Source organism: Amblyraja radiata, chromosome 40, assembly GCF_010909765.2.
Source record: "Amblyraja radiata isolate CabotCenter1 chromosome 40, sAmbRad1.1.pri, whole genome shotgun sequence".
NCBI lineage: Eukaryota > Metazoa > Chordata > Chondrichthyes > Rajiformes > Rajidae > Amblyraja > Amblyraja radiata.
In genome coordinates this window covers 16,581,109-16,653,197 of record NC_045995.1, presented here as the reverse complement: position 1 = coordinate 16,653,197, position 72,089 = coordinate 16,581,109, and the positions used below count along the sequence as shown (strand labels likewise).

Here is a 72,089-nt window from a genome sequence, read left to right as displayed (position 1 = left end):
TTGTCTCAAAAGCGTTTGTGATTTTGAATCTCACAACTTGGATTTTGAATCTCACACCTCTGCTACAGCCACAGTCACTCAAGGTGTTCCCCAAGGCTCCATACTCGGACCCCTCCTCTTCATCATCTACATCCTCCCCCTTGGTCAGATACTCCACCACTTCAACCTGGACTTCCACTGTTACGCTGATGACATCCAGATCTACCTCGGCACCAAATCCCCCCACAACCGCCCCCCCCTCTCCCATATCAACTCCTGTTTGTCAGCTATAAAAACCTGGATGCAACATAACTTCCTCAAACTCAACAGCGATAAGACAGAATTCATAGAAACATAGAAAATAGGTGCAGGAGTAGGCCATTCGGCTCTTCGAGCCGAATGGCCCACCCCATTCAATATGATCATGGCCATTAATTCTGAGGCTTTAATCCAACTCAGTATCCTGTACCTGCCTTCTCTCCATACCCCCTGATCCCTTTAGCCACAAGGGCCACATCTAACTCCCTCCTAAATATAGCCAATGAACTGGCCTCAACTGCCTTCTGCGGCAGAGAATTCCAGAGATTCACCACTCTCTGTGTGAAAAATGTTTTCCTCATCTCGGTCCTAAAAGATTTCCCCCTTATCCTTAAACTGTGACCCCTTGTTCTGGACTTCCCCAACATCGGGAACAATCTTCCTGCATCTAGCCTGTCCAACCCCTTATGAATTTTGTACATTTCTATAAGATCCCCCCTGAATCTTCTAAATTCTAGCGAGTACAAACCGAGTCTATCCAATTCCTCCTCATAGGCTCCAAAGCCACACTCAGCAAAATCAATAACCCCACTCTCACCATCGACAGCACCACTGTCTCCCCATCTCCCCAGGCCCGCAACCTTGGCGTGATCTTTTATTCCACCCTCTCCCTTGAGCCTCACATCCGCCATGTCATTAAAACCGTTCAAAAAGGAACTGCAGATGCTGGAATATCGAAGGTACACAAAATTGCTGGGGAAACTCAGCGGGTGCAGCAGCATCTATGGAGCGAAGGATATAGGCGACGTTTCGGGCCGAAACCCTTCTTCAGACGGTCTGCTGCACCCGCTGAGTTTCCCCAGCAATTTTGTGTACCTATGTCATTAAAACCTCCTTCTTTCATCTCCGCAACATCGCCAAACTCAGACCCTCTCTCACACCTCCCGCTGCTGAAAGACTCATCCATGCCTTCATCTCCTCCCGACTGGACTATTACAACTCTCTTCTCCTTGGCATCAGCTCCACCTACATCAACCGACTCCAACTGGTCCAGAACGCAGCCGCCCGACTCATCACCCACACCAAATCCTGGCATCACATCACTCCAGTCCTCAAACAACTTCACTGGCTTCCCATCTCCCACCGGATCACCTACAAAATCCTGATCCTCACCTACAAAGCCCTCCACCATCTGGCCCCCCCATATCTCACTGACCTCCTCTCCCCCTACCAACCCTCACGGTCCCTCAGATCCACATCAGCCGGTCTCCTCTCCATCCACAAGTCCAACCTCCGCAGTTTTGGGAACAGAGCCTTCTCCAGGGCAGCTTCCAGGCTCTGGAACTCCCTCCCCTAACTGATCCGCAATTCCGTGTCCCTCACCATCTTCCAGTCCCGCCTCAAGACCCATCTCTTCACCTCTGCCTATCCTTAGCCCCACGTCCCCCTCCCTTTTCATCTATGCATGAATTGCATCATATTGTGTTTTGTATTGAATTCTGTCTTTACTTTGTGTACTAGTCATGTCTCTACTATTTATTTCATTCCCCTTACATGTTTTTCCTCTACCTGCTAAATTTTTGTAAGGTGTCCTTGAGACTTGAAAGGCGCCCATAAATAAAATGTATTATTATTATTAGAGTTAGGTAGGAAGGAACTGAAGATACTGGTTTAAAATGAAGACAGACATAGAATGCTGGAGTAACTCAGCAGATCCTGAGAAAAGGAATGGGTGACATTTCTGGTCAAGATTCGGTTCGCTTTGGGTCTGAAGAAGGGTCCCGACTCAAAACCAGCGATCCAGAGATGCTGCCTGACCCGCTGAGTTACTCCAACATCTTTGGATGGTGCGCTAGTGTGTGGGACGATCGCTGGTCGGCGCGGACACGGTGGGCTTAAGGACCTGTTTCTGCCCTGTATCTCTAAACTAAACACCCCTTTGAAAGCTCAGTTGGGTGTTGCAGGCAGAGATCCAGAATATTGCCCCTCTCTACACAATGAACATTCACCCTCACGCCAGTACCTACCGCCAGGCAACAAAGAGCACTGTACTTACCATTGACTTTGTTAATATTGCCTTGAATTTCAGCGTGAGTCAAGAGCTCCTCGTACACGTCCTTCCCCTCGGTCAGCTCCGCTTTATACTGAAGAATAAACAAACAGGCAAGTCTGTACAGACTGTACTGTACAGACAGAGTCTTTTACCCAGAGTTGGGGAATCAAGGACCAGAGGACAAAGGTTCAAGGTGAGGGGAAAAGATTTAATATGATTCCGAGAGGGTGGTGGGTGTATGGAACAAGCTGCCAGAGGAGGTAGTTGAGGCTGGGACTATCCCATCGTTTAAGAAACAGTTGGACAGATTTGGAGGGTTATGGACCAAGCGCAGGCAAGTGGGACTAGGGTAGCCGGGACATTGTTGGCCGGTGTGGGCGAGTTGGGCCAAAGGGCCTGTTTCCACACTGTATCACTCTATGACTCTATGAGGCACAGGGAACTGCAGGTGCACACACACACTAGAGACAATATACTGAAGCCAATTCATCTACAAACTTACACGTCTTTGGGATATGGGAGGAAACCGGAGCACCCAGAGAGAACCCACGCAGGTCACGGGGACAAACATCCAAACACGGTAGACAGCACCCGTAATTAGGATGGAACCTGGATCTCTGTGAGGCAGCAACTCTACCGCTGTGCTACCCTGCTGCTCTGTGGTGATTTAATGGGTTCCCTGTGAACCTCAAGCAGAGTCTTTACACGGCCTGGCCATGCACACAGGACGGAAAATGGACGCATCTCCAAAGAGGTCACCAGTACACGGAGGACAAGAGGAAGACTGAAACTCCACTACAGTGAAGATGTTTTCACTTATTGACTTTAGACTTGACTTTAGAGATACAGCGCGGAAACAACCCATCAGACCACTGAGGCCAGGGCGACCAGAGATCCCTGTACAAAAGCACTATTCTACACACTAAGGACAATTTAGTATTTTACCAGACAAAGAACCTACAAACCTGGACATCTTTGAGATGTGGGAGGAAAGCAGAACGCCTGGAGAAACCCCACTTGTTCACGGGGAGCACATGCAAACTCCAAACAGACAACACCCATAGTCGGGTTACCTACCTGATCTCCTGGTGGCTCAGTACTTCAACTCCCCCTCCCATTCCCAATCTGACCTTTCTGTCCTGGGCCTCCTCCATTGTCAGAGTGAGGCCCAGCGCAAATTGGAGGAACAGCACCTCATATTTCGCTTGGGTAATTTGCACCCCAGCGGTACGAACATTAACTTCCCTAACTTTCCCTTAGCCCTTGCTTTCTCTCTCTCTCCATCCTTTTCCCTTGGTCAAGAGATGCTGCCTCACCCACTGAGTTACGGCAGCATTTTGTGTCCACCCGTATGTAGGATGGAAGCCGGGTCTGTGGTGCTGAGAGGCAGCAACTCGACTGTTATGCCACCATGCCGCCCGTGCGCTCGGTGCTTCTTGACCGTTCTACATCAAGAACGGACACTGAATAATTTGCTCAGGAGAAGAGCCCAGGAAAAGAAGGGCAGCATGACGGCATAGCTGTATAGTTGCCACGGTGACATAAACATAGACAATAGGTGCAGGAGTAGAGGCCATTCGGCCCTTCGAGCCTGCACCGCCATTCAATATGATCATGGCTGATCATCCAACTCAGTATCCTGTACCAGTGACCCGCGGCTCAATCCTGACTACTGGCTGGACTGGGTGCTGTCCGTACGGAGTTTGCACGTTCTCCCCGTGACCTGCATGGGTTTTCTCCAGGATCTCCGGTTTCCTCCCACACTCCAAAGATGCACAGGTTTGTAGGTTGATTGGCATGGTATAATCGTAAACTGCCCCTAGTGGGTGTGGGATAGTGTAAGGGTGCGGTGATCGCTGGTCAGCGCGGACACGGTGGGCCACAGCGGCACAGAATTTCCTGGGCAAGACTATCGACAAGGTTCACCAGCATGGTACTGGGGTTATGCAGAGCCACCAGCGTTTTCTCCACAAGCCCTCGATCGATGGCCTCGTTAATGGCGATCACAGCCGCATCCACTGAGCACGATGAGAGACACAAAATACTGGAGTAACTCAGCGGGACAGACGGCATCTTTGGAGAGATGGAATGCCATTCCTTCTCCAGAGATCCCACCTAGAAAATTAGCCTACAAGTCTTTGGAGTGCAGGAGGAAACCGGAGCACCCGGTGAAACCCCACACAGATCATGGGGAGAACGTGCAAACTCCATACAGATAGTACCAGCAGTCAGGACTGAACCCGGGTTTCTGGCGCTGCGAGGCAGCAACTCTACCGCTGTGCCACCGTGTCAGTGAGGTCTGCTTTATGTTTTTTTCCAAGTTGTACAAAAAACAAAGCATTTCACTGACAACTCCATTGAATAAACGGAAGACCATCTTCGGAGAATATTCCTGCCGGTTTGTATTTTGCTTTAAGATTTAGAAATAAAACAACATTCATCAGCCTACCCAAATCTTTTAACAGGACATTGTGTTCAGGACGGACATTGTGAGCCGAAGGGCCTGTGCTGTACGAGAAACAAGCATTTTACGCCGGGGTTACGTGCTTGAAAAGCAGCGTGCAAATCAAACCGATGCTCCAATGTTACCACAAGCTCCAATGCTGCCACACACGCGCCAACGCTGCCACAAGCGCCAACGCTGCCACACACTCCAACGCTGCCACACACTCCAACGCTGCCACACACTCCAACGCTGCCACACACTCCAACGCTGCCACACACTCCAACGCTGCCACACACTCCAACGCTGCCACACACTCCAACGCTGCCACACACTCCAACGCTGCCACACACTCCAACGCTGCCACACAGCTCCAATGCTGCCACACAGCTCCAATGCTGCCACACACTCCAACGCTGCCACACAAGCTCCAATGCTGCCACACAAGCGCCAATGCTGCTACACACGTGCCAATGCTGCCACACAAGCTCCAATGTTGCCACACAAGCTCCAATGCTGCCACACAAGCTCCGATGCTGCCACACGCGCCAGGCAGAAATTTGAGCGTTATTCAGAAAATATGAGCGAGTAAATGAAACTTCGGTAGTGATTAGACAAGCGGTTTATTCTAAATGCATGTAAATCAAGCACGTGTCAAATGTGAGGTGCCTCTAGTTTTGTTTAGATGCAGCATGGAATCAGGCCCTTCTATCCACGCCGGCCAGCGATCACCATGTACACTAGCACGATCCCACACACTGGGCCATCTTTACCGAAGCCAATCCACATATAAAACAGCACATCTGTGGAATCTGGGAGGAAACCGGAGATCCTGGAGAAAACCCACACAGGTCACAGGGAGAACATACAAACTCCGTACAGACAGCACCTGCAGTCAGGATCGAACCCGGGTTTCTGGCGCTCTGATGCAGCAACTCTACCGCTGCGCCGACCCATACCGCCCTGTACTGTTCTGTGTTGTAACTTACCTGCTGCTTCATCGACTGAAAGTTCATTGGCCAAGATTCCACCGATCTTACTAAAGGAGGGCATCTGTATTCCATATTTGTCCAACTCAGTTTTCAAGTTATTGATCTCCTCCTCTGTGGAAAGCAAGAGTTCAGAAGTTAAGCAAGCCGAGTAAAATACGAGTGACGTTCCACCATCATCCAAGGAGAATGAAGCAGTCAGCACAACTGATACCCAAACTCTAGCCTTGAGCACTCTCCATCACTCTTCCATGGTAACTGCAGTCATCAACTATAAACGGCCTGTCCCACTTAGGCGATTTTTTAGGCGACTACAGGCAATTAGGTGACTACAGGCACACAGTTGCCGGGATGTCGATTGTATAGAAACATAGAAAATGGGTGCAGGAGTGGGCCATTCGGCCCTTCGAAACAGCACCGCCATTCAATGTGATCATGGCTGATCATCCACAATCAGTTCCCCGTTCCTGCCTTCTCCCCATATCCCCTGACTCCGCTATCTTTAAGAGCCCTATCTAGCTCTCTCTTGAAAGCATCCAAAGAACCTGCCTCCACCTGAGGCAGAGAATTCCACCTCCAGTTTAAATTCCATTTGGAATATTTTGGAGGACCAAGAAACCAAGAACCAAGACTCACCACTCTCTGTGAGAAAACGTTTCATCGTCTCCGTTCTAAATGGCCGACCCCTTATTCTTAAACGGTGTGTGTGGCCCCTGGTTCTGGACTCCCCCAACATCAGGAACATGTTTACTGCCTCTAGTCCTTAACAATCTTATATGTTTCAATAAGATGCCCACTAATCCTTCTAAACTCCAGAGTGTACAAGCCCAGCTGCTCCATTCTCTCAGCATGACAGTCCCACCATCCCGAGAATTAACCATGTTAACCTACGCTGCACTCCCTCAATAGCAAGAATGTCCTTCCTCATATTAAGGGACCAAAACTGTACACAATACTTTAGGTGTGGTCTCACTAGGGCCCTGTACAACTGCAGAAGGACCTCTTTGCTCCGATATTCGATTCCTCTTGATATAAAGGCCAAAATGCCAGTCGCTTTCTTCACTGTCTGCTGTACCTGCATGCTTACTTTCATAGACTGATGTACAAGGAACCGCAGATCCAATTGTACTTCCCCTTTTCCCAACTTGACGCCATTTCGATTGTGCTGGAATAGGTGCAGGATTACTAGTTGCCTCATGGCAACATCCTTGTAAAAATCTTCTCGAGGGCATTTTCTTTCTACCTCTGCTATTTAATGCAGAATAAGAACATATTGACTGCATGATATTTTCTGTAATTTCAGATGTCGACAGTGTGTCCAGAATACTCGCCGGCATGATCTCCTACACTGAAATGTGGAGTATTTGTCAAATAACTGCCATCTTATGTACATTGTGTGAAATTGTGATTTGTTAGCTGCGCAAAACAAGGCAAATGGCGATTTCTTTATTATTGTATCTACGTTGCACGTTTTGCTCTTTGGTGCAGCAGGGGTGGGGCTATCATTGTGTTACATACGTTGAATTGTACATCACTTTCACTGGTTAGCTGATATACTGAACACAGCAACCCTGTATATCTCACGCACAGAATAATGTGAATTATGTAAATATTACTATGCATGTCAGAAATAAAGTGTTAACCATGTTAATGGATTTCTATTATGAATTATTTAAAATTGAGTGGGTTGGTGCTATATTGGTGCCATATGCTGCTAAATGTGTCGTTATCAGGTATTCGGTGTTAAAAAGAGAAATGAATCACAATAAAAGCGAAAATATGTTCCTTCCACAGCGTGCGGGGAGTCTGGCCTGGATCAGCACGGCTGAGACACCAGAGTGAAGTTGCGGGGAGGTTTACAATGTTTTTTTAATTTAATGTTGTCCCTTGTCTAGTCTGAAATAAAGTTCATCATTGGATATAAAAATCGGAAGAAATGTAAATGTGTGTGTTAAATTATTATATACATCTATATCACATTCATGTGTGTTCTTTCCCGCACAATCGAATCAGTTGTATGCTCGCTGAATAAAACCATCCTTAAGTTATGTATCATTTGTAAATCTTGCTCAAAACAAATTCAATTTTGTGAAATATTTAATTTAGATAACCCCACCATTACAGACAGATCTTATTCCACTCTCTGGCTATTGGGAAGACCAGACCCATTTTATTGTTGAGAAACAACTCCATAGACACAAAACCATTAAGTAACATTCAAGGGCGATAGGAACTGGAATCTTCATATTGCTATTATTTTCCCAAATACTGCAGTTGTGAACAGTGTGATTAGATGAATGAATTGCAGAGTGCAAGTGTAATACAAACATCATCTCAAACACAGCATATGAGCCATTTAAAAAGAAATGATTAAAAAAAACATCAAAAATTACCAGTCAAATTTTATGAACATTTTATTCTTTAAAAAGAATTAACAAGACAGCATCCCCAGGCGCATCCTCAGGGCCTGTGCGGCGCAGCTGACAGACGTCTGGACTGACATCTTCAACCTGTCACTTGCCCAAGCAGTTGTCCCCACGTGCCTTAAAACCACCTCCATCATGCCAGTGCCAAAACACTCCACTGCGGCGAGCCTCAACGACTTCCGCCCAGTTGCACTTACCCCATCATCACCAAGTGCTTCGAGAGGCTGGTCCTGGCACACCTCTAAGGCTGCCTACCGCCCACACTGGATCCCTATCAGTTTGCCTACCGCAAGAACAGGAGTACGGAGGATGCCATCTCAACGGCACTTCACTCCGCCCTCTCCCACCTCGACAACAGAGACACTTACATAAGAATGCTGTTCATCGATTACAGCTCAGCATTCAACACCATTATACCCTCTAAACTGATCACCAAACTTGGTAACCTGGGCATCGACCCCTCCCTCTGTAACTGGATACTGGACTTTCTAACCAACAGACCCCAGTCTGTTAGGTTAGACAAGCACACCTCTTCAACCCTCACCCTGAACATCGGCGTTCCACAGGGCTGTGTGCTGAGCCCCCTCCTCTACTCCCTCTTCACCTACGACTGCACACCTGTACATGGTACTAACACCATGATCAAGTATGCAGATGATACAACGGTGATTGGCCTCATCAGCGACAACGATGGGTCGGCCTATAGGGAGGAGGTCCAGCGCCTAGCAGCATGGTGCGCTGACAACAACCTGGCCCTTAACTCCAAGAAGACCAAGGAGCTCATTGTAGACTTCAGGGAGTCTAGGGGCGGCACGGACACCCCCATCCACATCAACGGGACGGAGGTGGAACGTGTTTCCAGCTTCAGGTTTCTGGGGGTCAACATCTCCGATGACCTCTCTTGGACCCACAATACCTCAACTCTGATCAAGAAGGCTCACCAGCGTCTCTTCTTCCTGAGGAGACTAACGGTCCATCTGTCTCCCCAGATCCCGGTGAACCTCTACCGCTGCACCATCGAGAGCATCCTTACCAACTGTATCACAGTATGGTATGCCAACTGCTCTGTCTCCGACCGGAAAGCACTGCAGAGGGTGGTGAAAATTGCCCAACGCATCACCGGTTCCTCGCTCCCCTCCATTGAGTCTGTGCAAAGCAAGCGTTGTCTGCGGAGGGCGCTCAGCATCGTCAAGGACTGCTCTCACCCCAACCATGGGCTGTTTACCTTCCTACCATTTGGGAGGCGCTACAGGTCTCTTCGTTGCCGGACCAGCAGGTCCAGGAACAGTTTCTTCCCTGCGGCTGTCACACTACTCAACAATGTACCTCGTTGAACCCCCCCCCCCCCCCCCCCGGAGACACTCCACCCACCAGGAAAAAAATTATTGCACTACTATGACTGTATGCATTTAAATACATTTATTTATTGCCCATATTTTATGTTGCTCTTCTAGGGAGATGCTAACTGCATTTCGCTGTCTCTGTACTGTACACTGCATAATGACAATAAAGTTTGAATCTGAATCTGAATTAACAGAATTATGAACGAACAGAATTATGAACTAACTCTATATCACACACACAAACTGTTCCCCCGCAACGTTGATTACATTGCGGGGCCCAGGTTCCGCTCCATTGCTACTACACGTCAGCCCATTGCATTTCGCAGGAGTGGCCTAATTTACTCCGCTATAGGATCTTTGGTAGGGATTACCTGAAATTAGAGAAGTCAAGGTTCATACCGCTGGGTTGCAAACTGCCCAAGCGAAATATGAGGTGCTGCTCGTCAATTTACGGTGGGCCTCACTCTGGCCATGGAGGAGGCCCAGGACAGAAAGGTTGGATTCAGAATGGGAGGGGGAGTTGAAGTGCTGAGCCACCGGGAGATCAGGTTGGTTAAGGCGGACCGAGCGGAGGTGTTTGGTGTGTGTGCGTGAGAGGGAAAGTGTGTGTGAGAGCAAGAGAGAGGATGTGTGTGTGCATGAGCGTGTGTGCGTGAGAAAGAAAGTGTGTGTGAGGGAGAGCAAGAGAGAGAGAGGATGTGTGTGTGCATGTGATAGAGGCAGTGTGTGAGATAGGGAGCGAGTGTGAGAGAGAGGAGGGGGGCACGAGAGGGTGTGTGTGTGCATGTGAGAGAGTGTGAGAGAGAGCGAGAGAGGGAGTGTGTGAGAGAGGGAGTGTGAGAGGAAGTGTGAGAGAGAGGAGTGGGGCACGAGAGGGTGAAGTGGAGAGAATGTGTGCACGAGTGGGGGGGAAAGTGTGGGGAGAGGGGAGAGAGAGGAATGTATATGTGCAGGTTTAAGGGACATTGGTCAGGTAGCATTTGGAGTATTGCATACAGTTCTGGTCATTCCATTACAGGACTGATGTGGAGGCTTTGGGGAAGGTGCAGAGATGGTTAACCAGAATGGATTAAAAACAAGGAACTGCAGATGCTGGTTTACAAAAAAGGACACAAAATGTTGGAGTAACTCAGCGGGACAGGCAGCATCTCTGGAGAGCAGGAATAGGTGATTGAAGAAATGACCCTAAACGTTACCCATTCCTTCCAGCATTTTGCGTCTACATAAACAGCGCCTATCTAGCGGGCAAGTGAAGGGGCGCTGGCCGGTGTGGACTCGGCAGGTGAAGCCCTTACCACAGGATGGGCAGGGGAAAGGACGCTCACCGCTGTGGGTACGCCGGTGCTGCCACAGGCTGGACAAGCGGGTAATACCCTTGCTACACTCAGCGCACACAAAGGGTCTCTCTCCAGTGTGTATCCGCTGGTGCTCCCGAAGCCCCCGTGCTCTCGTCGCAGTGGGAGCAGCTGCTCGCCGGCGTGGACCTGCCGGTGCTGCCGCAACCCCCGTGAGCTGTCGAACTCCTCACCGCAGTACGGGCAGTCGTAGGGCTGGCCACTGGTGTGCACGCGCTGGTGAGACAGGGCATGGAAGGCCATGGCAAAACGCTCTCCACACACTAGTTTGGGGACGGGACGGTCGCCGGTGTGCATCCGCTGGTGGGACAGCAGCTTGGAGGAGTGGGTGAAGCCCTTGCCGCACTGGGTGCTGGTGAAGGGGCGCTCGCCGGCGTGGGTCTCTCCGTTGCCGGACCAGCAGGTCCACGAACTGCTTCTTCCCGGCGGCTGTTACATTACTCAACACTGTACCTCGGTGATTGCCAATCACACCCCCCCCCCCCCCGCCCGGACACTCCTCCCACCAGGAGAAAAAAAAATACTATGACTATATGCACGTAAATAGATTTATTTATGCTGATATTTATGTCGCTCTTCTAGGGAGATGCAAACTGCATTTCGTTGTCTCTGTGCTGTACACTGCACAATGACAATAAAGTTGAATCTGAATCTGAATCTGAAATGTAAAGCACTTTGGCCAATGAGAGTTGTTTTTTAAATGTGACTTACATAGAAACATAGACATAGAAAATAGGTGCAGTAGAGGCCATTCGGCCTTTCGAGCCTGCACCGCCATTCAATATGATCATGGCTGTTCATCCAACTCAGTATCCTGTACCTGCCTTCTCTCCGTACCCCCTGATCCCTTTAGCCACAAGGGCCAAATCTAACTCCCTCTTAAATATAGCCAATGAACTGTGGCCTCAACTACCTTCTGTAGCAGAGAATTCCACAGATTCACCACTCTCTGTGTAAAAAAATGATTTTCTCATCTAGGTCCTAAAAGATTTTCCCCTTATCCTTAATCTGTGACCCCTAGTTCTGGACTTCCCCAAGATCGGGAACAATCTTCCTGCACCTAGCCTGTCCAACCCCTTAAGAATTTGTAAGTTTCTATAACCATCCTGGCCACACACTCATCTCCCTGCTACCTTCAGGTGGAAGGTACAGGAGCCTGAAGACTGCAACGACCAGGTTCAGGAATTTGGGGGGTTGCACGAGAGGTCACTGGGTCAGAGGGGTCGACGCACGGTGCCGCTAAATCCATCTGGAGGACATCCGTCATTAATGCTAAAAACGCGTACTTTCCTACCTGTTAAAAACCGCCAAAATGTTGAATTTTTGCCCTGAAAAAAATTGTGGGAGTCGGGGTAAGTGTGAGAGACATGTACCCAACTTTAGAATTCCAAAAGTGAAGCGAAATGAAGGTATAGAGACGCGAGAACTGAAGGGACAACAGCAGCTAAATTGCTTGGTAAACATTGGCAGTGCAGATATCGGAATTGTAAATATTGGGAATTATCGCGTTTGCTCATTGCATTTCATCAAGTCAGGCATTATTTGCGTTTTTTCTTGATTCCTTTGGTATCTAAACATTCTCAGAAGTGATAAATCTGGCTGTAAAATTTTCTTCAGATGCGTTTTCATTTTGTATGTAAAAACCCACGGGAACCATGACCGATTAAAAAAAATTACAGCCAGATTTATCACTTCTGAAACTTTTTAGATGCCAAAGGAATCAAGGAAAAACACCTTAGTTGATGAAATGCAGTGAGCAAACGGCCAATGTTCGCCAGGCACTCTGTCTGTTGTTGTCCCTTCAGCTCTCGCTTTATCTACCGTCATATTTCCTCACTTTTGGAATTCTGAAGTAGGCTAAATGTCTCGCACGCTTATCCCGATTTCCATATATATTTACAGCGCAAAAATTGACAATTTCAGCGGTGGGGTTTTAACGGGCCCGCTACGCTGGAAACAATGGTAAGTGCCTACCTGCAGTTCATCACGTGTAATCCATTTGGAGTAGCGTAGCAACAGTACGGGTCATGGGTCGTGACCCGACTGCCGTGAAACCTCCCTATAGCTACTTCCCCACAGCCATCAGGATATTAAACCTGGCTCGGACAACACTCGACAATATTAATAACCCATTATTTGTTATTTGCACTTTATCAGTTTATTTATTCATGTGTTTTGTAGTCAATGCCGATTATGTTCTGTTGTGCTGAAGCAAAGCAATAATTTAATTGTCCTATCAGGGACACATGACAATAAACTTGAGATCCCCCTCAATCTTCAAAATTCTAGCGTGACTTGACTTGACCCAAAATGTCCCTCCAGCTCATTCTCTCTGTCTCTGTCTGAAATACTGAATCTTGACCTGCCATATATCAGGGCTGCCAACATTGGGTTAGAGTTGATCACTGGCCTTGGGGGTACCCGGTGAGTGAGTGGAGCAACCGAGTGGGGAGAGGGTGTGGAAGAAGGGTGTCCCCCCTCCCAGGGTATGAACCTTTTGAAATTTGATGTATTAAAATCATGTTTTAGTGCACTGTAGAAGTATGATTTCAATGTTTTTTGTATGAAGTATTTTTAAGAGGTAACTTTTTAAAGGGTAACTTTATCCACACAAAGGGTGATGGGTGTATGGAACAAGCTTCCAGAGGAGGTAGTTGAGGCAGGGACCATCCCAACATTTAAGAAAAAGTTAGACTGATACATGGATAGGACAGGTTTGGAGGTATGGACCAAAAGCAGGTGGCGTAGCTGGGACATGTTGGCGGGTGTGGGCAAGTTGCGCCGAAGGGCCTGTTTTCACACTGTATCACTCTATGACTACATTATACCTCCACCATGCATGAATGCTTCAAAATCAAGTGATCGAGTTTTATTGCCATATACTCAAGCATAGATCATGGAGACATGGCTCCAGGGTGACCAAGGCTGATGCTGAACATCCAGGGATATCCAATATTCAGGAGGGATAGACAGAAAGGGAAAGGAGGTGGGGTAGCGTTGCTGGTTAGAGAGCAGATTAACGCAATAGAAAGGAAGGACATTAGCTTGGAGGATGTGGAATCGATATGGGTAGAGCTGCGAAACACTAAGGGGCAGAAAACTCTAGTGGGATTTGTGTACAGGCCACCTAACAGTAGTAGTGGAGTTGGGGATGGCATCAAACAGGAAATTAGAAATACGTGCAACAAAGGTAAAAGAGTTATAATGGGTGCCTTCAATCTACATATTGATTGGGTGAATCAAATTGGCAAGGGTGCTGAGGAAGAGGATTTCTTGGAATGTATGCGGGATAGTTTTCTAAACCAACATGTAGAGGAACCAACGAGAGAGCAGGCTATTCTAGATTGGGTATTGAGTAATGAGGAAGGGTTAGTTCACAGTCTTGTTGTGCGTGGCCCCTTGGGCAAGAGTGACCATAATATGGTTGAGTTCTTCATTAGGATGGAGAGTGACATTGTTAATTCAGAAACAAGGGTCCTGAACTTAAAGAAAGGTAACTTTGAGGGTATGAGACGTGAATTGGCCAAGATAGACTGGCAATTGATTCTTAATGGGTTGACGGTGGATATGCAATGGAAGGCATTTAAAGACTGCATGGATGAACTACAACAATTGTTCATCCCAGTTTGGCAAAAAAATAAATCAGGGAAGGTAGTGCAACCGTGGATAACAAGGGAAATCAGGGATAGTATCAAAACAAAAGATGAAGTGTGCAAATTAGCCAGAAAAAGCAGCCTACCAGAGGACTGGGAGAAATTCAGAGACCAGCAGAGGAGGACAACGGGCTTAATTAGGAAAGGGAAAATAGATTATGAAAGAAAACTGGCAGGGAACATAAAAACTGACTGCAAAAGCTTTTGTAGATATGTGAAGAGAAAAAGATTAGTTAAAACAAATGTAGGTCCCTTGCAGTCAGAAACGGGTGAATTGATCATGGGGAACAAGGACATGGTAGACAAATTGAATAACTACTTTGGTTCTGTCTTCGCTAAGGAAGACATAAAATAATCTACTGGAAATAGCAGGGGACCGGAGGTCAAATGAGATGGAGGAACTGAGTGAAATCCAGGTTAGCCGGGAAGTGGTGTTAGGTAAATTGAATGGATTAAAGGCCGATAAATCCCCAGGGCCAGATAGGCTGCATCCCAGAGTACTTAAGGAAGTAGCCCCAGAAATAGTGGATGCATTAGTGATAATTTTTCAAAATTCTTTAGATTCTTGAGTAGTTCCTGAGGATTGGAGGGTAGCTAATGTAACCCCACTTTTTAAAAAGGGAGGGAGGGAGAGAGAAAACGGGGAATTACAGACCAATTAGTCTAACGTCGGTAGTGGGGAAACTGCTAGAATCAGTTATTAAAGACGGAATAGCAGCACATTTGGAAAGTGGTGAAATCATTGGACAAAGTCAGCATGGATTTATGAAAGGTAAATCATGCCCGACAAATCTTACTGAATTTTTTGAGGATGTAACTTGTAGAGTGGATAAGGGAGAACCAGTGGATGTGTTATATCTGGACTTTCAGAAGGCTTTCGACAAGGTCCCACATAAGAGATTAGTATACAAACTTAAAGCACACGGTATTGGGGGTTCAGTATTGATGTGGTTAGAGAACTGGCTGGCAGACAGGAAGCAAAGAGTAAGAGTAAACGGGTCCTATTCACAATGGCAGGCAGTGACTAGTGGGGTACCGCAAGGCTCAGTGCTGGGACCCCAGCTATTTACGATATATATTAATGATTTGGACGAGGGAATTGAATGCAACATCTCCAAGTTTGAGGATGACACGAAGCTGGGGGGCAGTGTTAGTTGTGAGGAGGATGCTAGGAGGCTGCAAGGTGACTTGGATAGGCTGGGTGAGTGGGAAAATGCATGGCAGATGCAGTATAATGTGGATAAATGTGAGGTTATCCACTTTGGTGGCAAAAACAGGAAGGTAGACTGTTATCTGAATGGTGGCCGATTAGGAAAGGGGGAGATGCAACGAGACCTGGGTGTCATGGCACACCAGTCATTAAAAGTAGGCATGCAGGTGCAGCAGGCAGTGAAGAAGGCGAATGGTATGTTAGCATTCATAGCAAAGGGATTTGAGTATAGGAGCAGGGAGTTTCTACTGCAGTTGTACAGGGTCTTGGTGAGACCACACCTGGAGTATTGCGTACAGTTTTGGTCTGAGGAAAGACATTCTTGCCATAGAGGGAGTACAGAGAAGGTTCACCAAACTGAATTGCAGGGGACTACTCCATCGCAGGGGACAGACTCCTGACCGACATACATTACAAACCCACTGACTCACATGGCTATCTGGACTACACGTCTTCCCACCCTGCCCCCTGTAAAGACTCCATCCCCTACTCCCAATTCCTCCGCCTACGCCGCATCTGTTCCCAGGACGAGACATTTCATACCAGGGCATCGGAAATGTCCTCGTTCTTCAGGGAATGGGGATTCCCCTCCGCCACCATAGATGAGGCTCACACCAGGGTCTCATCCATACCCCGTAACACTGCTCTCTCTCCCCATCCCCGCACACGCAACAAGGGCAGAGTCCCTCTGGTCCTCACCTTTCACCCCACCAGCCGGCAAATACAACACATAATCCTCCGCCATCTCCAACGTGACCCCACCACTCGCCACATCTTCCCATCTCCCCCAATGTCTGCCTTCCGCAAAGACCGCTCCCTCCGCAACTCCCTCGTCAATTCTTCCTTTCCCTCCCGCACCACCCCCTCCCCGGGCACTTTCCGTTGCAACCGCAAGAAATGCAACACCTGTCCCTTCACCTCCCCCCTCGACCCCATTCAAGGTCCCAAGCAGTCGTTCCAGATGCGACAAAGGTTCACCTGTATCTCCTCCAACCTCATCTACTGCATCCGCTGCTCTAGATGTCAGCTCATTTACATCGGTGAGACCAAGCGTAGGTTGGGCGATCGTTTCGCGGAACACCTCCGCTCAGTCCGCAATAACCTACCTGACCTCCCGGTGGCTCAGCACTTCAACTCCCCCTCCCATTCCCAATCCGACCTCTCTGTCCTGGGTCTCCTCCATTGCCAGAGTGAGCAACAGCGGAAATTGGAGGAACAGCACCTCATATTCCGTCTGGGGTCCTTGCGTCCTTATGGCATTAACATTGAATTCTCCCAATTTGGCTAGCCCGTGCTGTCCCCTCCCCTTCCTTAACCATCTAGCTGTCTCCTCCCACCCTCCCATCCGCCCGCCCTCGGGCTCCTCCTCCTCCTCCCCTTTTCCTTCTTTCTTTCCCCACCCCCCATCAGTCTGAAGAAGGGTTTCGGCCCGAAACGTCGCCTATTTCCTTCGCTCCATAGATGCTGCTGCACCCGCTGAGTTTCCCCAGCAATTGTGTGTACCTTCACCAAACTGAATGCTGGGATGTCAGGACTTTCATATGAAGAAAGACTGGATAGACTCGGTTTGTAAAACTTACAAAATTCTTAAGGGGTTGGATAGGCTAGATGCAGGAAGATTGTTTCCGATGTTGGGGAAGTCCAGAACAAGGGGTCACAGTTTAAGGATAAGGGGGAAATCTTTTAGGACCGAGATGAGGAAAAAAAATTTCACACTGAGTGGTGAATCTCTAGAATTCTCTGCCACAGAAGGTAGTTGAGGCCAGTTCGTTGGCTATATTTAAAAGGGAGTTAGATGTGGCCCTTGTGGCTAAAGGGATCAGGGGGTATGGAGAGAAGTCAGGTACAGGATATTGAGTTGGATGATCAGCCATGATCATATTGAATGGCGGTGCAGGCTCGAAGCAGGCCCTTCGAGCCAGCACTGCCATTCAATATGATCATGGCTATTCATTTAAAATCAGTAACTCTTTCCTGTTTTTTCCCCATATCCCTTGATGTCGTTAGCCCCAAGAACTAAATGTAATTCTCTTGAAAACATCCAGTGAATTGGCCTGCACTGCCTTCTGTGGCAGAGAATGCCACAGATTCACAAGTCTCTGCGTGAAGAAAGTTTGTTCTCATCTGAGTCCTAACTGGACCCCCCTTTATTCTTACACTGTGACCCATGGTTCTGAACGCCCCCAACATCGGGAACATTTTTCCTGCAGTTACAGTAAGTGAAAATCTAGCAGGCAAGCAGGATGCTTTCACCAACCACCCCCATTTGAAGTCCACTATCTTCCACCGTATCTACCCAGTGCTTGGTACTTACTTCCAGCAGCCACTGATTGTCCTCCAGGATGCACTGACCCGCAGCCTGATCCATGCCGGTCACCTGGGCAAATTCGGCACAGACTCTCACGGCAGCGGCACAACGCTTCGACGCCTCCGACGGCCCGGGAATCTTTCACTGAGGCTGCTCCATGGCCGGAGCTGCAGTGAGCGACTCGCCAGCCCGGCAAACACTCGCCAGCCCCGCTCCCCGTCTGCATCTGTCCCCGCCGCTGCTTCTGCTTCCAACACCCGCGGCCCATGCAGTTGATATGAGTTTTGACATTTTCGTAGATCACAGAATTTCTCACAACAGAGCGAGAGAAATTTGTGATCAGTGTGAGAATTTGGTGAAATGCGTAATTCTCACGCTCAATGCATGGGAGTTGGCAGCCCTGCCTCTCAATCCCCCTCTCCCTCTCCCCCCCTCTCTGTCTCCCCCTCTTTCTCTCCACTTCTCTTTCACTCCCCTCTCTGTGAAGAGAGGGATGGAATTAACCGAATTATGAAGGAACAGAATTATGAACTAACTCTATATCACACACACAAACTGTTCCCCCGCAACGTTGATTACATTGCGAGTCAGGTCGGGTCCGGTTACTGAAATGGACAACAAAAGGCCCAGGTTCCGCTCCATTGCTACTACACGTCAGCCCATTGCATTTCGCAGGAGTGGCCTATCTTGCTCTGCTATAGGATCTTTGGTAGGGATTACCTGAAATTAGAGAAGTCAATGTTCATACCGCCGGGTTGCAAACTGCCCAAGCGAAATATGAGGTGCTGCTCCTCCAAGTTACGGTGGGCCTCACTCTGGCCATGGAGGAGGCCCAGGACAGAAAGGTAGGATTCAGAATGGGAGGGGGAGTTGAAGTGCTGAGCCACCGGGAGATCAGGTTGGTTATTTCAAACCGAGCAGAGGTGTTTGGTGTGAGTGTGTGTGTGCGTGAGTGTGAGTGTGCGTGAGATAAAGTGTGTGTGTGAGAAAGTGTGTGTGAGAGAGCAAGAGAGAGAGGATGTGTGTGTGCGTGAGAGAAAGTGTGTGTGTGTGAGAAAGTGTGTGTCTGAGAGAGCAAGAGAGAGAGAGAGAGGGTGTGTGTGTGTGCATGTGAGAGAGGGAGTGTGAGAGGGATGGAGCGAGAGAGGGAGTGTGTAAGAGAGGGAGAGAGGGAGTGTGTAAGAGAGGAAGAGAGAGAGGGAGTGTGTGAGATAGGGAGAGAGAGAGGGAGTGTGAGAGAGAGGAGGGGGGCACGAGAGGGTGAAGTGGAGATAATTTGTGTAGGAGTGGGGGGGGAAGTGTGGGGAGAGGGGAGAGAGAGGAATGTATATGTGCAGCTTTAAGGGACATTGGTCAGTTAGCATTTGGAGTATTGCATACAGTTTTGGTCATTCCATTACAGGACTAATGTGGAGGCTTTGGGGAAGGTGCAGAGATGGTTAACCAGAATGGATTAAGAACAAGGAACTGCAGATGCTTGTTTAAAAAAAAGGACACAAAATGCTGGAATAACTCAGCGGGCCAGGCAGCATCTCTGGAGAGAAGGAATGGGTGATTGAAAAAATGACCCTAAACGTTACCCATTCGTTCCAGCATTTTGTGTCTACATAAACAGCTCCTATCTATCCACGTGGCAGTGTGCCAGCTGGCTGGAGGAGTGGGCAAAGGCCTTGCCACAGAGCGGGCAGGTGAAGGGGCCCACTGAAGTTGGCCGGTGTGGACTCGGACGGGCAGGGGAAGGGATGCTCACCACTGTGGGTACGCCGGTGCTGCCACAGGCTGGACATGCAGGTGAAACTCTTGCCACATTCAGCGCACACAAAGGGTCTCTCTCCGATGTGCATCCGCTGGTGCTCCCGCAACCCCCATGCGTTCTTGTCACAGTGGGAGCAGCTGCTCGCCGGCGTGGGTCCGCCGGTGCTGCCGCAACCCCCGCGAGCTGTCAAACTCCTCACCACAGTATGGACAGTCGTAGGGCTGGCCACTGGTGTGCACACACCGGTGAGACAGGGCAAAGTGCTCTTCACACACTGGGTTGGTGACGAGACGGACGCCAGTGTGCACCCGCTGGTGGGACAGCAGGTTGGAGGAACGGGTAAAACCCTTTCCGCACTGGGCGCAGGTGAAGGGGCGCTCGCCGGTGTGGGTGCGCTGGTGCTTCATCAGGGTGCTGGACTGGGTGAAGCCCTTGCCGCACTGGGCGCAGGTGTAGGGGCGCTCGCTGGTGTGGGTGCGCTGGTGTAACAGCAGGCTGTAGGACTGGGCGAAGCCCTTGCCGCACTGGGCGCAGGTGTAGGGGCGCTCGCCGGTGTGGGTGCGCTGGTGCTTCATCATGTTGCTGGACTGGGTGAAGCCCTTGCCGCACTGGGCGCAGGTGTAGGGGCGCTCTCCGGTGTGGGTTCGCTGGTGCCTCAGTAGGCTGCTGGACAGGGTGAAGCCCTTGCCACACTGGGCGCAGATGTAGGGGCGCACGGCGGTGTGGGTTCGCTGGTGCTCCAGCACATGACTAGACTGGGTGAAGCCCTTGCCGCACTGGGCGCAGATGAAGGGGCGCTCGCCGGTGTGGGTCCGCTGGTGCTTCATCAGGCTGTCCGAGCGGATGAAGCCCTTGCCGCACTGGGCACAGGTGTAGGGACGCTCGCCGGTGTGGGTTCGCTGGTGATCCAGCATGCCGCTGGAGGAGGTGTAGCTCTTGCCGCACTGGGTGCAGGTGTAGGGACGCTCGCCGGTGTGGGTGCGCTGGTGCTGCAGCACGTGACTAGACTGCTTGAAGCCCTTGCCGCACTGGGCGCAGGTGTAGGGGCGCTCGCCGGTGTGGGTGCGCTGGTGCTCCAGCAGTCTGGCGGAGGAGGTGAAGCCCTTGCCGCACTGGGCACAGGTGTAGGGACGCTCGCCGGTGCGGGTGCTCTGGTGCTTCATCAGGTTGCTGGAGGAGGTGAAGCCCTTGCCGCACTGGGCGCAGGTGTAGGGCCGCTCCCCGGTGTGCACGAGCCTGTGCTGCTTCAGCTCTGGCGATGACTTGAAGCCTTTGCCGCAGTCGGAGCAGTTGAACGGCCGCTCACTGCTGTGCACCCGCTGGTGATCCCGCAGCCTCGACAACAGGGCAAAGCTCTTGCCGCATGTGGAGCAGCCATAGGGCTTCTCGCCCGTGTGCACCCACCGGTGGATCTCCAGATGATTCGCCGTCTTGAAGCTTTTGCCGCAGTCTGAGCAGTCGAAGGGGCGTTCTCCAGTGTGCACCCGCCGGTGAATCTCCAGATAGCTCGGGCTCTGGCAGGCCTTGCCACACACGTCACACTCATAACGCTTCTCCTTGTTGTGCCCCGTCATGTGGTCCTCCATTGAAGCTCAGCCTCTTGAAGCTCTGCTCACACACCGAGGAGTTGGGGGGGGGGGGGCCTAGACGCCCTCAATGGCCGCTGACGTCCCGGCCTCTCCGTCCACAGCAGCGGCTACTAAACCCTGCAGGAGGGGAACACAGAAGGTCAACAAACTGGCAAACAGGACATTCCAACCACATATCGGGTGCGTTTATGGCAGAGCGTTTATGGCACAGTGGCGCAGCGGTACAGTTGCTGCCACACCGCCAGAGACCCGGGTTCGATCCTGACTACGGGTGCTGTCTGTGCGGAGTTTGCACCTTCTCCCCTTGACTTGCGTGGGTTTTTACTCGGGGTGTTCCGGTTTCATAGAAACATAGAAAATAGGTGCAGGAGTAGGCCATTCGGCCCTTTGAGCCTGCACCGCCATTCGATATGATCATGGCTGATCATCCAACTCAGTATCCCATGCCTGCCTTTTCTCCATACCCCCTGATCCCTTAATGCACAAGGGCCACATCTAACTCCCTCTTAAATATAGCCAATGTACTGGCCTCAACTACCTTCTGCGGCAGAGAATTCCACAGATTCACCACTCTCTGTGTAAAAAATGATTTTCTCATCTCGGTCCTAAAAGACTTCCCTCTTATCCTTAAACTGTGACCCCTAGTTCTGGACTTCCCCAACATCGGGAATAATCTTCCTGCATCTAGCCTGTCCAACCCCTTAAGAATTTTGTAAGTTTCTATAAGATCCCCCCACAATCTTCTAAATTCTAGCGTGTACAAGCCGAGTCTATCCAGTCTTTCTTCAGATGAAAGTCCTGACATCCCAGGAATCAGTCTGGTGAACCTTCTGTCTTTCCTCAGATTAGGAGACCAAAACTGTATGCAATTCTCCAGGTGTGGTCTCACCAATACCCTGTACAACTGCTGTGGAACCTCCCTGTTCTTATACTCAAATCCTTTTGCTATGAAATTTCCTCCAACATTTCAAAGACGTTCAGGGTTGTAGATTAATCGGCCTCTGCAACATTGTTAAATTGTCCCTGATGTGCATAGGACAGTGCTAGTGAACGTACGGGGTGATCGCTGGTCGGCGCGGACTCCGCGGGCCGAAAGTCCTGTTTCCGCGCTGCATCTCTAAACTAAACTAAACCAAAGAAGGGTCTCGACCCAAAATGTCACCCAGCTCATTCTCTCTGTCTCTCTCTCTGTCTGAAATACTGAATCTTGCCCTGACATATATGTATATATGTATGTAGTTTGTTTGTTTATACTATTCTTATAACAAATGTAAAGCACTTTGGCCAACGAGAGTTGTTTTTTAAATGTGACTTGACCCAAAATGTCACCCATAGATTACACAACATAGATTACAAGACCTACACCAAACCCAAACCGATTAGGAGCAGACAAGGGTATTCGATCCAATTTGTGATCCCAGCTACAAAGCCAGATGTGTTGGTACAGCAATTCGTTCTTCCCCCGCACACACACACACACAATTCAAGCATGGAATAATCTCCACCCTTCTATAGTCACCCAACCAGATGCAACTACATTTAAAATAGCTCTTTCTTCCCAATCACCCTTCCTGGCTTCAGTCCTCCCTTCATCACCTCCACAGTTGAAATTCCATTTGGAATATTTTGGAGGAGCAAGAAACCAAGAAGAAGCAAGAACCAGCTCATTCTCTCTGTCTCTGTGTGAACACTCGATCTGGGCCCGACATCCACGCGCCGAGTCCGGAAACGCCCGAGTCCGAGTTGACCCGAGTGCGTGCGCGACGCCGCCGGAAACACCCGAGTGCGTGCGCGACGCCGCCGGAAACACCCGAGTGCGTGCGCGACGCCGCCGGAAACACCCGAGTGCGTGCGCGAGCGAGCGCTGCCGCGCCAAGATGGCGGACATGGACGGGCTGGTCAAACCCGACATCCACGGCCCCGGGCGGCAGCGCTTCACCCCCGGCGGGCACCAAGGTAACGGGGCGGGGCCGCTGGGGGGGGGGGGAGAGAGAGAGAGAGACTAACTGAGGGGAGACGCTGATGGCGGCGGCGATGAAGATGGCGGCAGCTCCGGGCACCAACCGTCGCCAGGTCCCGCCCCCGACCGCGCTGATTGGACGAGGAGGCGGAGACTGACGGCCGACCCGGCCAATGGGCGGAGGGTTAGAGGGACATCCCGCCTCCCATAGGCTCTGATTGGATGTGAACTGAGTGATGGTCGGACGGATCATCCAATGGGCGGGCTGATGGGCTGGAGACGGTATGACGGGCGGAAGGACCGGCCAATGGGCGGGCGGTTGGAGGTTGTCCCGCCCCCTGTCGTTGCTGGTTGGATGGAGACGGGAGAGGGGCGGACGGATCATCCAATGAGGAGGGGGGAGGGTCTGAGGGTTGTGCCGACCGCGCTCATTGGAGGAGGATGGGAGACTGAAGGATGGAAGGGCCAATGGGCGGGGGAGTTGGTGACTGTCCGGCCTCTAGACGTGGCTGATTGGATGGAGATGGACAGCTAGATCATCCAATGAGCGGAGGAACTGGAGGTTGTCCCGCCTCCTGCCGTTGCTAATTGGAGGAGGAGGGAGACGGACAGACGGTCCGGCCAATGGGCGGAGGGTTAGAGGGACATCTGGAGTGTTACAGTTTTGGACATCCTTGTGATTGAGGCACCAGGTTGATCCCTGGGATGGAGGGGCTGTGACATGTGGACAGATTGATCATAGAAACATAGACAACAGGTGCAGGAGTAGGCCATTCGGCCCTTCGAGCCAGCACCGCCATTCAATGTGATCACGGCTGATCATCCACAATCAGTTCCCCGTTCCTGCCTTCTCCCCATATCCCCTGACTCCGCTATTTTCAAGAGCCCTATCTAGCTCTCTCTTTAAAGCATCCAGAGAACCGGCCTCCACAGCGCTCTGAGACAGAGAATTCCACAGACTAACCACTCTCTGTGAGAAAAAGTGTTTCCTCGTCTCCGTTCTAAATGGCCGACCCCTTATTCTTAAACTGTGTGTGTGGCTCCTGGTTCTGGACTCCCCCAACATCAGGAACATGTTTACTGCCTGTAGTGTGTCCAAGCCCTTAACAATCTTATATGTTTCAATAAGATACCCTCTCATCCTTCTAAACTCCAGAGTGTACAAGCCCAGCTGCTCTATTCTCTCAGCATGTCAGTCCCGCCATCCCGAGAATTAACCTTGTAAACCTACGCTGCACTCCCTCATTAGTAAGAATGTCCTTCCGCATATTAGGGGACCAAAATTGCACACAATACTCCAGGTGTGGTCTCACCAGGACTCTGTACAACTGCAGAAGGACCTCTTTGCTTCGATATTCGATTCCTCTTGTTATAAAGGCCGACATGCCAGTCGCTTTCTTCACTGCCTGCTGTACCTGCATGCTTACTTTCATAGACTGATGAACAAGAAACCCCAGATCCCGTTGTACTTCCCCTTTTCCCAACTTGACGCCATTTAGATAGTGCTGGAATAGGTGCAGGAGTATTAATCGCCTCATGGCAACATCCTTGTAAAAATCTTCTCGAGAGCATTTTCTTTTTACCTCTCTGTTATTTAATGCAGAATAAGAACATATTGACTGCATGATATTTTCTGCAATTTCAGATGTTGCAGCCCCTAGACTGTGGAACAGCATCCCTTTTCCCATCAGAACTGCCCCCTCCATCGATTCTTTTATGGCAAGACTAAAGACATCTATACTCCCAAGCCTTTCCTGACGTCCTCTGAGTGAGGGCGACATGTATATATGTATGTAGTTTGTTTTGTTGTGCTAATCTTATAACAAATGTAAAGCACTTTGGCCAACGAGAGTTGTTTTTTAAATGTGCTATATAAATAAATGTGACTTGACTTGACTTGACATCCTTAAGTTATACATCATTTGTAAATCTTGCTCAAAACAAATTTAATTATGTGAAATACTTAATTTAGATAACCCCACCATTACAGACAGATCTCATTCCACTCTCTGGCTATTGGGAAGACCAGACCCATTTTATTGTTGAGAAACAACTCTATAGACACAAAAACATTAAGTAACATTCCAGGGCGATAAGAACTGGAATCTTCATATTGCTATTATTTTCCCAAATACTGCAGTTGTGAACAGTGTGATTAGATTAATTAATTACAGAGTGCAAGTGTAATACAAAATCAACTCAAAAACAGCTTATGAGCCATTTAAAAAGAAATGATTTAAAAAACATTAAAAAAGAAAATTACCAGGGTCAAAATTTATAAACATTTTATCCTTTAAGACGAATTAACCAAATTATGAAGGAACAGAATTATGAACTAACCCTATATCACACACACAAACTGTTCCCCCGCAAAGTTGATTACACTGCGAGTCAGGTTGGGTCCGGTTACTGAAATGGACAACAAAATGCCCAGGTTCCGCTCCATTGCTACTACACGTCAGCCCATTGCATTTCGCAGGAGTGGCCTATCTTGCTCCGCTATAGGATCTTTGGTAGGGATTACCTGAAATTAGAGAAGTCAATGTTCATACCGCTGGGTTGCAAACTGCCCAAGCGAAATATGAGGTGCTGCTCCTCCAATTTATGGTGGGCCTCGCTCTGGCCATGGAGGAGGCCCAGGACAGAAAGGTAGGATTCAGAATGGGAGGGGGAGTTGAAGTGCTGAGCCACCGGGAGATCGGGGTGGTTAATGCGGACCGAGCGGAGGTGTTTGGTGTGTGTGCGTGTGTGTGTGTGCGTGAGAGAGATAGTGTGTGTGAGAGAGCAAGAGAGAGGATGTGTGTGTGCGTGAGAGAGAAAGTGTGTGTGAGAGAGCAAGAGAGAGGATGTGTGTGCATGTGGTAGAGGGAGTGTGTGAGATAGGGAGCGAGAGAGGGAGTGAGAGAGAGGGAGAGAGGGAGTGAGAGAGAGGGAGTGTGAGAGAGAGGAGGGGAGCACAAGAGGGTGTGTGTGCATGTGAGGGAACAAGAGAAGGAGTGTGAGATAGAGAGCGAGAGGGAGTGTGAGAGAGGGAGTGTGAGAGAGAGGGAATGTGAGAGAGAGGAGTGTGGCACGAGAGGGTGAAGTGGAGAGAATTTGTGTACCGGGGGGAGGAAAGTGTGGGGAGAGGGGAGAGAGAGGAATGTATATGTGCACTTTAAGGGACATTGGTCAGGTAGCATTTGGAGTATTGCATACAGTTCTGGTCATTCCATTGGTTTACAACAAAACACAAAATGCTGGAGTAACTCAGCGGGACAGGTAGCATCTCGAGAGCAGGAATAGGTGATTGAAGAAATGACCGTAAACGTTACCCATTCCTTCCAGCATTTTGCGTCTACATAAACAACGCCTATCTATCCACGTGGCGGTGTGCCAGCAGGCTGGAGGAGCGGGCAAAGGCCTTGCCACAGAGTCGGCAGGTGAAGGGGAACTGGTCGGTTTGGACTCGCCGGTGCTCCAGCAGGTGGTCAAGGCGGGTGAAGCCCTTCCCACAGGCCGGGCAGGTGAAGGGACGCTCACCGCTGTGGGTACGCTGGCGCTGCCACAGGCTGAACATGCGGCTGTAACCCTTGTCACACTCAGCGCACGCAAAGGGTCCCTTTCTGGTGTGTATCCACTGGCGCTCCCGCAGCCCCCGTGCTCTCTTGTCACAGTGGGAACAGCTGCTCGCCGACGTGGGTCCACCGGTGCTGCCGCAACCCCCGCGAGCTGTCAAACTCCTCACCGCAGTACGGGAAGTCGTAGGGCTGGCCACTGGTGTCCACGCGCTGGTGAGGCAGGGCATGGAAGGCCATGGCTGTAGCGGCAGATTTTTCAAATCTTTCAGGAAATTAACTCCCTAGCCACTAATTGGGTGAGACAGGATAAGGGGAATATCTTCGGTACGCATGCAAGCTGCCTCAGAGACCTTCAGAGCTTCTCCTTTCATAAAGCTTCAGCACACAGCCTTTTAATAAATATTTTCTTTATTGTAGATATAAAACAGTAAGATACATCCAAGGTTTTTCCGACTTGTTCCGGCAATCTTCTTCGAACTCCAGCTCATTACTTCAGATACTAGAAAACTCCTCGTGTCTCCATGCTTCACATGATCTTGACATGTGCCTCGACATGCTCGACATGTGGCTTGACATGGTCGAAGGATTAACCTTCTCCCTCTTCACTCCAAAACGAATCTAACCAACTAAACTACCACGCAAGCAGTTAAGCTGCATAAACACGCCCAAAGACACGTCATAAATCCCACCCACATTATAACGGGCAGTCTAAAATTTAAAGGAACATGCCATTCACAATGACATGCAAAACAGGCCAAATGGCCACTTCATACCGGCCCCTAATTGTTCCGAATACATAATGAGGCAATTACCAATAAACATCAAAAAAATGGCCATAATGGCTTAACATACATCAAAATCAAAATCAAAAGATCAGGGAATAGAACCCTGTAGCTCCTAGTCGGGAAATTAAACCGCGATCTCCCGCGTGCTAGGCGTGGATACTAACCACTATACTAACGAGGAGAAAATAGCATGCACTATATATCTGCAATCACAATTCTTTATCGACTCTTCCATCTTCGCTTTCGCCTTCTAGAAGCAAGCACAACTTAGTTATTGGTCTTATTAAAACATTGTTTTTTGTTTTCAGTCGCACCATACGCACCAAACCCTGAACATCAGACATGATTTCTAGTATTCTTCCCATTAACCAAGAACCTCGAGATGCTGTAGAGTCAGCCACCAACACAATGTCGCCTGGAACAAAGTTCCTTTTAATCCTTAGCCATCGTTGTCGTTCTTGGATTAAAGGCAAATACTCTTGTATCCATCTCCTACTCCAAAAAAGATTTGCCATATATTGTACTTGCTTCCATCTACGTTTCATATACAAATCCTCTTTTACAAAAAGCCCAGGTGGAAGTGTTGGATTGGTTTTCAGCAGAAGAATATGGTTTGGTGTGAGTACTTCCAGGTCATTAGGATCATCAGAACTTTTCGTAATAGGGCGATCGTTTAAAATCGCCTCAATTTCACAAAACAGTGTTTGTAACTCTTCATCATCCAAAATTTGTTGTCTAAGAACGGAGCGCAGCACATATCGTACTATACGAATTAATCGTTCCCAAATACCGCCATGATGGGAACCCATTGGAGGATTAAAGTTCCATTTTATGCCTTGTTGAAGCATAGTATATTGGATTTTATCCTGATTTAAGTCTTTGAGTGCCTTTTTTAGTTCCCTATCCGCTCCAACGAAATTCGAACCATTATCCGATCTTAACGAAGTAACTTGACCCCGTCGACAAATAAATCTCCTTAATGCTTGAATACATGAGTCCGTGTGGAGTGTAGATGCAACTTCAAGATGTACCGCTCTACTTGCCATACAAGTGAAGATCACACCATATCTTTTCACAAGGCTACGTCCTCTTTTAACCTCCATAGGACCAAAATAATCCACCCCCACATCCGTGAATGGAGGTTTGTCTGGAGTGATCCTCTCCACAGGCAAGTCTGCCATCTTCTGTATACCAAGTTTCCCACGCTCTCGCGTGCATATGATGCAATTTTTTATTATCTTTCTTGCTGCTGAATTAGCCTTGGTAACCCAATATTTTTTACGAAGTTGGGATAGCATGTAATTTCTTCCTCCATGCCCAATTTGTTCATGAATATGCCGTAATAATAATGTCGTTATGTAAAAGTCCTTAGCGAGAATGATAGGACGTTTCATTTCTTCAGGCATTGCCAATCTGTTTAGGCGCCCACCCATCCGCAGAAGATCTCCTTCCCAGATTGGGTCGAGCTTATACAATTGACTACTTCTTTTTACCCCCTGTCCTCCAGCTTGCAATGTTAATATCTCTTCTTTGTATTTCTGTCTTTGACAAAAATAAATGATCGCATTTTCTGCTTTGAGGAGATCATCAAGACAGGCACTTGGCTATGTGAAGCTTCAAAAACTTGCATCTGGACTTTGATCTCCTTTTCCCTTTCCTCAGGATTCTCCTCCAAGATACTTTCTGTTATTTGTTTCTTTTCCCGAATCTTCATCAACAATCTTGTTTTTATTTTAAGAAACCAGGCTACCGATGTTATCAATTTATTCCATGATGAAAAGTGGGTAATTAAATTATTCACAGTGTCATATGAGTTTTTTTCAATCACATTCACCGAAATGTTTTGTTTAATTTCCGGATCTTTTGTAGAGATTTCAAATCCGAGTTCAAGCTTTGGCCATTCTCTACTTGGCTTACTAAGAAACTTTGGCCCATTGATCCATCTCTTGTTATTAAGAAAGCAATTTGCTGTTTGTCCCCTAGAGGCTTCATCCGCAGGATTTTCCTTTGTATTAACATATCTCCATTGAGAAACATTAGTAGCTCCTAGTACAAAGGAAACTCTATTTGCAACAAATGTCATAAAACGTTTGTTTTCATTGTTAATGTATTTCAGAACCGTAGTGCTATCGGTCCAGAAGGTAGATTCTTCCAGTTGAAATTGCAGTTCCTTTCTCAGCATTATGTCAATTTTAACAACTAAGACTGCTGCTGTAAGTTCCATTCTGGGAATCGTCATTTGCTTCAATGGTGCTACTCTGGCTTTTCCCATTAAGAATGCAACATGCACTCTTTTGTTTACATTTTGTAGTCTTAAGTATGAAACAGTCCCATAACCACTTTCGCTGGCATCCGAAAAGTGATGCAGTTGTGCATTTCCGATTTTACCAAAGGTTTTAGGCTTTATACACCGATCTACCTTAAACTTTGACATTTTGTGGAGGTCTTTTAACCATTCTGTCCAACTGTGCGAGGATGTTTGAGTTATACTCTCATCCCAACCAAGTTTTTCTCCACACAGATTCTGTAAAATTAACTTGGCTAGCAGTGTAAATGGTGCAAGAAATCCCAAAGGATTGTATACTGAACCAATCACAGATAAGATACCCCTTCTTGTGCATGGTCGTTCCTGAATCGACAATTTAAACTTAAACACATCCGTTTCCACGCACCAGTGCCGTCCCAGTGCCCTTTCCATTGGCAAGTTGTCTTTGTCTCAATCCAACTCCTTGGTTTCTTCGGCTCTGTCATCTGGTGGAATGCTTTCCAAAACAGCACGACTGTTGCTGACCCACTTGGTAAGTACAAATCCTCCCTTATTGCAGAGAGAGGTTAGGTGTTTCACCATTTGAATTGCCTCTAACTCAGTAGATATGGATTTTAGGCAATCGTCCACGTAAAAATTATTTATCAAAGTGGAAATTACCTCCTCTGGGAAATAATCTTTATTATCCTCTGCGGTTTTCCTCAAAGCGAAATTCGCACAACTTGGAGATGACACTGCTCCGAAAAGATATACTTTCATTCGGTAATCAACAAGGTCTTGTTGCACATCCCTTCAGGCCACCATAAGAATCGCAGATAATCAATATGTTTACCAGTTACTTTCACTTGATGAAACATTGATCTGATATCAGCCGTCAAAGCTATCGGTTCTTGCCTAAATTTGATGAGAACTCCAATGAGCGAGTTAGTAAGGTCTGGACCTTGCAGTAGTTCACTGTTAAGCGATGTCCCTTTAAAGACTGCCGCGCAGTCAAAGACCACCCTCAATGTCCCTTTCTTCGAGTGGCACACCCCATGGTGCGGAATATACCAGATCTCTCCATCATCTCGATATAGTTGATTCGTTGGTATCCTTTCGGCATAATCATTATTAATCATATTCTGTAAGAAGGATGCATATTCCTCTTGAAATTTCGTGTTCTTAACAAACTTACGTTTCAAACCTTGAATACGCTGTTCAGCCATATAACGATTATTCGGTAAATTAACACTTTCTTGCTTGAAAGGTAAATCCAAACAATAATGTCCATTTTTCATCTTAACTGAATGGTTCATAATATCTAAGAATTTTAATTCTTCTTTAGACATTTCTTCATGTTCCTGGCTGGTACTTTCATTGAAGTCATGGTTATATTGCTTCATTAACAGCTTTTCCAATTTACCTGTAGATATTTGGTTAACAGCAACAGCACGGCAATTCATTTTGCTGGTGCTTTCCTTATTCTTACACAAGGAGCCATAGATTGATTGATTATACCTTTAATAATCCTTTACAGGAAATTACAGTGCCACGACAGCTTCAAGACAGACATAACACCACACATTTCCTCAAATAGCTTCCATACTTAACAAGTTAAAATACAAGTTAAAATACAAGTTGAAATACAATGAATGAAAAAAACGCATCCTAGTAGGGTCTTCATAGCATACGGTCCATCCCCTTGGCTCCTAATTATCTGTACAGGTTCTAATGCTCTCAGAGCATTTGTTCCAATAAGTAAGTCAATATCAGAATTTATCTTTTATATTTTGACATCTTTCAGGTAAGGCCATTGCTGTAAGTCTTCACATCTGGGTACATTTTGATGACCAACATGCATTGTTTCATGTGTGAAAACCTCTGAAATTGGAATAAAATTATCTTCATCCAAACTGGATATCTCCATATTTGTTATATAATAACTATGGTAATCCTTTTCTTTATTCATGGTACGCGTTTGAATTTTAACTTTCTCTCCAGTAATGTCCAACCTTCTCATCAAATTCTCTGTGCAAAAAGTAGCTGAACTTCCATGATCCAGAAATGCATATGTTTGCAACACTACATTAGTTTCCCTATTTCCCACATGTACTGGTAAAATAGAGAAAATACATGCTTTCTCTCCGGCCACTATATGTGCAGTTACTTGAGGCGAGGTGATAGCATTAACATCCGCTGACTCCTTTTTCTGCTCAGTAAGATCTGGCTCTTTCTTTACAGTATGAAGCACATCAGGATGATTCTGCTTACATTTGTCACAAATTATTGGACACTTACAGTCTTTTACCATGTGCCCCTTCTTTAAACATCCATAGCAGATTCCATTCCTTTTTAAAAAGTCCATCTTTTTTTCATATTTCTTGTCTTTAAATTTACGACACCATCTTATGGTGTGACCTACTTCATCACAAAATGGACAAAATGGTCGGTGCATCCTCTTTGGCACCACCCAACACCTTCTCAGGTATTATATTGGTAGCAAAATTGCTTTTCTTAGACCCTGTCTTTTGTTTAGTTTTGACATAGGTAGAACCCTTATAAATTGCAAGTGGCTTGGCTTCTTCAATAATCCCGTTGCATGAATCTGACATGTACCGTACTTCTCTTTCTAAAAATTCCAACAGATCTGGTAGTCTGGCTACTTGTTTGCTCTTATCTCGTAATTTACCAGCCCTATCTCTCCACTTTTCTCTCATTCTTCTGGGCAACTTGTTAATGATGATTCTCATATTACTTGAAAGATTAATTTCCTCCATGTAGCCAAGATTTTTCATCGAGCTGCAACATCTTCTCAGAAATATTGCATATTCACTCAATTTATCCACATCTTCTGGCTTGATTTCTTTCCAAGCATGGGCCTTTTCAATGTATGCATTCGCAATCTTCTGTTCATCACCAAAACGTTCCTTTAGTAATCTTCTCGCCTTATTATAGCCCTGGTTGCCTGGCTCCATCTGACAACTTTCCACAAGCACCTTCACACTTCCTTTTGTGTACTTCACCAGAAACCGTAAGCGCTCCTTTTCATCCTTAACTTTCGTCTCTAATACCTCTTCTATGGCTCTTATGAAAGTTTCATACCCCAAAGGACCTCCACCATACGTAGGAATTTCAACTGGTGGCAGAATGAGAGAGGTATTTTGTCGAGCTATAATCTCGTTTAATTCAGATTGCTTATTCAACAGTGCCAATAGACCAACCTGATTCCCTTCTCCTTGGTCCACTGGTCCATCTCGAGTTTGTACGGATGTTCCCATAGTAGCTAGTTTCGGTCTAGCTCCCATTTGCTGAGCTGAAGGTTCACTCAACCTATTTAGGTTTTCCAATCCAAGGTATCCTGTGGACTTTAACCGTGGAATCGATCCAACTGCCAATTCACTCTGAGCAGTTTTGGCTCTCTGTCTAGAGCTCATCGTCTTTGACGATCTAGAGCTGCATCTAGACCCTTCACTTTCCAGTATGTCCTTTCTGGCTTTAGCCACCTTCAACTTTGTATCTAATTCCAGTTGTTCCTGACATCGCGCCATCTCTTCTTGCTGTCGGGCCATCTGTCGCATCTTCTCTTCTTGCTGTCGGGCCATCTCATCTTGCTGTCGGGCCATCTCATGTTTTTTCTTCATAGCATCCGCTTCTATAGACAGCGCTGCCAACTCAGCCTTGGCTCCCAAACGAGCAGAAGCCCTCGAAACCGAACAGGCTGAGCTACCAGATTTACGGCCTGATCTTCGTGAAGATACATTTGAGATACTATCTCCCGGTTCTATTTCATCACCTTCTTCTTCATGCTTAGTATCTTCTTTTCTGCTACATTTACTTTTGTCAACTTGCTCTAACCATGCTTCTGCAGCTTCGTTGGATTCATCATAATACTCCGTATTTTCGGAATCCCACTTATAATGTCTTTCACGTTCCTCTTGAGAACGCTCTGCTTCCAGCAGTGTGTCCTGCTTCTCTTTCTCGGTTTCCCTCAGACAGGCAGCATGTGAAATATCTGTTTCTTCAAGTTGTCTGGGTCCTTCTTCACCACCACGTGGCTCTTCTGGCATAGCTCTGCCCTCATCTTCATCTTTATTCATGATTTAAAAGAGGTCTTGGCAGATTGCCAAGTCTTTAAATTAGTCGAAAAAGTCTCTGCTTCTAAGTGACTTTGTTATTATCAACAATATCTTCCAAAACTAAAACATACCGATAATGTAGAGAACCTCTCTCTAATTCCAGGTGCAAACTAAATGATGCTAATTCAAATGGAATGTGCCTTATCATAAGAGATTCAAAACAATCCAAGGTCGGTCTGCCTTTCCCAGACACGCTGGAGAAAACAGCTTCTTGAGCTCTGTAACAGAATTCTTTTAATTAAAACCGTGATTTTAATTGAAAAGGTAATAATCGATTCGTACTCACAAATCCAGTGATACGTCTTCAGATACGTTCCGAAGCTGATGATAGACCTCAAGGCTCTTCCTGGCAGAGATCTTCTTCAGTTCCACGATTGGAACCAATCTTATTTCTTTGGCTATGCCTCTCCGAGGTCTTAGCCCTGCCGTCTTCAATTAAATCTTCTGTCCCACTCTCTGGGACTGGTATTTATTCTTCAGTTCCACGACTGGAGCCAATCTTCTATGGCTGCGCCTCTCCGAGGTCTTAGCCTTCGTCCTGCTCTGGCTGCGCCTCTCCGAGGTCTTAGCCTTCGCACTTCGATCTTCTGTCCCTATCTCAGGGACTGGTATTTACCCCCGCCGGAGGTTTGCTACTACTTATCTTCTGTCCCACTCTCTGGGACTGGCAATTACACCCCTGCCAGAGGTATCCTTCGACTTAATGTAGCGGCAGATTTTTCAAATCTTTCAGGAAATTAACTCCCTAGCAACTAATTGGGTGAGACGGGATAAGGGGAATATCTTCGGTACGCATGCAAGCTGCCTCAGAGACCTTCAGAGCTTCTCCTTTCATAAAGCTTCAGCACACAGTCTTTTAATAAATATTTTCTTTATTGTAGATATAAAACAGTAAGATACATCCAAGGTTTTTCCGACTTGTTCCGGCAATCTTCTTCGAACTCCAGCTCATTACTTCAGATACTAGAAAACTCCTCGTGTCTCCATGCTTCACATGATCTTGACATGTGCCTCGACATGCTCGACATGTGGCTTGACATGGTCGAAGGATTAACCTTCTCCCTCTTCACTCCAAAACGAATCTAACCAACAAAACTACCACGCAAGCAGTTAAGCAGCATAAACACGCCCAAAGACACGTCATAAATCCTACCCACATTATAACGGGCAGTCTAAAATTTAAAGGAACATGCCATCCACAATGACATGCAAAACAGGCCAAATGGCCACTACAATGGGAAAACGCTCTCCACATACCAGGTTGGGGACGGGACGGTCGCCGGTGTGCACCCGCTGGTGGGACAGCAGCTTGGAGGAGCAGGTGAAGCCCTTGCCGCACTGTGCGCAGGCAAGGGGCGCTCGCCGGTGTGGATGCGCTGGTGGGACAATAGATTGCCGGAGGAGGTGAAGCCCTTGTCGCACTGGGCGCAGGTGAAGGGGCCTTCGCCGGTGCGGGTGCGCTGGTGTTGCAGCAGGCTGCAGGACTGGGTGAAGCCGTTGCCGCACTGGGTGTAGGTGTAGGGGCGCTCCCCGGTGTTGATGTACCGGTGCTGCTTCAGCTCTGGCGACGACTTGAAGCCTTTGCCGCAGTCGGAGCAGGTCGCTCACTGCGGTGCACCCGCAAGTGGTTACTCAGCCCCGACAACTGGGCAAAGCTCTTGCTGCAGGTAGAGCAGCCTTAGGGCTCTCGTTCGTGTGCATCTGCCAGTGGGTTTTCAGGACATTCACCGTCTTAAGCTCTTGCTGCACTCCGAGCAGTTGAAGGGGCGTTCTCCCGTGTGCACCCGCCGGTGGATCTCCAGATTGCTCGGGCCCTGCCAGACCTTGCCACACATTTCGCACTCATAACGCTTCTCCTTGTTGTGCCCCGTCATGTGGTCCTCCATCGAAGCTCAGCCCGCACACCGAGCAGATGGGGGGGGGGGGGGGGGGGGGGGTGGGGGGTGGCTCATCTGCACCCTGGCCGCTCTCAATGGCCACTCACGTCCCCGTCCACAGCAACGACTCCTAAACCCTGCAAGAGGGGAACACAGAAGGTCAACAAGCTGGCAAACAGGGCATTACTAGCACATATTGGGTGTGTTTATGGCGGAGGAAACCATTATATAATTCTGAGCGGCACAGCGGCGCAGCGGTACAGTTGCTGCCTCACCGCCAGAGACCCGGGTTCGTTCCTGACTACTAGTGCTGTCTGCGCGGTGTTTGTACGTTCTCCCCTTGACCTGCGTGGGTTTTTACTCCGAGTGCTCCAGTTTCATCCAAAATTTTAAAGACGTTCAGGGTTGTAGATTAATCGGCCTCCGCAAAATAGTTAAGTTGTCGCTAATGTGCATCGGATAGTGCTAGTGTACGTACAGGGTGATCTCTGGTCGGCACGGAGCGGGGGAACAGTAATTCATTCATCTAATCATATTAATGTAATCACACTGTTCACATCTGCAGTATTTGGGAAAATAATAGCAATATGAAGATTCCAGTTGCTCTGGCCCTGGAATGTTACTTAATGTTTTTGTGCTTATTTTCTATGTACTATGGAGTTCTTTCTCCACAAATAAAAAGGGGTCTGGTCTTCCCAATAGCCAGAGAGTGGAATGAGATCTGCCTGTGGGGTTATCTAATTGAAGAATTTCACAAAATTAAATTTGTTTTGAGCAAGATTTACAAAAGATGTATAACTTAAGGATGGTTTTATTCCATGAGCACACAACTGACTAGATTGTGCTGGAAAGAACACACATACATGAATGTGATATAGATGTATATAATCATATAACACACACAATTATATTTCTTCTGATTTTTATATCCAATGATGAACATTATTTCAGACTTGACAAGGGACATTAAATAATAAACATTGTAAACCTCCCCGCAACTTCACACACACTAGGCCCTATCCCACCTCTCAACTCTCCCCCCCCCCCCCCCCCCCCCCCGGCACTCCCTCGCCTCCCCCCATGCTACAATGTCTCCCCCCCTCCTATGCTGTAGTCCCTTAACCCACCAACCCCACATCTCTCCCCATGCTATCTGCAACCCGGCCCCTCACCCACCTCTCTCTCCCAAAGATCTTATAGCAGAGCTCCGCTATAAGATCTTTGCTCTCTCCCTCCCCCGGCCCCACCCAACCCTCCTGCACCACCACTACCCCACTTGCACTACTCCCTTCCCCTCTCCCCGCTGCCCCGGGCCGCGCACCCCCTCACCCAGCACCCCCTCTCCCCGCACCCCCTCTCCCCGCACCCCCTCTCCCCGCTGCCCGGGGAATGCGGAGGCTGGTTGCTAAAATGGCGGAAGCTGGTTGCTAAAATGGCGGAGGCTGGTTGCTAAAATGGCTCCTATAATCGCCCATGAATCTGCCCATGACCGTAACCACGTGTCTGCTACAAGATCCTGGGTGAGGGGAATGATGATGATGAAGCCGTTATTGACCCCGCCCTGTCCCCCCTGCGCCAGTGACGTGGCCGCCAGTGACGTGGCCGCCAGTGACGTGACCGCCAGTGACGTGACCGCTAGTGTGAGGCCGTTATTTCAGCCGGAAGCTGCAAGATGACGGTTTATTTTCAAATGTGAAAGCGGGACGGACACAAAATGGCGGCGAATGTGGAAAAAGAGCGAAGGTAAGAATGAAATAAATACACACAGTTATAAATATAACGCTAGATAGATAATGTGGGGGAGAGACACAGAGACAAAACGAGTCAGAGAAAGAGAATGAGACAGAGAGAACGAAAACAAAGTCACAGAGAGAGACAGAGACAGAGAGACAGAGACATATCTATCCTGCACTGTAGGCTTGTATTTATACTGATGCATTTTAAATATGTATGGTTTCATATCCACTGATGCTGCTGCTTCACACTGAAAGTAAACACACACACACACACAATGCTGCACTCACTTGGTCATAGAGTGTGGAGACAGAGAGAGAGATAGAGAGAGAGAGAGGGATAGAGAGAGGGAGGGACAGAGAGAGAGAGAGATGGATAGAGAGGGGTAGAGAGGAACAGAGAAAGAGAGACAGGGATAGAGAAAGAGACAGAGAGAGGGGTAGATATAGAGAGAGACATAGAGGGATAGAGAGACAGACAGAGCGAGAGATAGAGAGGGATAGAGAGAGGGACAGAGGAACCGGGAGACAGAGAAAGGGGTAGAGACACAAAGAGAGATAGAGAGAGAGAGAGATGGATAGAGAGAAAGAGGGGTAGAGAGAGAGAGATGGATAGAGGGGGGTAGAGAGATAGAGGGACAGAGACAGAGAGAGACAGACAGAGAGGGATAGAGAGACAGAGGGTTAGAGAGGGATACAGAGAGACGGAGAGAGAAAACGAGAGTCAGAGAAAGAGAGAGACAGAGTAATGAGGGAGACGGAGAGAACGAAAGAAAAGTCAAAGAGAGAGAGAGAAGGGGGGGCGAGAGAGACGGAGAGAGAGAAAGAGACACACAGCGAGAGAGAGATGGAGAGAAAGAGATAGACAGAGAGAGAGACGGACATATCTATCCATGCACTGTAGACTTGTATTTATACTGATGCATTTTAAATATGGATGGTTTCACATCCACTCCCTGCTGCTGCTGCTTCACACTGAAGGTAAACACACACACACACACACAATGCTGCACTCACTTGGTTATAGAGTAGCAATGTTACAACATTTTGAGATTTTAAAAACCAAGTCTGCAATTTATCCCATCAGATATAGCATAAAAAGAAGTTTAATTTTACACCTATTTCACTTTCATATCTTCAGTATTAAAAATGTTATGGCCATTTTCATACTCGGAAATTAGCATCTTCTTCCCTGTTGCTTTTCCATTGAAGCTGTGATCGTGGACAGTCACATCCACTCCCTGGCCCCCCTCTTAAAAGGCGCCAAAGGCGCGCACACGGGCAGTGACAGAACTGCAGCGCCGCTGAAGGTAAGTTTTGTAACGTACCTACATAGAGTGATCATAGAGTGGGGAGAGCAGGGCTGCCAACACTGTGTGAGAGTTGGGAGTGAGAAATTGCGAGAGACCAAGCCTGAAGGAGGGTAGCGACCGGGGGGGGGTGGGTGGGGGGTGGTGTCGTCGTCCCCCGCCCCCCTCACATAGGTATGGAGCTGATGCATTCTTCAGCTTGAAACTGCAATATGGTGCATACTGTAGCAAATCTTTTACACTTTAATGCAATATATATGCTTTAAAATGGATTAGCTATGAATAAGGTTAGGCTAAATTGCATTCCGCATGAGAGTCAAGCTCCAATCAACAGGTGCAGCACATGAATGATCTTAGTATATTCATGTATGGAAATCAGATTATAATCAAACACTTGGCCCATGTTGACCAACCTGGGTCTCACTGCACACCTGGTACTCATTCCTGACCCTGAATGCATCCTTACACCTGGCCCCCTTTACAACCCTTACCTGCTTAGGTTCCCAGTGCTGAACACACCCCTGCTCCCAGCTTTGACTGCACACCTAGTACTATTCCAGACCTTGATTCTGAATGCAAACATTGTCTTGCTCCTAGCCCCTCTGCACTGACAATATATCTGGCACACACATGAACATAGAAACATAGAAAATAGGTGCAGTAGTAGAGTCCATTCGGCCCTTCGAGCCTGCACCGCCATTCAATATGATCATGGCTGATCATCCAACTCAGTATCCTGTACCTGCCTTCTCTCCATACCCCCTGATCACTTTAGCCACAAGGGCCACATCTAACTCCCTCTTAAATATAGCCAATGAACTGGCCTCAACTACCTTCTGTGGCAGAGAATTCCACAGATTCACCACTCTCTGTGAGAAAAATGTTTTTCCCATCTCAGTCCTAAAAGATTTCCCCTTTATCCTTAAACTGTGACCCCCTTGTTCTGGACTTCCCCAACATCGGGAACAATCTTCCTGCATCTAGCCTGTCCAACCCCTTAAGAATTTTGTAAGTTTCTATAAGATCCCCCCTCAATCTTCTGAATTCTAGCGAGTACAAGCCGAGTCTATCCAGTCTTTCTTCATATGAAAGTCCTGACATCCCAGGAATCAGTCTGGTGAACCTTCTCTGTACTGCCTCTATGGCAATAATGTCTTTCCTCAGATTAGGAGACCAAAACTGTACGCAATACTCCAGGTGTGGTCTCACCAAGACCCTGTACAACTGCAGTAGAACCTCCCTGCTTCTATACTCAAATCCTTTGCTTATGAATGCTAACATACCATTCACTTTCTTCACTGCCTGCTGCACCTGCAATTCAATGACTGGTGTACCATGACACCCAGGTCTCTTTGCATCTCCTCTTTTCCTAATTGACCACCATAAAGCCCCATATCTGACAACCTGGCCTTAACCTATTATGTTCAAGTCCACATGTGCTTATCTAATGCGTAATCTTTTATGGGACAATTCACAGACCAAATTTAGAGTAACAAGATGTACTACACCCATTGGCTTCCTTGTTATCTAACATGCTAGTTACTTTTGTCAAAGCAGTCATCAATTGGTTGAACACAATTTCACTTCCATAAAATTTTACTCACTCAGTTGTATAAGTATTCTGTTACCATTTCCTTCATTTTCCTAACAAACTGTCCTGAAATCATTTTCACCCCCAATATTTTCAGTATTTTGTTGCCTTCCTCTCTGCTGGAATTTTTCCGAAATGCAAAGTCCAATAACTATACATTTAACATATAACATATTACAATTACAGCATGGAAACAGGCCATCTCTGCCCTTCTAGTCCATGCCGAAGACATATTCTACCCTAGTCCCATCAACCTGCCCTCAGACCATAACCCTTCATTCATTTCCCGTCCATATACCTATCCAATTTATTTTTAAATGATAAAATCGAACCTGCCTTCACCACTTCCACTGGAAGCTCATTCCACACAGCTATCATTCTCTGAGTAAAGAAGTTCCCCCTCATGTTACCCCTAAACTTCTGTCCCTTAATTCTGAAGTCATGTCCTCTTGTTTGAATCTTCCCTCCTCTCAATGGGAAAAGCTTATCCACATCAACTCTGTCTATCCCTCTCATCATTTTAAAGACCTCTATCAAGTCCCCCCTTAACCTTCTGCGCTCCAAAGAATAAAGACCTAACTTGTTCAACCTTTCTCTGTAACTTAGTTGCTGAAACCCAGGCAACATTCTAGTAAAACTCCTCTCTACTCTCTCTCTATTTTATTGATGTCTTTCCTATAATTTGGCGACCAAAATTGTACACCATACTGCAGAATTGGCCTCATCAATGCCTTGTACAATTTTAACATTACATCCCAACTTCTATACTCACTGCTCTGATTTATAAAGGCCAGCACACCAAAGGCTTTCTTTACCACCCTATCTCCATGAGATTCCACCTTCAGGGAACTATGCACAGTTATTCCTAGATCCCTCTGTTCAACTGCATTCCTCAATTCACAACCATTTACCATGTACATTCTATTTTGATTTGTCCTGCCAAGATGTAGCACCTCACACTTATCAGCATTAAACTCCATCTGCCAGGGGGGGGGGACAGAGAAAGAGAGAGGGACAGGGACAGAGAGTGAGATGGGGAGAGAGAGAGAGAGAAGGAAGGAGAGGGAGGGACGAACAGAGAGGGAGAGACAGAGAGAGAGAGGGACAGAGAGAGAGGGACAGAGAGGGGGGGGGGCAGAGAGAGAGAGATAGATGGACAGAGCGGGCGTGGCAGAGAAAGAGAGGGACAGGGACAGAGAAAGATGGAGAGAGGGAGGGACGGACATGGAGGGGGAGAGACAGAGAGAGGGGCAGAAGAGAGACAGAGGGACAGAGCGAGAGAGAGAGGGACAGAGAGAGAGAGTGACGGGGGGGCAGGGACAGAGAGAGAGAGGGGGACAGAGGGAGACGGGGACGGAGAGAGAGAGACAGAGAGAGAGGGGGTGACAGAGAAATAGAGAGAGACAGTGACAGAGGGATGGAGAGAGAGAGGGGGTGACAGAGGAAGAGAGAGACTGACTGAGAGGGATGGAGAGAGAGAGGGGGACAGTGAGAGAGAGGGACAGAGAGAGACATAGAGAAAGATAGAGAAACGGAGAGAGAAAACGAGAAAGAGACAGTCAGAGAGAGAGATGGAGAGATTGAAAGAAAGAGATAAACAGAGAGAGAGAGAGAGAGAGAGAGAGAGAGAGAGAGAGAGAGAGAGAGAGAGAGAGAGAGAGAGAGAGAGATAAAGAGAGAGAGAGAGAAAGAAAGAGAGACAGAGTGAAACAGAGAGAGAGAGAGCGAGAGAACACAGGGGACTATGAAGGCATGAGAGGGGAGCGGGCCAAAGTAGACTGGAAAGGGATCCTAGCAGGAATGACGGTGGAACAGCAATGGCAGGAATTTCTGGGCATAATCCGGAAGACGCAGGATCATTTCATTCCAAACAGGAAGAAAGATTCTAAGGGGAGTAGGAGGCAACCGTGGCTGACAAGAGAAGTTAGGGATAGAATAAAACTAAAAGAAAAGATGTATAACACAGCAAAGAGTAGCCGGAAGCCAGTGGATTGGAAAACTTTCATAGGACAACAGAAGGAAACAAAACGGGCAATACGGGCTGAAAAGATGAAGTACGAAGGGAAGCTGGCCAGGAATATAAAGAATTAAAAAGCTTATTTAGATGTGTTACAGGAAAAGTGAGGGAGAGGGACAGAGTGAGAGAGGGGGGACAGAGAGAGAGAGGGAGGGACAGAGAGAGAGAGAGAGAGAGGGACAGAGAGAGTGAGGGAGACAGAGAGAGAGACAGAGAGAGGGGGGCAGGGACAGAAAGAAGGAGAGAGACAGGGACAGAGTGAGAGGGAGTTAGAGACGGAGACATAGCGAGACAGGGACAGAGAAAGAGATGGAGAGAGGGACAGAGAGAGAGAGAGGGACAGAGAAAGAGATGGAGAGAGAGAGAGTGAGCGAGGGAGGGACAGAGAGAGATGGAGAGAGAGAGGGGATGCAGGGAGAGGGGGACAGAAGGAGGGGGATAGATAGATAGACAGAGAGAGTGAGGGGATAGAGAGAGAGAGGGAGGGACAGAGTGAGAGAGGGACAGAGAGAGTGAGGGGGATAGGGAGAGAGACAGAGAGAGGGGGGCAGGGACAGAAAGAGGGAGAGAGACAGGGACAGAGTGAGAGGGAGATAGAGACGGAGACATAGCAAGAGAGGGAGAGAAAGAGATGGAGAGAGGGACAGAGAGAGAGAGGGACAGAGAGGGACAGAGAAAGAGATGGAGAGAGAGAGAGTGAGCGAGGGAGGGACAGAGAGAGATGGAGAGAGAGAGGGGATGCAGGGAGAGGGGGACAGAAGGAGGGGGATAGATAGATAGAGAGAGAGAGTGAAAGGGGGACAGAGAGAGAAAGGGGGGGGACAGAAAGAGAGAGAGATGGAGGGAGAGAGACAGAGGGACAGAGAAAGAGATGGAGAGAGAGTGAGTGAGCGAGGGAGGGACAGAGAGGGATAGAGAGACACACAGCGAGACAGAGAGAGACATAGAAACATAGACAATAGGTACAGGAGTAGGCCATTCGGCCCTTCGAGCCTCCACCGCCATTCAATATGATCATGGCTGATCATCCGACTCAGTATCCTGTACCTGCCTTCTCTCCATACCCCCTGATCCCTTTAGCCACAAGGGCCACATCTAACTCCCTCTTAAATATAGCCAATGAACTGTGGCCTCATCTACCTCCTGTGGCAGAGAATTCCACAGTTTCATCACGCTTTGTGTGTGAAAAAAAAATGTTTTTCTCATCTCAGTCTTAAAAGATTTCCCCTTTATCCTTAAGCTGTGACCCCTTGTCCTGGACTTCCCCAACATCGGGAACAATCTTCCTGCATCTAGCCTGTCCAACCCCTTAAGAATTTTGTAAGTTTCTATAAGATCCCCCCTCAAACTTCTAAATTCTAGCGAGTACAAGCCAAGTCTATCCAGTCTTTCTTCATATGAAAGTCCTGACATCCCAGGAATCAGTCTGGTGAACCTTCTCTGTACTCCCTCTATGGCAAGAATGTCCTTCCTCAGATTAGGAGACCAAAACTGTACGCAATACTCCAGGTGTGGTCTCACCAAGATCCTGTACAACTGCAGTAGAACCTCCCTGCTCCTATACTGAAATCCTTTTGCTATGAATGCTAACATACCATTCACTTTCTTCACTGCCTGCTGCACCTGCATGCCTACTTTCAATGACTGGTGTACCATGACACTCAGGTCTCGCTGCATCTCCCCTTTTCCTAATTGGCCACCATTCAGATAATAGTCTACTTTCCTGTTTTTGTCATCAAAGGAGGAGGAGCCATCTTGGGGAACGGCTGCTAACCAGCAGCCGTCCGTTTAATTCATTTTTTTTTCCAGTTTTTAATTAGTTTTGTTCGTCGTTTTTTCGGAGAAATGGACTTCTTAATGTGGGGGGAAGGAGGTAACCTTACTTCTAGGTCCCTACCTGGTCGGTGAGGCAGCTTTTCCTCTGGGCTGCCCGTCGACCTGTCCTCGTGGCCTACCAGCGGGCCTGGAGCGCCGTTTCCTGGTGGGGACCGCCCAGCACCTCGGCTTCGGTGGCGGCACAGCCTGGGTCGCCGCGCTGGATCGACGCGCTGGAGCTCTGGTGAGCTGGACCGCCGAGAGCAACACCTCCGGGCTGCGGGTCTGCGGAGCGGAGCGGGTGGCGCCGACATTAACATCAGGAGCCTGGGAGCTCCAACTCGGTGCGTCCTTGTCGGCTTCGGAAGCAGACAATCCCCTGCTACGAAGAGGCCGTTCCAGGTGGCCCAGCCGCTGTGAGGACTCTCCCGACGCTGGGGCAAGACCACCCGGCCAGAATCGGCCAGGAACATCGGGCCTCTGTTGAGGCAACAGCGGTGGCCTTAATAGGCCTGACTTTTGGAAGAACGGGTTGGGGACTGGACTTTTGTGCCTTGGTTACCACTGTGTGGGATGATTTTTCTGTGTGTAAGGTACTTTGTTAGACTGTGTCCAAGATGGCTGTCGGAAGGGAGAGTGGACGTTAGCGCGCTTTAGCTGCCGCTGCTCTCTCTTCACATTGTGTTTTTTTGATTTTTTGATTTTGTGTCTTTGGAGCGATTTCTATCTTTTAATTTGTGTATTGATGATGTCCTTATTATTTATTTTTCTCCGACTTTATGTTTTTTTTGTCTTCTGTTAATCTTTGTAAGGTGACCTTGAGATTTGAAAGGCGCCCGAAAATAAAATGTATTATTATTATTATTATAACCACACGTTTATCCACATTATACTGCATCTGCCATGCATTTGCCCACTCACCTAGCCTATCCAAGTCATCTTGCAGCCTCCTAGCATCCTCCTCACAGCTAACACTGCCCCCCAGCTTCGTGTCATCCGCAAACCTGGAGATGTTGCATTCAATTCCCTCGTCCAAATCATTAATATATATTATAAATAGCTGAGGTCCGAGCACTGAGCCTTGCGGTACCCCACTAGTCACTGCCTGCCATTGTGAAAAGGATCTGTTTACTCCTACTCTTTGCTTCCTGTCTGCCGGCCAGTTCTCTATCCACATCAATATTGAACCCCCAATACCATGTGCTTTAAGTTTGTATACTAATCTCTTATATGGGACCTTGTCAAAAGCCTTCTGAAAGTCCAGATATAACACATCCACTGGTTCTCCCTTATCCACTCTACTTGTTACATCCTCGAAAAATTCTATAAGATTCGTCAGACATGATTTACCTTTCGTAAATCCATGCTGACTTTGTCCAATGATTTCACCACTTTCCAAATGTGCTGCTATCCCATCTTTAATAACTGACTCTAGCATTTTCCCCACTACCGATGTTAGACTAACATGGTCTGTAATTCCCCGTTTTCTCTCTCCCTCCCTTTTTAAAAAGTGGGGTTACATTAGCTACCCTCCAATCCTCAGGAACTACTCAGAATCTAAAGAGTTTTGAAAAATTATCACGAATGCATCCACTATTTCTGGGGCTATTTCCTTAAGTACTCTGGGATGCAGCCTATCTGGCCCTGGGGATTTATTGGCCTTTAATCCATTCAATTTACCTAACACCACTTCCTGGCTAACCTGGATTTCACTCAGTCCCTCCATCTCAGTCCACTGCTATTTCCGGCAGATTAATTAAGTCTTCCTTAGTGAAGACAGAACCTAAGCAGTTATTCAATTTGTCTGCCATGTCCTTGTTCCACATGATCAACTCACCTCTTTCTGACTGCAAGGGATCTACATTTGTTTTAACTAATCTTTTTCTCTTCACATATCTATAAAAGCTTTTGCAGTCAGTTTTTATGTGCCCTGCTAGTTTTTTTCATAATCTATTTTCCCTTTCCTAATTAAGCCCTTTGTCCTCCTCTGCTGGACTGATTTTTTCCCAGCCCTCCGCTAGGCTGCTTTTTCTGGCTAATTTATATGCTCTATCTTTTGTTTTGATACTATCCCTGGTTTCCCTTGTTATCCATGGATGCACTACCTTCCCTGATTTATTCTTTTGCCAAACTGGGATGAACAATTGTTGTGGTTCATCCATGAAGTCTTTAAATGCCTTCCATTGCATATCCACCGTCAACCCTTTAAGAATCAATTGCCAGTCTATCTTGGCCAATTCACGTCTCATACCCTCAAAGTTACCCTTCCTTAAGTTCTGAACCCTTGTTTCTGGATTAACTATGAAGAATTCAACCATATTATGGTCACTCTTGCCCAAGGGGCCATGCACAACAAGACTGCAAACTAACCCTTCCTCATTACTCAATACCCAGTCTAGAATAGCCTGCTCTCTCGTTGGTTCTTCTACATGTTGGTTTAGAAAACTATCCTGCATACATTCCAAGAAATCCTCTTCCTCAGCACCCCTGCCAATTTGATTCACCCAATCTATATGTAGATTGAAGTCACCCATTATAATGGTTTTACCTTTGTTGCACGCGTTTCGAATTTCCTGTTTGATGCCATCCCCAACTCCACTACTACTGTTAGATGGCCTGTACACAACTCCCACTAGCGTTTTCTGCCCCTTAGTGTTGCTCAGCTCTACCCATATCAATTCCACATCCTCCAAGCTAATGTCCTTCCTTTCTATTGTGTTAATCTCCTCTCTAACCAGCAACGCTACCCCGCCTCCTTTTCCTTTCTGTCTATCCCTCCTGAATATTGAATATCCCTGGATGTTCAGCTCCCAGCCTTGGTCACCCTGGAGCCATGTCTCCGTGATCCCAACTATATCATATTAATTAATAACTATCTGAGTTGGATGATCAGCCATGATCATATTGAATGGCGGTGCAGGCTCGAAGGGCCGAATGGCCTACTCCTGCACCTATTTTCTATGTTTCTATGTTTCTATCTGCACATTCAACTCATCCACCTTATTACGAATGCTCCTTGTATTAAGATACAAAGCCTTCAGGCTTGTCTTTACAACACTCTTACCCCTTATACAATTATGTTGAAAAGTGGCCCTTTTTGATTTTTGCCCTGGATTTGTCTGCCTGCCACTTTTACTTTTCACCTTGCTACCTATTGCTTCTACCCTCATTTTACACCCCCCTGCCTCTCTGCTCTTGCACCCATCCCCCTGCCACATTAGTTTAAATCCACCCCGATGGCACTAGCAAACACTCCCCGAAGGACATTGGTTCCATTCCAGCGCAGGTGCAGACCCTCCAGTTTGTACTGGTCCCACCTCCCCCAGAACTGGTTCCAATGCCCTAAAAATTTGAATCCCTCCCCCTTGCACCATTTTTCAAGCCACGTATTCATCTGCAATATCCTATTTCTACTCTGACTGGCCCGTGGTACTGGTAATAATCCAGAGATTATTATCTTTGAGGTCCTACCTTTACGTTTATCTCCTAGCTCCCTAAATTCACCTTGCAGGACCTCATCCCTTTTTTTACCTATATCGTTGGTGCCAATATGCACCACGACAACTGGCTGTTCACCCTCCCCCTCCAGAATGTTCTGCAACCGTTCAGTGACATCCCTGGCCCTTGCACCAGGGAGGCAACATACCATCCTGGAGTCTCGTTTGCAGCCACAGAAACGCCTATCTATTCCCCTTACAATTGAATCCCTTATTACTATTGCCCTTCCACTCTTTTTCCCCCCCTCCTGTGCCGCAGAGCCACCCATGGTGCCATGAACTTGGGTGCTGCTGCCTTCCCCTGATGAGCCAGCTCCCGCAACAGTATCCAAAATGGTATACCTGTTTCAGAGGGAGATGACCGCAGGGGACTCCTGCACTACCTGCCTACTGCTTTGCTGGCTATTGGCCACCCGTTCCCTTTCTGTCCTCTTACCTTTTACCTGCGGTGTGACCAACTCGCTGTACGTGCTATTCACGACTTTCTCAGCATCGTGGATGCTCCAGTATGAATCCAGCTGCAGCTCCAATCGTTCAATGCGGTCTGCCAGGAGCTGCAGCTGGACCCACTTCCTGCAAATGTAGTCACCAGGGACACCGACCATATCCCTGATCTCCCACATGTTGCAGGCTGAGCAAACCACGGGGCCAGTCTCCACTGACATATCTTACTCCCAAATTAACTCTATATTAAATATTTTAAAAAACTTTATCCTTTAAACTGTACCTTTACTAATAAATACTGTACACTTAACTCCCAGAACCCTTAACTTCCAGAATCCTTAACCTGAAAGCAGAAATGTAAACCTGGGGTTGCACCCAATCAGCTGCTTCCTCTGGTCCTCTTCCACCAATCAGAGGCTTCCACCAGACTCCTTCTCTGGAAGTGAGATGGAACGTTGCAGATTTGGGTAACTCCTCCTCGCACCAACGGTTCCCCGGGCCTCTGTAAAAGCAAGCCCCGCGCTGGATTGTATACTCACAGCTCCAGGTAACTCCTCCTCGCACCAACGGTTCCCCGGGCCTCTGTAAAAGCAAGCCCCGCGCTGCTTTTATACTCACAGCCCAGGCCAATGATTCTTAAAGGGTTGACGGTGGATATGCAATGGAAGGCATTTAAAAACTGCATGGATGAACTACAACAAGTGTTCATCCCAGTTTGGCAAAAGAATAAATCAGGGAAGGTAGTGCATCCGTGGATAACAAGGGAAATCAGGGATAGTATCAAAACAAAAGAGGAAGCCTACAATTAGCCAGAACAAGCAGTCTACCAGAGGACTGGGAGAAATTCAGAGTCCAGCAGAGGAGGACAAAAGGCTTAATTAGGAACGGGGAAATAGATTATGAAAGAAAACTGGCAGGGAACATAAAAACTGACTGCAAAAGTTTTTATAGCTATGTCAAGAGGAAAAGATTAGTTAAAACAAATGTAGGTCCCTTGCAGGCAGAAACAGGCAAATTGATCATGGGGAACAAGGACATGGCAGACCAATTGAATAATTACTTTGATTCTGTCTTCACTAAGGAAGACATAAATAATCTGCCGGAAATAGCAAGAGACCGGGGGTTAAATGAGATGGAGGAACTGAGTGAAATCCAGGTTAGCTGGGATGTGGTGTTAGGCAAATTGAATGGATTAAAGGCCGATAAATCCCCAGGGCCGGATAAGTTGCATCCCAGAGTACTTAAGGAAGTAGCCGCAGAAATAGTGGATGCGTTAGTGATAATCTTTCAAAACTCTTTAGATTCTGGAGTAGGTCCTGAGGATTGGAGGGTAGCTAATGTAAACCCACTTTTTAAAAAGGCAGCGAGAGAAAAAACGGGGAATTACAGACCACTTAGTCCAACATCGGTAGTGGGGAAAATTCTGGAGTCAGTTATTAAAGATGGGATAGCAGCATATTTGGAAAGTGGTGAAATCATTTGACAAAGTCAGCATGGATTTATGAAAGGTAATTCATGTCTGACGAATGTTATAGAATTTGTCGAGGATGTAACTAGTAGAGTGGATAAGGGAGAACCAGTGGATGTGGTGTATCTGGACTTCCAGAAGGCTTTCGACAAGGTCCCACATAAGAGATTAGCATACAAACTTAAAACACATGGTATTGGGAGTTCAGTATTGATGTGGATAGAGAACTGGCTGGCAAACAGGAAGCAAAGAGTAGGAGTAAACGGGTCTTTTTCACAATGGTGGGCAGTGACTAGTGGGGTACCGCAAGGCTCAGTGCTGGGACCCCAGCTATTTACAATATATATTAATGATCTGGATGAGGGAATTGAATGCAACATCTCCAAGTTTGCGGATGACACAAAGCTGGGGGGGGGCAGCGTTAGCTGTGAGGAGGATGCTAGGAGGCTGCAAGGTGACTTGGATAGGTTGGGTGAGTGGGCAAAGGCATGGCAGATGCAGTATAATGTGGATAAATGTGAGGTTATCCACTTTGGTGGCAAAAACAGGAAAGTAGACTATTATCTGAATGGTGGCCGATTAGGAAAATGGGAGATGCAACGAGAACTGGGTGTCATGGTACACCAGTCATTGAAAGTAGGAATGCAGGTGCAGCAGGCAGTGAAGAAAGCAAATGGTATGTTAGCATTCATAGCAAAAGGATTTGAGGATAAGAGCAGGGAGGTTCTACTGCAGTTGTACAGGGTCTTGGTGAGACCACACCTGGTGTATTGCGTACAGTTTTGGTCTCCTAATCTGAGGAAAGACATTCTTGCCATAGAGGGAGTACAGAGAAGGTTCACCAGACTGATTCCTGGGATGGCAGGACTTTCATATGAGGAAAGACTGGATAGACTCGGCTTGTACACGTTGGAATTCAGAAGACTGAGGGGGGAAACTTACAAAATTCTTAAGGGGTTGGACAAGCTAGATGCAGGAAGATTATTCCCGATGTTGGGGAAGTCCAGAACTAGGGGTCACAGTTTAAGGATAAGAGGGAAGACTTTTAGGACTGAGATGAGGAAATCATTTTTTACACAGAGAGTGGTGAATCTGTGGAATTCTCTGCCACAGAAGGTAGTTGAGACCAGTTCATTGGCTATATTTAAGAGGGAATTAGATGTGGCCTTGTGGCTAAAGGGATCAGGGGGTATGGAGAGAAGGCAGGGATGGGATACTGAGTGGATGATCAGCCATGATCATATCAAATGGCGGTGCAGGCTCGAAGGGCCGAATGGCCTACTCCTGCACCTATTTTCTATGTTTCTATGTAGAGGAAGGAATTCATTATTAACGATTTAGAAGGAGGAATTAAATGTAACAACTCCAGGTTTGTGGATGACACAAAGCTGGATGGCAGTGAGCTGCGAGGGGGATGCTCTGAGGCTTTAGGGTGACAAGGATAGGTTGAGTGAGTGGGCAGATGCATGGCAGATGCAGTATAAAGTGGATATATGTGAGTTATTGTCTGAATGGTGTCAGATTATGAAAAGGGGAGGTGCAACGAGACCTGGGCGTGCTTGTACACTAGTCACTGAAGTTATACATGCAGGTACAACAGGCAGTGAAGAAAGCAAATGGCACGTTGGCCTCCATAGCGAGAGGATTTGAGTATAGGAACAAGAAGGTGCTACTACAGTTGTACAGGGCCCTTCTGAGTCCACACCTCGAGTATTGTGTGCAGTTTTGGTCTCTTAATTTGAGGAAGGACATTCTTGCTGTTGAGGGTGTGCAGCGTAGGATCACAATGTTAATTCCCGGGATGGCGGGACTGTCATATGATGAAAGAATGGATCACTGCCTTATATTGACTGGCATTTAGAAGGATCTTATAGAAACATATACAGTTATTAAGGGATTTAACCATATAACCATATAACCATATTGAAGTGGCCTGGTCAAGGTCAGGAAAAGACCGGACACCAGGCGGATTCAAAAGAAGCTTTTTAATTCCAGCAGTCCGAGTACACACCACGACACCCTTATCTCTACCCCTAGGGAGTCGTCAGGAAACCCCGTGGCAGAACCCCTGTCCCTCAATCGGCGAGGGGGATGATCCAAGGAGTGGCCTACCCCCCAGGGACCGCCACAGGACCCCCCCCCTCAAGTACCCGAGGTACGAAGCGGACAGGAGGGCGTACACGGCGGACAGCCCGGGTGCACACAACGCTCGGCCCCGGAACAGGCGCCTGATCAACAAGTGCGGGGGACGAAGTAGCCAGAGGAGGAGGTACTCTAGACAGAGGCCGCCCTCGCTTTCAGGGCAGCGCTACCAGCACCGGCCGATCGATATCGATATGAGCTGGCTTCAACCGCGCAACTGAAACAGACTCACGCCGACCCCCCATGTCCAGGACGAAAGTCGATGAGCCATGTTCCAAGACCCGGAAGGGACCTTCGTACGGCCGCTGTAGAGGTGTCCGATGTGCATCCCTGCGCAGAAAAACAAACTGGCAGTCCTCCAGAGCAGAGGGAACGTGCGGATGGAAGGACCCATGACGAGACGTGGGCACCGGCGCCAGCTTTCCCACCATCTGCCGAAGACGTTGCAGAGCGTCCGAAGGCTGCTCCACCTGGCCACGTGCCGGCGGGATGAACTCCCCGGGCACCGTTAACGGAGACCCATACACCAACTCGGCGGAGGAGGAGGCCAAGTCCTCCTTGGGTGCGGTGCGTATCCCCAGCAAAACCCACAGTAGAGCGTCTACCCAGTCTGGGTCAGTGAGCCGCGCCCTCAGGGCACCCTTAAGCTGCCGGTGAAACCGCTCCACTAGGCCGTTCGACTGCAGGTGGTACGCCGTCGTGTGGTGCAGACGAACACCCAGGAGGCGTGCCATGGCCGACCACAGCTCTGACAGGAACTGAGGCCCCCGGTCGGAAGTTATGTCCAGTGGAACACCGAACCGGGCGATCCAGTGCGCCAACAATGCTCGAGCCCAGGTGGTTGTTGTGGAATTCTGTAGCGGAATGGCTTCAGGCCACCGCGTGAAGCGGTCCACAATGGTGAATAGATACGTCATGCCCTGGGACGACGGTAGCGGCCCCACGATGTCCACGTGAATGTGGTCGAAACGTTAATGAGGAATGGGAAACTCCTGCAATGGCGCGTGCACGTGTTGTTGCACCTTGGCGGTCTGGCACGGGATGCAAGTGTGCGCCCAATGTCCAACCTCCTTCCGCAGCCCGTGCCAAATGAAGCGGGAGGCTACCAGGGCTACGTCGCCCTGATGGAGGGATGTGCAAGTCCATGGAGCACCTCAAACACCCTGCGCAGCCAGGCGATGGGGACGATGGGTCGCGGAACTCCAGAGGAGACATCACACAGCAGCGTGGTACCCCCAGGGCCACAGACAACGTCCTCCAACTGCAGGCCCGAAACCGCCGTACGATAGGCGGCCCTCTCCTCGTCGACAAGCTGAGCGGCTGCCAGGGCGGAATAGTTGATCCCCTCACCGACTTGGAGAACCGTGTGGACTGCAGGTCTTGATAAGGCATCGGCTACCCTGTTAAATTTGCCCTCAACGAACCGGATGGAGGTAGTGTACTCGGACACATACGCCAACTGCCTCTGCTGCCGGGCAGACCACGGGTCTGATACCTTGGCGAACGCGAAGGTTAGTGGCTTGTGGTCCGTGAATGCAGTGAATGGTCTCCCCTCCAGAAAATAGCGGAAATGGCGTACAGCGAGATACAGGGCAAGGAGCTCACGATCGAAGGCGCTGTAACGACGCTGAGGACCACTGAGATGCCTGCTGAAGAAGGCAAGTGGCCGCCAGCAACCCTCAACGAGCTGCTCTAACACTGCCCCAACCGCAACCTCAGAAGCATCCACCGTCAAGGCGGTCGTGGCGTCCTCTCGTGGGTGGACGAGCATTGTGGCCTCAGCCAGTGCCTCCTTAGCCCTCTCAAGTGCCGCTGTTGCTTCCACGGACCAATCAACCTCCCTGCGATGACCAGCAATCAGGTGGAAAAGCGGACGCATAACTGCAGCCGCTGACGGCAGGAAGCAGTGATAGAAAGTGACCATCCCCACGAATTCCTGCAGGCCCCTAACTGTGGTCGGACGGGGGAACCTGCGGATAGCGTCCACCCTGGTCGGCAGAGGCACCACCCCTTGTGCAGTCACGCGGTGGCCGAGGAAGTCGATAGCCGTCACCCCGAAACGGCACTTGGGCGCGTTGATAGCCAAACCGAAATTGCTGAGGCGCTGACACAGTTGACGGAGGTGGGTGCAGTGCTCCTGCCGCGACCGACTGGCCACAAGTATGTCGTCCAGGTACACAAAGACAAAGTCCAATCCACGGCACTCGCAGTCCATAAGCCGCTGAAAGGCCTGCGCGGCATTCTTCAACCCAAACGGCATCCGCACAAACTCGAACAGATCAAATGGTGTGATAATGGCCGTCTTCGGGATATCGTCGGGGCGGACCGGAATTTGATTGTACCCCCGCACGAGGTCCACCTTAGAAAATACGGATGCTCCAGCCAGATGGGCATTGAAGTCCTAAATGTGCGGGACCGGATACCTGTCGGCGACGGTCGCATCGTTCAGGCGACGGTAATCCCCACACGGGCACCAGCCCCCGTTCTTCTTAGGGACCATGTGGAGCGGTGGGGCCCATGGGCTACCGGAGGGACGCACGATGCCCATCGCCTCCATCTGGCGGAACTCCTCCCGAGCTAGACGGAGCTTGTCTGGGGCGAGACGTCGGGGTCACCAGTGTAGTGGCCTGGTCAAGGTCAGGAAAAGACCGGACACCAGGCGGATTCAAAAGAAGCTTTTTAATTCCAGCAGTCCGAGTACACACCACGACACCCTTATCTCTACCCCTAGGGAGTCGTCAGGAAACCCCGTGGCAGACCAACGCCCCTGTCCCTCAATCGGCGAGGGGGATGATCCAAGGAGTGGCCTACCCCCCAGGGACCGCCACAATATAACAATTACAGCACGGAAACAGGCCATCTCGGCCCTACAAGTCCGTGCCGAACAACTTTTTTCCCTTAGTCCCACCTGCCTGCACTCATACCATAACCCTCCATTCCCTTCTCATCCATATGCCTATCCAATTTATTTTTAAATGATACCAACGAACCTGCCTCCACCACTTCCACTGGAAGCTCATTCCACACAGCTACCACTCTCTGAGTAAAGAAGTTCCCCCTCATGTTACCCCTAAACTTCTGTCCCTTAATTCTGAAGTCATGTCCTCTTGTTTGAATCTTCCCTATTCTCAAAGGGAAAAGCTTGTCCACATCAACTCTGTCTATCCCTCTCATCATTGTAAAGACCTCTATCAAGTCCCCCCTTAACCTTCTGCGCCCCAGAAAATAAAGACTTAACTTATTCAACCTTTCTCTGTAACTTAGTTGTTGAAACCCAGGCAACATTCTAGTAAATCTCCTCTGTACTCTCTCTATTTTGTTGACATCCTTCCTATAATTGGGAGACCAAAATTGTACACCATACTCCAGATTTGGTCTCACCAATGCCTTGTACAATTTTAACATTACATCCCAGCTTCTATACTCAATGCTCTGATTTATAAAGGCTAGCATACCAAAAGCTTTCTTTACCTCCCTATCTATATGAGATTCCACCTTCAAGGAACTATGCACGGTTATTCCCAGATCCCTCTGTTCAACTGTATTCTTCAATTCCCTACCATTTACCATGTACGTCCTATTTTGATTTGTCCTGCCAAGGTGTAGCACCTCACATTTATCAGCATTAAACTCCATCTGCCATCTTTCAGCCTATTCCAAATGGCCTAAATCACTCTGTAGACTTTGGAAATCCTCTTCATTATCCACAACACCCCCTATCTTGGTTACATCTGCATACTTACTAATCCAATTTATCACACCTTCATCGAGATCATTGATGTACATGACAAACAACAAAGGACCCAACACAGATCCCTGAGGCACCCCACTAGTCACCTGCCTCCAACCCGACAAACAGCCATCCACCATTACCCTCTGGCTTCTCCCATTCAGCCACTGTTGAATCCATCTTGCTATTACTGCATTTATACCCAACAGTTGAAACTTCTTAACCAACCTTCCATGAGGAACCTTGTCAAAGGCCTTACTAAAGTCCATATAGCCAACATCCACTGCTTTACCCTCGTCAATTTCCCTTGTAACCTCTTCAAAAATGGTCACAGTTTACGACTCCCATTTAGGACAGTGACGAGGAAAAACGTTTTCACCCAGAGAGATGTGAATCTGTGGAATTCTCTGCCACAGGAGGCAGTGGAGGCCAATTCACTGGATGTTTTCAAGAGCGAGTTAGATTTAGCTCTTGGGTCTAACAGGATAAAGGGATATGGGGGAAAGCAGGTACGCAGTACTGATTTTAGATGATCAGCCATGATGCTGCCTCAAAGGGCCGAATGGCCTACCCCTGCACATATTTTCTATGATTGATATCCATATATTTCATGGGCGAGTGCATTTCCAACGAGAAGGCATTTGTCCTGGACCTGTTGCAATGGCAGGTGAATGGCAGTGAACCAGTCCGTCTGGGGATATGTACTAATCCTCCAATATCATGCCTGAAAAATCTAGGTCAGAATTAAATGGGTAAACCTCTTATCCTGAAATCACCTCGTTGACGAAAGGAATCCCCTGCTATTTCCCTATAACATCTTTTAACCAAACCTCTTTCCTGAACTAAGCACATAACATATTCATGATCCCATTGGTATGTGGGACATTGCCAGGCACAACAGTTTGCCATTTTCTTGCACAGCAGCAGTGACCAAGACATTTATACGAAAGAACAATAGGCCGTCAGGCAGCATCTGCGGAAAGAAACAGTTAACCTTCCAGGTAGAAAACAGACCATTCATCAGAACTGGTCCTGCCCACAAAAGCTGCTTGATCCAAGAGTGCTTCCAGCATCTTCTGTTTTTCATTACAAAGGTAAACGTTTGCACTTCTTTTGATTTTAATCAATACATAATTACTGCTATGGAATGATTTCATTTAAAAAGCATTAGATCATTGAGATATATTTTCTAAACACGAAGCAGCAATTCCAATGTTTGCTTTCTCCCAAACTAGACCTCAGTGCATTCCTTTTTTTTAAATGGAGCATTCACATTCACTCCATCAATTCATTCACACTTTTTGCATTGAGCTGTATACAACCCTGTTCCACAGAAGATGAAGGCAACACCTGTTCTTCTCCCACTATTATTCTACTGCATCAGCTCCAAAAGCTGTACTCTCTACTAAAGGGCAGCGGTCAGAGTAAGATAACAATGTGTAAGGTCTGAAAAAGGGTCTGGACACAAATGTCACCCATTCCTTCTCTCCAAAGATGCCCCGCTGAGTTACTCCAGCATTTGGTGTCTACCTTCGATTTAAACCAGCATCTGCAGTTGCTTCCTACACAATGTGTAACGTTTCCTGCACCACTGTTGCCCTGGCAATGGAGGAAGTTGCTCACCACATATAACTGAAGAGTAAGAAATTCAACATTTCCTACTCTGACCTTCATTACAGCAAAGATGAATCTTGAACATTGAGATATATTTTCTAAACACGAAGCAGCAATTCCAATATTTGCTTTGGACATGATCATATTGAATGGCGGTGTCGGCTCGAAGGGCCGAATGGCCTACTCCTGCACCTATTTTCTAGGTTTCTATGTGTTCTCCCAAACTAGACCTCAGTGCATTCAGATAAATGTGAGGTTATCCACTTTGGCGGCAAAAACAAGGGGGCAGATTATTTGGCCTTAACTAATATTTTCCTCTTCACATACCTAAAGAAGCTTTTACTATCCTGCTTTATATTCTTGGCTAGCTTACCTTCATAACTCATCTTTTCTCCCCGAATTGTCTTTTTAGTTATCTTCTGTTGTTCTTTAAACATTACCCAATCCTCTTGCTTCCCGCTGATCTTTGCTACGTTGTACTTTGCTTTAATTTTTATACTGTCCCTGAAGTCCCTTGTCAGTCATGGTCGTCCCTTTCACCCCTTGGAATCTTTCTTCCTCCTAGGAATGAACTGATTCTGCACCTTCTGTATTTTTCCTAGAAATACCTGCCATTGTTGTTCCACTGTTATCCCTGCTAGTGTATCTTTCCAGTCAACTTTGGCCAGCTCCTCCCTCATGGCCCCTTGGTCCCTTTCATTCAACTGTAACACTGACATCTCCGATCTACCCTTCTCCCTCTCCAATTGTAGATTTTACTTCGGAGTCACGTGAGTGACTACGTGAAGAAGCCCACCAGGCGCGTCATTGCGCTACACGCATTGCAACTCGTCATTGTCGGGAGGAAGGACGTTCCTCCCGAACGGCAGTTTTCGAACCTGCAACAGAAGGTAAGGGAACATCGTTCTATACTTACCTTTTTTCTACAGAAGGCTGTTGAAAGCTGGCGGGGGAGGAGTCTGCAAGCAGCAGGCAGCCAGCAACGGCCGGTGGCACGACAGTCTCCCTTAGCGGGAGTCTCTGTGCGAATTCAGCTCCGGTAGAGAACGCCGACAAGGGAGCCTCCGGAGCCGTCAGTCCGACAAACTCGGACAACAGCCCCAAGGACCGACGCTACAGGGGTCTATGGGCTGCGGAAATCACAGCGGGAGGAAGGACGTTCCTCCCGAACGGCAGGTTGAGAACCAGCAACAACAGGTAAGAGATTTCCTTACCTTTTTCTTGATTGCAGGAAGGCTCCCGAGCTGCCGCTGAACAGCAGCAGGCAGCCAGCAACGGACGTCGGCACCACTATCTCCCATAACGGGAGCGAGTGCCAAACTTCACCCCAAACGGGTGGAGGAAATCGGAGCCAACAACCCACAAAGACAGTGGGTTGTATTTGTGGTCTGTCCCCTTTTTAATATTAGGGGACAAAAGGAGATTGCCCTCCTGCCGTGGCTAAACCAGGTGGAGTAAGCGCAACAGAGGACTACAGCTGCGGCCGGAGTCGGCTCCCGTAATGGGAATAGCTGTGCCCGACTTTCGCTCCCGACTCGCTCCCGCACCGGGCCGGGCGGGAGAAGGAGCAAAACTAATGTTTCCCCCGCGCTAGGTCTGTACAGGAGGGGAAGCTGGACAAAGGAGTGTCCACAGTGCTGCTAGTGAAGCTGGCTGGGGGAGACAGCGGAGTCACAGGCAGCCGGCAGCAGCAGCCAAAGGCACGTTTATCTCCCGTTATAAGGAGAGCAGTGCCGACTTTTGGTCCCGCGCGGGCCAGAACACCAAGGCCGGGCGGGAGACCATTCAAATGGGGCCGTTGACTTTGACAGTCATTAACGGCAGCAGACGGGTTAGAATGACGCTCACCCGTAGCAATGGACCTGCAGGTGAGAGCTGCGGTCTTTTTTTTTTTTGCATTTCTATGCTGATTGCAGGTGCAGAAAAAACGGGCTGCGACAAAGCTGGTGGCTAGATGGAATCAGCTGTGCCAGATGTCCTCCACACCGGCCATATCCACTCCACGGAAGGACAGTAAGGACAAAGCTGGAGAAGGAGGACCGTGGAGCAGCGGGCAGCCAGCAGCCAGCAGCCAGCAGCCAGCAGCCAGCAGCCAGCAGCCAGCAGCCAGCAGCCAGCAGCCAGCAGCCAGCAGCCAGCAGCCAGCAGCACTTGGATCATCCGTAGTGGGATCAGCTGCGCCCGATGTCGCCTCCGCACCGGCCAGATCCACGCGGCCGGGCGGAAAGGCTAGACACAAAACAAACAAGGTCGTGGACTCGGAGGAGTCCGACTTTGAATCACCGCCGGCGGCCAGCGCCCGAGAGCGCTGGAGCGGGAAGAAGCGGTGTATGGAGCTTTGCTCCAACGTGACAGACTCCGGGACATGGAGTCGGGTCACTGTGGGCCCTATGATAACCCACAGCAGTACCTCTTTGAGGGCTGCACAGTGCTTCTACCTCATCAGAGGGAAGCACTGCGGGTCAGTTCTGGGCTGACCTGGAAGAGGGGTCCGCAGAAGAAAGTGTGCAAGGGGTGCAGGAACAAGAGAACCTACTGGAACCTAGCACCCCCACGCACCCACCAGCAAAACTGGTGAAAGCTCGAAGGACCGGTACTCAAAAACATGAGTCTTTTAGGCCATGGCCCAGACCGGCCTTCTCGGAAGATGCGGGACCTCCAACGCAAACCAAACCGTAAATCCAGACCCCAGCGCTACAACAGCGAAGAACCTACAAAAAGGTAAACCTGCCACTGGTAACTATGGAGGTAGGTGGGTCTGGTTCCTTACAAACAGTGGGCACGGAGATTGGGTGGAGATAACACTCTCTTCTGAATGCATGGAGCATGATAACAACCGATATCTACATCTTAAGCAGTATCCAGGGATATACAACAGAGTTTATACACAATTACAGCCCTCCAGTTCAACATATACTGAACCGATCTGATAAAATAAATCAAAAGCGCAAGCTGAACTGAAGCGGCTTTACATAAAAGGTGTAATTGAGAAAATTCAACACGAACCATTAAAATTCCTTTCCAATATATAAACAAAAAGATGATGGTCATCGCATCATCATAGATCTAACAAAATAGATACCTTTGTTACTGCTTAATAATTAATTCCCAAAGGTTACTTCAATGGCCAGCATCATTTTAAAAGATGCTTACTATTCAGTGCCTATACGAGGTGACCACAGCTGTCACTTAAATTCAACTGGATGGGACAACTCTAGCAGTATAAAGCACTGCCAAATGGGTTATCAGCCCAGGCTGTTCACAAAAAAATTTTGAAACCAGCCCAAGCGTTTCTACGGAAACGTATACACATGGTCATGGCATATTTAGATGGCATACTCATTATGTGCAAAAACTTTGGAATTGGCCAAACAAACTGTAACAGCCACAAAAACGTTGCTTGGGGAACTGGGATTCATTTCATCCAGTTAAATCTAAACTAACGTCTTCCACTACTATGGACTATCTGGGGTTTCACCATTGACTCAGTTCACATGTCGGTGACTCTGCCTAAGGGAAAGGCTACAGATTTAATGGCTTATAAAAACCTCACTGACATCAGCAAACCATCCATCAGATTGGTAGCCAAAGTAATTGGCATAATGATGGCTGCCTTTCCAGCCACACAATTTGGACCTCTACATTACCAAAACATACAGAGAGCAAAAAACAAGCACTCTAAATTATGCAGGTCACTTTGACAGATCTGTGAAACTACCAATCAGGCTAAAATGGAACTAAAATGGTGGATAGATAACTCTGGCCTTGTTCTTATCCAAGCATTGTCAGTAACCTTTCCCATGGTACTACAAACTGATGCCAGTACAATTGGTGCGGAGCCACCAATACCAATACCAATACCACCGTGGTAGCATACATTAACCACAGGGTGGAAACAAATCGACATCATGTGACAATCTGGCCATACAAATTGGCAATGATGTCTCCAGAAAGATATTTGGATATCAACCACTTATCTACCAGGAAGACTAAATTCAGTGGCAGACACCAGGTCCCAGTTATCAAGTTATGTTACACAGGAACCAGACCCTGGGGCAGCGGCGACAGATGCATTTTTCGCTGCATTGGAGGGGAGGGGAAATTGTTTATTTACGCATTCCCTCCTTTCCTGCCTCATCAGTCGGGTATTAAGGAAATACAACAGACTCTGCATCTGGAATTGGTAGTACCCGATTGGCCTACACAACCATGGTTCCCAGTGGTATCAAACATGGAATCAGAGACATGAACATCCCATCTGTTCTGGAATATCTGGCAGGCCTCCACTACGATGAGGGGCTCAGTTACAGTGCCATCAACTGCGCCAGAAGTGCCCTATCGACTTACCTATGGCAGGGGACAGACCATTACACTGTTGGGACTGACCCACTGGTACAAAGCCTATGAGGAGTACCAGATACTCCCATATATGGGATGTGAGTATAATCCTGAAGATGCTCAGGAGTGGTCTCCAGCAACAGTTCTGTCCTTACACAGACTGACATTAAAACGGTCATGCTAATGGTATTGGTCACGGCACAGAGGATACAGTCACTGCAAAACAAGACTGGACAACATGACTTTCTCAACGGAAAATATTACGTTTCATATTTATGAGATAGTAAGCAGAACAGAAAAAGGGATCAGCAGGCCTCTATATACAATTAGGTCATACCCAACAGATGACCGTCTGTGTATAATAAAACATCTGTCGTCACACATGGAGAAAACGAATATCCTAAGAGGCAATGAAAAGGCACATTTTTTATCAGCCACTAGCAACCACACCAAGAGTGACGGTCCAGACCATCTCAAGATGGCTGAAACAGTTGCTAAACACAGGCTGGGGTGGATTCTAAAATTTTAAAAATCTCTTTCCTCCAGGGCTGCAGCTACATCGGCAGCGATACAGTTGGATGTACCAATGGACCAAATCCTCATGGCAGCAGGATGGTCTGGAGGGGAAAAACATTCCAATTATTTGTAATAAACCAGTAATGAAACCTGGAACATTTGCAGAAACAATTTAAGTTCTGTAAATTAATTTAAACCCATATAAAGGGGTTATAAACTTGTGTTAAAAATTTTATGATTTCAATGTCGAATTCATGTCCAAATTATGTTAACACAATCTTCCCAACAGTCAAGGCAGACGTGATGCATGGATTCGTTCCACGGCATGAAGTCACAGAGCTTTAAAATCTTCACGTAGTCACTCACGTGACTCCGAAGTAAAATAGTAAGATTAAACGAGAACTTACCAGTTTGAAGTTTGATCTGTATTTTATGAGGAGTTACGATGAGGGATTACGTGCCCTCCGCTCCCACCCAGATCATACACTTAACTGGTACCTCTTCTCTAATCTTACTATGTTTAGTCATTACAGTTATCTGTGATTCCACACCGCTGCTTTGAAGAATAACATGCATGCGCCTGGCGGGCTTCTTCACGTAATCCCTCATCGTAACTCCTCATAAAATACAGATCAAACTTCAAACTGGTAAGTTCTCGTTTAATCTTACTATTAAACCTGACCATGTTATGGTCACTGCCTCCTAATGGTTCATTAACCATGTGGTCCTTTATCAAATCCGGTTCATTACATAACACTAAATCCAGAATTGCCTTCTCCCTGGTAGGCTCCAATACAAGCTGCTCTAAGAATCCATCACGGAGGCATTCCACAAAGTCCCTTTCTTGGGGTCCAGTACCAACCTGATTTTTCCAGTATATCTGCATGTTGAAATCTCCCATAACAACCACAGCATTACTTTTACTACATGCCAATTTTAACTCCTGATTCAACTTGTGCCCTATGTCCAGGCTACTGTTTGGGGGCCTGTAGATTAGTCCCATTAGTGTATTTTTACTCTTACAATTCTGCAGTTCTAACCATACTGACTCCACATCTCCTGTTTCAATGTCACCCCTTACAAGGGACTGAATTTGATTCCTCACCAACAGGGCAACCCCACCTCCTCTGCCCACCTGTCTGTCTTTTCGATAGGAGGTATACCCTTGAATATTCAGTTCCCAGCCCTGGCCCTCTTGCAGCCATGTCTCAGTAATTCCCACAACATCATACTTGCCAATTTCTAACTGAGCTTCAAGCTCGTCCACTTTATTCCTTATACTTCGCGCATTCATATACAACACTTTGACCTCCGTATTCACCTTCCCCCTCGCACCGCTCACAATTGGCCCTGACCTTACTCTCTTATCCCTTCTCGAACTTTCCTTCCCATTAATTACTCCCCCACTCTCTCTCTCTCTCTCTCTCTCTCCCCCTCTCTCCCCCAAAATATCCCCCTCTCTCCCCTCTCTGTCTCCCCATATCTATCCCCCACACTCTCCCCCTCTCTCTGCCCTCTCTGCCTCAAATGCCTCCCCCACCCACCGCACCTAACCCATAATTAGATTTAAATGCAAAGTTGTGTTGCACCATACTATCCTTGTAATAAATCAATGAATGATGTCCATGTCTTCGAAAAATGCTCTGGTTTTTCTGCCAAGACAAGTCTAATATTTTCAATATGTAGTCGGACATGTTTATAATCCACATCTTAAGAGTAGGGACTGATGTACGTTTCCAAAATTTAAGTATTAATTTTTTCACCTTTAATTGGCCATAATGAAGGAAACGTCTTTGAAATAGTGATAGCTCAGTACAGGCTTCTGAAGTACCTAGATTGATCAGTTCCATGTGGGGGTCCAATTTTATTTTCAGTGTTTCCAGAAGTTATGTAACTTTATACAAGAGACAAAGGAATGGGTTATAGTTGCTTCCTGAAGAAGACATTTATCGCAAATAGGTGATACATTTGGAAAGATCTTATTCTGTTTGGACTTTGAATAATAGAGTCTCTACAGTATTTTAAATTGATTAACGAATGCCTAATGTTGATCAAACAGTTGTGTATATATAGGTTTTCCTCCCATCTGTCTTTAAAATGTTTTAGGATAAGCTCATCTACCCAAGCTCTTCTAATTACTTCTGACGATGGGGTTTCTATATTTAAAAGTGTGTTATGCAGATATGATATTAACTTGTTTGACTCCGAGTTTCTATTCATACATTTGTCTCGTGTGTCTGGCAACAAAGAATGATATTCTTGGGTATATGATTTCAGATGGTCTCGTATTTGGAGGCTCCTTTCTTTTATGAACGTGAATAAAAGGTTTTGTGGATAAAATACGGGGAACCTGTCATTGAGGCGGGACACCACTGGGTGGGAGTGTTGACCAACAAATAATTAATTGGGGGCACAATCCGCTAATTATAGGCGGGGACCATTAAAGGAGAGAGGGAGAGGGAGAGTGTGGAGCGAAAAGGAGTGTGGGAAGGAGCGGGGAAGGAGGACGGTAGGAGAGGGGGATGGAGGGTGGGAAGGAGAGGGAGACAGAATGCAGGCGAGGAGGGGGTAACATGACAGGGTAGCAAGTAGGCAGAGGAGGGGGGGGGGGGTTAGACCTAGGGGGGCTGAGGTGATGATGAGATGGAGCAGGAGGCAGGATGGCAACATGAGAGGGAGTGGGATGGGGAGCATGCGGGGGGGGGGAGGTATACGAGGCAGGGTGCAGGAGTCGGGGCAGGATGGGAACATGAGAGGGAGTGGGATGGGGAACATGCGGGGGGGGGTGATACGAGGCAGGGTGCAGGAGCGGGGGCAGGATGGGAACATGAGAGGGAGTGGGATGGGGAGCATGCAGGCGGTGGGATACGAGGCAGGGTGCAGGAGCGGGGACAGAAGGTTGATCAGGATAAGGTGTGGGAAAACACTGGAGGGTAAACGGACAGAGAAAGGGGAGGAGAAAGGTGTGGGAGTGGAGGGGGAGACGGGAGTGAATAAAGAGTGGATACAGGTGGGAATGTCGCCTATTTCTGCTCAAATCAACAACAATCCGACAGGAAATCTGGAATTGGCAAATGTTTATTGATTTCAGCAAATATTAGCAACGTGGACATCAAGAAACTTTACAAGTATTAAACTATAATAAACCATTTACGTTTCATTTACAGACGGTAAAGCAGTAACAGACATTGCTGTGTGAATGAACAGTTTGAACAATGAATGAATGAGTTTATTGGCCAAGTGTTCACATACAAGGAATTTACCTTGGTGCTCCGCCCGCAAGTGACAACATGAACATCAAGGAGCAGTACAACGTGGCAGCCACCGTCGGCGCCGGCAGCATCAAGCAGCGTGCTGCTGTTGTCACCATCAATCCACAGCAGGAGCGGGGGCCGCTGATGATAAAGTCATATCCGGGATCATGCAGGTCCCGCTGTAATTCCCCCGTCCCCCACTGGGGGGCAGCACCGGATAGCCAGCGTCAGCAGCAACGCCGCGTACCCGGGTCAGGTGACAGCAGGCAGGGTCACCTCTGACATCACCGCCCGACCGGCCCGGGAAGCGTCGGCGTTTAAAGGGGAGGGTGGCCGTTAAAGGGGAGGGCGGCCGTTTAAAGGGGAGGGCGGGGAATCGGCCAACAATATTCCGGTCCCCAGGGCGGTGACGTTCACACCCAGAGATGTTCACACGTCCACACTCAGTCCGGTTCTGATTCCCTGCAGACTCTTCAGCTGGTTCTGTCCGTCTTCACTGAACTTATTCTTCTCCAGACTGAAACAAGTTGAGGAATAAAGAGGAAATAAACAGATGAAACAACAGTGTCAATAACCGGGACTGGGGTTAATATTTCAACAACACTTACAGAACAAAATCACAGGAGAAGGTCGCGGATCCCCTGTTGTTTGATCACATTAAACATTAACACAAACACTCACTTGATCAGCTCCTGACTCGGGTGGGTCAGTATGAGGCAGTGGAGAGCGGGGACACATTGGTCAGTGAGGGAGTTGTGTCCCAGCCACAGCTCTGTCAGTGAGGGGTTTGTACTGAGAGCGGAGGCAAGATCCTCAGCTCCGGTTGGCGCCACGATGTGAGTGGAATCGCGCCATTACAGCTCCGAAAAAAACTGAATTTAAAACGGGGGTAAAAGGGTCAAACAAACGCACTTACCACAGGAGATCGATTGCGAACGGCTCCGGCAGCGTTTAAAAGGTGCGTGACGTCATCAGGCGCGCGATTTTAAGAAGAAATTATGACCCAGCGCTCCCCTCCCCCCACCACTGGAAAAAAATCTACGAGAAGGGAAACTGGCCTCAGCTCGGGTGCTGCTTCTGCTTCTCAAGAAGATGTCTCACAGAGGAAAGCTGAAATGGAGGAACTCAAGACTACCATTCTAGGTGAGATAAAGAAGCAGAGGAAGGAGTATATGGAGGAGATAAAGAAGCAGAGGAAGGAGTATATGGAGTATATGGAGGAGATAAAAAGTTTAAAAGCGGATATGCTGGTGTCTCACGAGAAAAATAAAGAAGACTTAATAAAACAAGTTATAACGACGGTAAAAAGTATGATGGATGAGTGGAAGGAAAAGGCTAATGCCGAGTTACAAACTCAAATGGAGGAGGTAAAGGATATAGCTGCTGGGATGGAAAGAAAGCTGGATGACAAGATAGATCCTACTATAATTTCGCTAGACCAACAAGGCGAAGCAATTAAAGAGCTAACTAAGATTGCTGAAGTGAATACTAAGGAGACCGAAAAACTCCGTGCCGAGAACAAACGCCTCTTAGAATTATTACGTAAAACAAACGAGAAATGTATTGATCTGGAGGGACGCCAACGCCGTAAAAATTTGCGTATAGTTGGTCTGAGCGAAGGTCGTGAGGGGAGTCAAGATCCTCGAAAATTTGTTGCAAAACTTTTAATGTATATTCTGAATTTGGATCATGAACCCCTGTTGAGCCGTGCACATAGGGCTCTAAGACGGGCCCCTGGGATAGGTTCATCGCCCAGACAAATGATTGTAAAAGTGGCCTTTGACCATGTCTTCGAAGAAATTATGAAGATAATAATAAAAAAGTGAAACCTGAAATACGAGGGAGACAACATCAGTATTTTTAGAGACTACCCAGCAGAAGTGGCCAAGAAAAGATCACTATTTAAAGAAACAAAAGGTATCCTGAGGAATTTACAGAATACTAAGGATCTGAGATATGGCTTGATGTACCCAGCAACACTGAGAGTAACTTATGATGACAAGGAATATCGTTTCGTTAAGCATACTGAAGCATTGAAATTCGCCCAAGGCATACAGCAAAAGCCAGAAGATGAAGAGAGAGAAGACGCGGAGGAAGAACCCGAGGGAGAAGGAGAGGACTGAACTTTTATCATCGACCTGTGGTTATGAAATACTCACTTAGAAGGAAGTGGAATAATGGACATTTAGTTGTAGTTCTGTATTAATTATTAGAAAATATTTAATTATTCCATGATAATAGTATTACATATTATAGTATTAAATACAATTGATATTAGTAATTAGCAAATAGTAATATGAATAATAGAAATAATTACTAAGTACTAAGTATATAAAGTTAGTACCCCACCCCAATATATATAGCATTTGAGATAGGAGCTGGTATAATTAACATCTTTTTTTTTAATTAAAAAAACGGAAGTCTTTAGATTAATGGCCACGTTAGTGTGGCTTTCACCTTCACATACTACACACTATACAAGTGTAGTTTCTTTTTTTTCTGAGCACCCTATTAACACCCTTTACTTTTTTTTAATTATTGATATTTCTTATTGTTTTTGTTTTTTATTGATCTTATATTATATATTATTTGAATGTAGATGTGAAGGATATTATGTATTTAGTTTAAGAAGACATAGATGCGGATTAAGGTGGATAGAAATTCTCATTGGATTGATGTCCGGGTGCAACGGGGAGCTGGGGGAGTCAAGAAGTCTACTCCAAAAAAAGCCACCCTAATAGTAAAATGCATGATATAAAGGTGAAGACTGGGGGTGATGGAGTAACCTTCTGCAGTTGGAATGTAAAAGGAATTAATGAACCAATTAAAAGGGGAAAGGTGTTAGCTCAGTTGAACAGATTGAAGACAGATGTCATTTTCCTTCAAGAGACTCATCTTAAAAAAGATGCTCAACATAGATTAACAGCTAAATGGATTTCTAAGGTGTATCATTCTACATTTATTCATAAATCTAGAGGAGTTGCAATAATTATTCGCAAAGGTATACCTTTCATACAAAGTTCTATTATAGAGGATAAAGAAGGCAGATATGTAATAATTACAGGGGAATTATATTCAAAAAAGGTAATTTTAATGAATATATATGCCCCTAATTTTGATAATCCACTATTTTTTAAGAAAATATTTAATAATATTCCTATATCCACTCAACACAATTTAATAATTGGAGGTGATTTAAATTGTACTTTAGATAACTATCTAGATAGATCATCTGCAAAAAGGAAAGCTGCCTCGAAATCAAGTAAATTCATAAATGCTTTTATCAATACATCTAATATTAAAGACATCTAGAGGTTAGATAATCCATCCGGACGAGAATATTCTTTTTTCTCGCCCGTACATGGAACCTATTCGAGGATAGATTATTTTTTAATAGATTCTAAATTACTTCCTTTTACGTATGATGCAAAATATCATAATATTATCATCTCGGATCATGCGCCATTAACATTTAAGATAAAATTAAAAGATATATCTAATAAAACTACTACCTGGAGATTTAACCCTCAGATATTAAAGGACAATGACTGTTGTAAATATGTGATGGATCAGATTAAATTATTTTTTGAAACTAATGATAATCCTGAAACTTCTCCATCACTATTTTGGGACACATTTAAGGCATTCATGCGTGGCGCAATAATATCCGCACAAGCACATCTCAATAAAGAAAATCGAAAAATAGAACAAAATTTAGAAAATGAGATAAAACGTCTAGATAATGAAAATATAAAACAGCCTTCCAAAGAGTTAAGTAATAAAATTGCATCAGTAAAATATAGATTAAATAAAATATATTCTAATCAAGTGATTAAACTTTTTCAACAAACTAAGCAAGTGTATTTTGAATTTGGAGATAAGCCACAAAAATTACTAGCACGACAGCTTAGAAAATTAGAAGATGAGAAGATGATACACGGAATTAGATCTGAGTATGGAAATATATTAATTACTCCAAAAGATATTAATGATAGATTTTTACAATATTATAAAAATCTTTATTCGTCAAAACTAACAGGACAAACAGATAGTATGGAAATATTTTTACAAGAATGTCAAATCAATAGCTTAGATCAGGAAGGTAGAGAATTGTTAAATGCTGAAATAACAGTAAAAGACATTATAGAATCAATTAGTTTGCTAAAGAACGGAAAAGCAGCGGGCCCAGATGGCCTGAGTGCAGAATTTTATAAAAAATTTCAAGATCTGATTTCTCCAAGATTACAAATAATGTATAGATATGCATATGACCAAGGAAAATTACCAGAATCTCTAAATGAATCCACAATTACACTCATCCCTAAAGTAGATAAGGATTTGGAAGATCCTGGATCATATAGAGCGATTGCCCTTTTAAATACAGACCAAAAAATATTAACTAAGGTCTTATCTAGGAGATTAAGTTTAGTGATCTCTAAATTAATACATTATGATCAAACAGGTTTTATCCCAAAACGTTACTCATCCCATAATCTCAGACGTTTGTTTAATATTATATATTCAAAAAGAATACGAGATACGGAACTAGCGGTTATATCACTAGATGCAGAAAAAGCGTTTGATCAGGTGGAATGGATGTATTTATTTAATATAATGGAAAAGTTTCAATTGGGGGATAGATTTTGTAAATGGGTAAGAATTTTATACTCGAATCCTATGGCAAGAATTTTGACTAACCAAATTTTATCAGCCAAATTCAAACTCTCTAGGAGATGCAGACAGGGATGTCCGTTATCACCCTTATTGTTCGCATTGGTGATAGAACCATTGGCGGAAAAAATTAGATCTGAACCTGAAATATATGGCTATAACACTGATACAACAATTAATAAAATTTCTTTATATGCAGATGATGTTTTGATTTATATTACAAAACCGGAAATTAGTATTCCCAACCTGCTAAACATTATAACTAAGTTTGGTGCATTTTCTGGGTATAGGATTAATTGGGATAAAAGCGAGATTATGCCAATAACAGGAATAAATCTAAATACATTACAACAATACCCATTAAAAGTAGTTACAGACAAACTTAAATATTTAGGGATTAACGTAACTAAAACTCATAACTCATTAATAAAATCCAACTATCCTCAACTATTAGATAAACTTAGAAAAAATATTTTATATTGGAAAACACTTCCTATGTCCATGATTGGTAGAATAAGTGCCATAAAGATGGTATTTCTACCACAGTTGTTATATTTGTTTCAGGCTATTCCTTTTTTTCTTCCGAAAACTTTTTTTAAAAAAATTGATAATATTGTCAATAGTTTTATTTGGGATGATAAAAATCACAGAATAAATAAAAAACATCTATGCAAAGCTAAGATAAATGGAGGATTAGCACTTCCAAACTTTTTATATTATTTTTGGGCTGTTCAGATTAAGAATATGAATTTCTGGTGGGTAAATATGGATCATGAACCGACATGGTTAAATATAGAAAAGGAAGACTGTCTACCTTTCAATGTAGGTTCGATAATTTTTGCACCAACGGAAGTACAAAAAAAAAATTATAAAGACAACCTAATAATATATAATAATAGACGTATTTGGAAACAAATAGTTAAGACTCTACATTTGGATAATCTCTCATTTAGATTACCAATTATGAATAATCCATCGTTTAAACCTGCTATATTAGATGGGGGGTTTAAACAATGGGATGATTTAGGAATTACAAGGATAGAACACCTTTATAGAAAAGGAAAATTTCTTTTATTCCAGGAGTTACAAGATATTTATGGATTGTCTCCACAACATTTGTTTAGGTATTTACAAATTAGAGATTATATTAAATCCAATACACAAGATTATAAAAATAAAGAAGCAGGATTGTTAGACGAACTGTTTAATTTATATCCAAATACAGAAAAATTAATAGCCTATATATATAACATCATTTTGGATAAGGAGAATCCAATAACGGAAATATATCGTCAAGCATGGGAAAATGAAATGGGATTGGCTATAACAAAAGAAAACTGGGAAGAAAGTCTACAACGAATACACCGGTGTTCATTAAACGCCAGACATATACTGATACAATTTAAAGTATTATATAGGTTACATTGTTCGAAAACTAAATTAAATAGTATTTTTCCGAATCTTTCCGCTATTTGTGATAAGTGCAAGAAAGCAGAGGCAAATTTAATACATAGTTTCGTTACATGTCCTAAATTGAATTATTACTGGACAGAAATTTTTTAAGTTATTTCTGAAGTCATCAAAGTTAAATTGGACCCTAACCCAAAGCTAATAATATTTGGAATTCCGGATTTACATCTATCACTTACAGTAAATCAAAGAAATTTCTTTGATTACTGTTTGATAATTGGGAAAAAAATCATATTGAAATTTTGGAAGGGAACATTATCCCCCACAACCAAAATGTGGGCAACAGAGATGATGGAGACGTTACATCTGGAAAGAATTAGATTTGTCCTATTGGACAAGTATAATTCTTTTGAACAGATATGGTCTCCATATATACAGTAATTAGAGAAGAAGCTGTTCTTGGCAACACAGCTCGGCGTGCACCCTGCGGGATTTGGTGAGAATAATTCATTTTTATATTGGAATTAACATATATCTTTATCGATAATATCACTTGTAGTAGTGTTATTAATAATACATATTGTGGTTTCTAAATTGTGGTTTTTTTTTTGTTT

At 46.7% G+C, this 72,089-nt stretch overlaps 1 protein-coding gene across 1 annotated transcript; it reads right to left on the bottom strand.

Annotated features, from left to right (window-relative positions):
- Positions 1–19,895: 19,895 nt before the first annotated feature.
- On the bottom strand, positions 19,896–54,202 carry LOC116967597 (zinc finger protein 229-like). The gene is made up of 4 exons (XM_033014214.1): positions 54,094–54,202; positions 36,033–36,062; positions 35,594–35,651; positions 19,896–21,093 (listed from the first exon to the last, which is right to left on the bottom strand). The coding sequence occupies exons 1-4, from the start codon at positions 54,200–54,202 to the stop codon at positions 19,896–19,898; spliced, it is 1,395 nt and encodes a 464-aa protein (XP_032870105.1).
- Positions 54,203–72,089: the final 17,887 nt, after the last annotated feature.

Coding starts and splice junctions, on each gene's coding strand:
- LOC116967597 (XM_033014214.1), bottom strand. CDS start 54,202: ATGCCGTTTGGGTTGAAGAATGCCGCGCAGGCCTTTCAGCGGCTTATG. Junction 36,063..54,093: donor GGACGACATACTTGTGGCCA/GTCGGTCGCGGC, acceptor CCCCTCTTGCAG/GGTTTAGGAGTCGTTGCTGT. Junction 35,652..36,032: donor TCGTTGCTGTGGACGGGGAC/GTGAGTGGCCAT, acceptor CACCGCAGTGAG/CGACCTGCTCCGACTGCGGC.